This window comes from Sus scrofa, chromosome 14 (assembly GCF_000003025.6).
Source record: "Sus scrofa isolate TJ Tabasco breed Duroc chromosome 14, Sscrofa11.1, whole genome shotgun sequence".
Classification (NCBI taxonomy): Eukaryota; Metazoa; Chordata; class Mammalia; order Artiodactyla; family Suidae; genus Sus; species Sus scrofa.
The window spans coordinates 18,916,201-18,988,289 of record NC_010456.5 but is presented as its reverse complement, the minus strand read 5'-3'; positions in this window follow the sequence as shown (position 1 = coordinate 18,988,289).

The following is a 72,089-nucleotide window of genomic DNA, read 5'->3' as shown; positions in this document are numbered from 1 at the left end:
TTGCAGCAATGAAAGTGAGGGACTACCAATAAGTCTAATGATATAAATCAATCTCAAAATACTATGGCTTCATTTTCATAAAATTTTAGGAAAGTTAAAGTAAATGTACAGTATTAGAAGGCATAACAGTGGTTGTTGTGGCCCTGGGAGGAGAGAAGAGAGGAAAAACAGTAACAAAGAGCATGAGGAAAATTTAAGGGATGGATATGTTCATGACCTTGAACATGGTAGGGATTTTCCATGTATGTGTTGAAACATCAAATTGTACATTTTATATATGTTCAGTTTATTGTATGTTAATTAAATACATTATCAAAAACTTATTAATGTAAAAAATCATATTTCCCTTACACAAGTAATGCAGGAGATTTCCTATGACACATCCTCTCCAACCTTTGTTATTGTCAAGCTTTTAAGTGTTAGGTATTCTCATTTTAGTTTTATTTTAATTTCTCTGCAAAATAGTGGTGTTTAGCATGTGTTCCTATGCTTATTGTCTTATGCTTACTATTTTTGAACTGTTTGAGTGTTACTGATGCCAAGCCACTGAAGATTCCTAGGAAGACATTGTTCTCAAATATATGTGGGTACTTGTACTCTCTGAAATAAGGAGCAACAGGCTTCTCAACAGAAGGTTAGCAGAGATTCTTTACAGGACTCTGACCTGAGTTCCTTCTGTGTTCAAGAAAAGTTTGCTCTAGCCTAGGTGTTATTGTAAAGCAGGGACAATTTAGTCGTTTTGGTCTGTGGAAGGAAATCCAGGGGGTGGGAGGAATGGAATACAGTGAAACCTCTAATTTGCAAAATACCAGCAGGCATTTATGGTGGCAGGGAGAGGACAGAGTTTACTCTGTTTGTGGTTTGCCCTGTTTCATTGTTTATTTTGGTGTTTGGACATGGCTATGATGGTACTTGTCTTTGTCACACTCCAGTGCTATGTTGGAGTGGCCTGGTCTGACATGGAGTTATGTGCAATTATATGTGTTCAGGAGGATATTCCCATGTCCTAATTAATGGTGCTGTGACTCCATCAACTGATAGCAGTCAAACTGCCATGGCTGATTTTTCTTCTTTTAGTTTTGTTCATTATAAATTGGGCTTTGCCTATGGCAGTCTTCACATATCCTGCACATATGAGGCTTTGATAGCCGTAATCTCTCTCTGTTTAGAGCAACTTCTCCCTTTACCTGGCCTGATTTTTGTATTCATTTCATACATCTTTTAGTGAACAGAAATTCTTAATTTTAATTAAATCCAATTTATCACTTATTTTTTCCTTTTACTTATAATTATTTTGGTAGCCTCTATTTCTTTCTACTCAAAGTTCATTAAGATAATATTCTATATTTTATTCTGTACATTTTATTGTTTTTTCTTTCAGAGCTATAATCCACATGTAATTAATTTTGCTTATATGTGAGATATAAGAAGTCTTAGTTATTTCTTTTTCATTTGTTAAAACATTTAATGGGCATACATGTCATCCAATGACAATGTAATAGGTTAGAATGAACAAGGCATCAGCCATACTAATTTGATTATGACTGTTCCAAAGTGCTTATAGCTGAAGTACTTGCATATTTAAACCAGGCTTCTTTGTGTAAAAAGCCAAACAGCACAGCATTTACCAAAACCAATTTTTATGAGGTTAAATAAGTAAGGGATAAGTTTACATGTGTAACGGCTATTTTTTGTTTTTTGGAAAATAAGCTAGAATATCACTTTATAAAAAGCTTGGAAAGTATATTTGCCTTGTTAGAGAAGCACTTTGTAGCATAATTCTCCAGTAGCTCAAAAGTGAAGGAAAATGTAACTTTCAGAAAATTGTTAAAAGTTCATGAATTTTCTTGTATGTTTTGGAAAAGAAATCAAGGACCCATTTTTTTCTGCAATATACATACAAGATGCATATTTAAAATGGGAGGGACAATAAAAATGATGAAAATTAAATTCTTACAGAAACATCGCTCTGAGAAAATTACCACAATGATTTCAAATAATAAATAAATTATGGAAACTTTAGTCATGCTATAATCAGATATATACTAGATAACTTTCAGAATCATTTATCTATGGAATGAGTGTAGCTGGCTATTACAATTTCCAAATGTCACATTATAAACATAAATGATGAATTAATGATTGCTATATTGGAATTGCAATAATTTATGTTAATACATACCAGCAAAAAAAACCTTTATGTTATTTACAAATATGTTTTCAAAGAAGGATGAAATTTGAGACAGTTAATTATATGCAAAATTTTTACTTGGTAATTAAAGCATTAATGTTATATTTCATAAAAATGTCTGATGTTACCTTGACAGCATGAAACACTCATATACTGGCAGTAAAATAATAAAGAAGAATCAAGAAACAGTGGCACATTGAATGCCTAAAAATAAAATCAAATAAAATAGCAAGTCCAGGCTTGGACCCTGTGGTTTTCATGTGTAGTATAAGGATTTGTATTTTATTATTTGGCTTTACAGCAGACAGGAATGTTTAAATATCCTCTGGCTTTCACTGCAAAGCAAGATCCTCCTGTCTGAAAACAAATAATTTAGAAAGAATTTATTATGAATCAATGGAACAACATTTCCTCTAGTTCATTCCACTTGTTATTACCCTTTCCTTAAAAGTGCCAAAGAAAGGATTTAAATTTATTCCTACTCATTAAACCTGTAAAAGCCTATGTTAATTGGATGTCAACATTTTTAACTCACTTACATGTCCACTGACACTAAAGGCCATACGATTTACAGGCAACTTAAAGAATGTGAAGAATATTTGCTATATTTACTAGCTTATGGAGAAATAAAATATGGGTCCTACACATATTAAACCATATGCATTCAGCAGGCAATAAAAGAAGCAATCGCTTTTTAAAAGACAGCATGAAGATGTATTTCTTTATTTAATTGAAACTTAGGCATTTAAACTGTCAAGATCTGCACAAAATGGAATGTGCAGTCCTTGGAAATGTATTGGTAAAGCATGTTAGATAAAAGCATATGCCAACACTTGGTCTATCTTGGATTAAAGAGAACACCAGACAGAAATCATAACACACAAACACGCAACATCTAAACATGAATGGAAAACATGTTTAAAACATCAATGGCTCAAAAACATATTGTCCCCCGTAGCAATTCATTAATACTTTGTTTTGTAATTCTGTAGAGTTTTATATATGTAATTCTATGTTGGAAGCAAAGCAAGTACCATATACTTGTTTTGACAACAACAGAATAAGTAGATCAGAAAACTACTCCAAACTGTCAACTCCTACTCTTGAAAAAATTTGAATAATTTAACTCACTGGGATTCATTTTGAGTAACAGAGAAGTTTATATACATTCCTGATTCTAGTACAGACTAAAAATTCAATACCATTGGGTGTCTGACTACTGCTATCAACTTGTGAAGCAGACAAAAATTAGACAATAAGACCTTCCACCAGCAAAAAGATCAGTACTTGTTGGAAGCTCAGACCCAGAAAAAAAAGGCCACCATCAATTGGAGAATTTCCACTGTAAGTCATTAAAATTTACACTTCTCTTTAAAAATTTTTATTAATGTATAAGCACAGAAAATAAGACAAGTCATAAGCATATAGCTTAAAGAATTCTCACAAGTTAAACACACTCTTGTAACCAACATTGGGTTTGAGAAACAGAACATCAGCAAAACCTCAGCATCCACCTGGAACTTGTTTCAAGTCACTGCTCCACCCCCACCCAAATGAAATCCCTAGTCTGACTTCCCAGTACATATAAAAGTTATGTTTACATTATACTGTAGTCCATTGAGTGCAAAACAGCATTATGTCTTAAAAAAAAAAAAAAAAAACAATGTGTGGCTTTAATTAAGAAATACTTTGTAGGGAGTTCCCATCATGGCTCAGTGGTTAACGAATCCAGCTAGGAACTAGAAGGTTGCTTTCAATCCCTGGCCTCGCTCAGTGGGTTAAGGATCCAGCATTGCTGTGAGTTGTGGTGTAGGTCGCAGACGTGGCTCAGATCCTGCTTTGTTGTGGCTCTGGCATAGGCTGGAAGCTACGGCTCCAGTTAGACCCCTAGCCTGGGAACCTCCATATGCCGCGGGAGCAGCCCTAGAAAAGGCAAAAAGAAAAAAAAAAAAAAAAGGAAAAGAAATACTGTGTTGGTAAAAATTATTAACCATTGTCTGAGCCTCCAACAAGTCCTGATCTTTTTTTCTGGTGGAGGATCTTGTCTTGATGTTGATGATGGCTGCTCACTGATCAGGGTGATGCTTGCTGAAGGTTGGGGTGACTTTAGCAATATTCTAAAGAAAGATTACAATGAAATTTGTTGTATTAATTAACTTTCTTTCACAAATGACTTCTCTGTAGCCTGTAATGCGGTGTGGTAGCATTTTACCTATAGTAGAACTTCTTTCAAAGTTTAAGTCAATCCTCTCAAATCCTGCTGCTGCTGTAATTCTGTTTATGCCATATTCTAAATCCTCTGTTGTCCTCTCAACAATCTTCTCAGCATCTCCACCAGAAATAGATTCTATCTCAAGGAACCATTTTCTTTGCTCACCCCAAGAAGCAACTCCTCATGTGTTAACGTTTTACTATGAGGTTGCAGCAACTTAGTCTCACCTTTAGCTCTGTTTCTAATTCTAGTTCTCTTACAATTTCCACCACATCTGCAGTGACTTCCTCCATTGAAGTTTTAAACTCCTCAAAATCACCCACTGGGTTTGGAATACACTTCTTCCAAACTCCTATTAATGTTGATATTTTGACCTCTCCCCATTGGATGATGAATCTTCTTAGTGGCTTATAGAATGGTGAATCCTTTCCAGAATGTTTTTAATGGTTTTCTCAGGTCCATCACTATCTGAGGCAGTTCTAGACTTAAAAAAAATGTATTTCTTAAGTATTAAGATTTGAAAGTTTAAATTACTCCTAGGTCTATGGGCTGCAGAATGGATGTTGTATTAGCAAACGATGGACTTCAATGAACACAACCACTTGGGTACACTTCACAGTCATTATGCCAAGTAAAAGAAGCCAGTCTCAAATGGTCAGAATATATGATTCTATCTAGATGACCTTCTGAAAAAAAAACTCTAGTGGTGAAGCATTTGCCAGGATTTAGACTTGGGGCAGGATATGACTATAAAGGGGTATCATGCATGAGTTAGTGGAACTAACATAATTGCAGTGGTGGTTACATAAATCTATTCAAAGAACTTTAAACCAAAAAAAAGGTAAATTTTGCATAATAATTTTTTAAATCTTGAAGATCCACAAACAAATTAAAAGCCTCATGAACAGTGATGAGATAGTACATGGATTTTATAATATACATGGCTTTAAAGTTTTTTTACTTTAACTTCTGCAACATATTTAACAAACATTCAAGATTATATTTAACATGGTTAAGAATTTTCTAGAATTTCACACCATTTCAGAAAAGCCAAAAACTCAAATTGTTTTAATGGAGGAAATATTTCAATTTCCTTTCAAAATCAGGGAATCAGACTACGTTATTATAAATAATTCCAGTGATGATGTTATGTTGGATGATGTATTGTACTCTGTATGGGATGCTAGAGTATCTGATCATAAAAGACTGATTACCAAGTCGATAATACAATGCCAAGGCATAGTTATTAACTAAATCCCTATTGTCTTAGACAAAGATGGCACTGAACAGGCTAAAGCATTTCATTGATCCATGAATACTTACAAACAGGAATGATATTCTGGAAGATCAGCACTTAACCCTGAGATATTAATATGTAGGGTTAATTTTATGGTCTCTTTTCCAGATAAACATACACACACACACACACACACACAAAACCTCTGTATATACTTAAATATTTTCAAGGAAAACGACACAAGCAAGGAATGGATATACTTCTCTACATCCAGTTAATTGTTAAAGATTTTCCCTAAATTTAGAATGCTTCAATTGAAACATAAACTATATCAAACTGAGTATATTTTATAGCAAAATGCCTAATATTAAAAATAATATATATGTATAACTGAATCACTTTTGCTGTACAGTAGAAACACAACATTGTTAATCAACTATACTTCAATAAAATAAATTTTTAAAAAAGTTTTATGGTCATCAGTTTTATTAATGACAACGTGCCAATGTAAAGCAGCTAAAAACTGGAAGGACAGAATATTTGTGTCAGTAAAATATTTTTGTAATATGACACAAAAATTGAAATATTTTAAAGTGTGACAGGTTTTCAGTAATCAAAATTATACTCTGCTTGGACTATTTTTATTGATGTATGATTGACTTACAATACAATATTAGTTTTAGGGTATAGTAATGATTTGGTATTTTTATACACTATGAAATGATCACCATAAGTCTAGATGCCATCCATCACTGTATAAAGTTATTACAATATTATTGACCATGTTCCCTGTGCTGTACATTACATACCCATGACATTATTTTATAACTGGAAGTTTGTACCTTTTAATCCCCTTCATCTATTTTTCCCATCTCCCCACCACCTCAACTCTGATAACTACCAGTGTGTTCTATGCATCTTTGAGTCTGTTTTCTTTTTGTTATACTTGCTCATTTGTTTTAATTTTAGATTCCACATGTATGTGAATCTGAAATCATTTGGTATTTGTCTTTATCTGTCTGACTTATTTTGTTTAGCATAATAATCTCTGGTTCTATCCATGTTGTTGCAAAGGGCAAAATTTTATTCTTCTTGTGGCTCAGTTATATTCCATTGCGTGTGTATATACTATGTGTTTGTGTGTGTGTGTGTACACCACATCTTTATTCATCTTTATATGGGCACTTAGGTTTCTTTCATATCCATGCACATGGCGGTTTGAATAACTTTTTGAATTTGTGTTTTATTTTTCTTTGAATAAGTACCCAGTAGTGTAATTGCTGTATCATACAGCCATCCTATTTTTAAAATTTTTGAGCAACCTCCATATTTATTCCACATCCTGGCCAACACATTTCCTTTCCTGACTTCTTAATAGTAACCATCTGACAGGTATAAGGTGGTATTTTATTGTATCTTTTACTTGCTTTTCCCTGATGATTAGTGATGTTGAACATCTTTTCATGTGCCTGTTGGTCATCTGTATCTTTGGAAAAGGAGTTTATTCAGGTCCTCTGTCCATTTTTTAATTGGGTTGATTTTTTATTGGATGCCATGCTGTATGAGTTCTTTATATATTTTGGATATGAATCCCTTATTTGACACACCATTTACAAATAAATTCTTACATTCAGTAGGTTGCCTTTTCTTTTCATTGGTTTCTTTTATCGTGCAAAAGCTTTTTACTATGATGAAGTCCCATTTGCTTATTTTTTTCCTTTTGTTGCTCTTGCCTGAGGAGACAGGTTCAAAAAACTATTGCTAAGACTGATGTCAAAGAGCACACTGCCAAAGTTTTCTTCGAGGATTTCTATGATTTCAAGTCTTACATGTAAGTTTTCAATCCATTTTAAGTTCATTATTATATATTTAAGAAGGTGGTCCAGTTTTCACATTGCCACCTATTGAAGAGTCTATATTTCCCCCATTTCATTTTTTTGGCCTCCTTGGTCATAGGTTAATAGATCAAATTTACCTAGGACTTTTTTGGAGTATTTATTCAGTTACACTGATCTGTGTCTTTTTTTTTTTTCTTTCTTTCTTTTTTTTTTTTTTTTTTTTGTGCCAGTAGCATATGTTGTTACAATTAGTGTAGTTTTGTAGTATAGCTTGATAGCAAGGAGTATGATACCTCCACATTCGGTCTTATTTCTCAAGACTTTTGTGGCTATTTGTGGTATTTTGTGTTTCCATTAAATTATAGAATTATTTGTTCCTATTCTGTGAAGAAATGTCATAGGTATTTGATAGGAACTACATTAAATCTGTACATTGCTTTGGGTGCTATGGATATTTTTACAATATTGATTCTTTTAATCCATGAGGCTGTTCTATCTCTCCATTTGTGTGTGTCATACTGAATTTCACATTCATTTCATAGTTTCTTTGTTTGTTTGTTTTTGGAGGTGCAAAGAGCCAAAGAGACATTTTATTAGAGTACATGTCTTTCAACTCCTTGATAAATTTATTCTTAGGTTTTTTTTTTAATATGATTGTAAATTTTGTGATTTTATCGGTATCTCATTCTGATTATTTTGGTTAGTATATGGAAATGCAACAGATTTTTGTATATTAATTTGTATCCTGCAACTTTACTGAATTCACTTATTAACTCCAATAAGATTTTTTTTTTTGGTGTTTATAGGGTTTTCCCTATAATAGTATTGTGTCATGTGCAAATAATGACAATTTTACTTCTTCTTTTCCAATTTATATGACTTTTATTGGGAAATCTTGTCTAGTTCATTATCTTAGAGGAAAAGATTTCCTCTTTTTACCATTGAGTATCACGTTTAGTTGTATATTTGAAATATATGACCCTTATTACTTTAAGCTATGTTTTCTCTATTCCTACTTATTGAGAGTTTTTGACAAATATTTAAGTTTTGTTAAATGCTTCTTCTGCATCTCTTGAGATAGTAATGTGATTTTGTCTTTTGTTTTGTTAATGTAGTGTATGATGCCTATAGATTTGCAGATATTGAACTGCCCTTGAGTCCTAGGAACAAATCCCATTTAATCATTGTGTATGATCCTTTTCATATACTGCTGAATTGGTTTGCTCATATTTTGTTGAGGGTTGTTGCACTGGGGTATTGAAATGTTCATCAGGCCTGTAATTTTCTTATGTTGTTATGTCTTTGCCTTGTTTTTTTTTTTTTACCAGGGCAATACTGGTCTCCAAGAATAAGTTTGAAATTTTTTTTTTCTTCCTCTTTATTTTTGGTAATAATTTGGTAACAATAGGTATTAACTCTTCTTTACATGTTTAGTAGAATTCACATGTGAAATCCTATGGTGCTAGATTTTTATTTGGTCGGAGTTTTTGGATTGCTGGATCAATTTCATTCCTACTAATTGGTCTATTCCAATTTTCTATTGCTTTCTTATTCAAACTTAGAAGACTGTGTGTTTCTAGTAATATATCCATTTCTTCTAGGTCAATAGTTGATATAAAATTGTTAATAGTTTTCTCATGATTCTTTGAATTTCTAGGGTATAGATTGCAACTTTGCCTCTTTCCTTTCTATTTTATCTACTGGGGCCCTCTCTTTTTCTGATGAATCTGGCTAAATATTTATCAATTTTACTTATTTTTTCAAAGAATCAGCTCTGAGTTTCATTGATCTTTATTGTTCTTTTAGTGTCTATTTCTGGAATATTTAATTCAGATATTTATTATTTCCTCCCTTTACAAACTTCAGTTTGTCTGTTTCTTTCTAATTCCTTGACTTTTGGATTTAGGTCATTTATTTGAGATTTTTCCTGTTAAGGTAGAAACACAGAACCTCTCCCTTAGACTTTTTTTTGTTGCACCTCATAGATTTTGGCAAGACGTATGCCAGTTTTTAGGTCTCAAGTTTATTTTTGATTTCCCCTTTAATTTCTTTATTGACCCACTATTTTAGTAGCATGTTATTAACTCTCCCATATTTGTGGGTTTTTTCCAGGTTTATCTTTGTAAATCACTTCTATTTGCATACTATTGTTAGAAAAGATGCTTGATATGACTTCAATTTTCTTAAATTACTGAGACTTATTTCGTGGCCTAACATGTGGTTTACTTGGCAGAATGCTCCCTGTGTTCTTGAAAATAATGCGTATTCTGCAGGTTTGAGATGGAAGACCTCTCTCACAGTCAAAGGCTAAGAAAATGTGAAGTAAATAATAAAGTTCAAACAACATACACATTTGTTAAAATTCTCTTATGATCAAAATTATTTTGTAACTTATCTTTAGGCCTGAACCAGCTTTTATTTTTTTTGGCCATGTCCATTGCATGTGGAAGTTCCTAGGCCAAGGATCGAACCTGTGCCACAGCAGCGACTCAAGATGCTACAGTGACAATACAAGATCCTTAACCTGCTGTGCCACAAGAGAACTCCTGAACCAGCTTTTTATAATGTTTGTGTGTGTGTGTTTGTGTGTGTGTATATTTTATTTGTATTGCTGCTGTCACTTAAATGGACACCTTAAATAATTCAGCCATTGCTGAGGATAAATTGGAAGAATTGTTGGAAACAAAGAATTCCAAATCTTCTCAGTAGAAGACATATTATGTAGGATAGATGCAGAACTATTACCGAGGAACATTTGTGCTCTAATGGCAAAGTTTGAACAACCACTGGTATATGAGAAGATACCTTCATTAAACAAAGATCCTTTATTTCTTTTTAGGAATGCAGTGCATTAGGATTAGAAAGAGAAGGGGATGCTATCTACTAGCATTTACAATCTAATTGCACAATAAAATCTACAACGTGGTCAAAGAAAGTTTATTGGAGTTCCCGTCGTGGTGCAGTGGTTAACGAATCCGACTAGGAACCATGAGGCTGAGGTTTCGATCCCTGGCCTTGCTCAGCGGGTTAACGATCCGGCGTTGCCTGAGCTGTGGTGTAGGTTGCAGACGCGGCTCCGATCCCGCGTTGCTGTGGCTCTGGCGTAGGCAGGTGGCTACAGCTCCGATTGGACCCCTAGCCTGGGAACCTCCATATGCCGCAGGAGCGGCCCAAGAAATAGCAAAAAGACAAAAAAAAAAAAAAAAAAAAAAAGAAAGTTTATTTTTCACTGCTGAAGACAGAATAGTAGTACACAGCATGTTGTACTTTTTAGGATATCCCCAAAGTTTTGTTTGAAATAACTAACCAGAAAGGAAACTTGAAACTATTTGAGTAGTTTAAGTATAATTTTCTTTGATCAAAACAGAAACAGGAGTTCCTGCTGTGGTGCAGCAGGTTAAGAATCTGGCATTGTCTTTGCAATGGCTCAAATCATGGCTGAGGCATGGGTTTGATTCCCTGCTCAATGCAGTGGGTTAGGACCTGGCATTGCTTCAGCTGTGGCATAGGTTGCAGCTATAGCTGGGATTTGAACCCTGGGCAGGAACTTCATATGCCTCAGGGAAGCCAAAACAAAAACAGAAATGAAATATCTTTATTTAATCGGAGAACAATTCCTTTAAAAAGTATCTTTTAAAAATATATTGGAAATTCTATCAAGAGTAATTTATAATAAATTTTAATCAGAATGCAGAGTTGGTTTCCAATTCTGAGTAAACAATTCTGAAACCAATATCTTAAGAACCTAGATTCCCTAACTGTAGGATATATTTGTAGATTTCAGATAGTCAACACTGGAATCCTTGGGTATTGAGATTATTGGAATTTATCATAGCATGTGGTGGGGGTAGGAACATGTATCCCAGTGTCCCTTCAAACAAAAGAGATAAAATCCATTCCTTGTCTGCACAAGGCTCCTACAGAGATTTAAGCATACCCAGCCAGAGCACGATGAATCCTGAGTCCTTCAAGAACCTGGGAAGTACCACAGGGATGCAAGCACTGTGACAGGACCCAGATAATTGAAGAAAATCTGAAAATAGAGAGGTTCTTTTCCACTTCCTCTCTATGACCCCAGTGGGAGGCTCCCATGGAGCTTCCCAATCTCAAAGTGGCCAGGAGTCCAGGGTATACTCAATGGCTGGGCATCTTCAGACACTGAGAGAACCACAACGGCCCCAGACCCAAGGTTAAAATGGCCAAGACCATGGCTTTCCCACAAGCATTCTGGAATTCAAACTATTCTGCCCCGAGCCAATGAACCCAAAGCTATCTGGGTGTAAAGTAAATAACTCTGTAACCAGAGGCTGCGGAGGGAATGACAGAGGCAGCAGATGCCCACATATCGGAAAGTTCTGTGCACTCAACTCCACTTTCAGAGCATGGACCTGAAAACTGAGAGAAGAGGATGTCAGAGGGTCCTTCCTGGCCTCGTGATGTGATGTAGTTTCCTTGCATCCAGATACCATTCAGAGCAGAGAACATTAAGAAGGAGGAAAAAGTAAGCCTTAAGTAATCCTAAAGACACCAAGTTTTACACTGAAGCATTCACAGTTCTCCCAAAGTGGCTATATCAAGTTGATTTCTTCTTTTAGTGTTGACTGAATGGGAGCCAGAGTAAGTTCACAATTTTGTTTTAAGAAGAAAGAAAAGCTGAAGGAGAAAGGAAGAGGGAGATTTGAGAGAGTGAGGGAGGGAGAGAGAAGGAAAGAAAGAAAGAGAGGGAGGAAGGAGAAAAGGAAAGAAAGAAAAAGAGAGAGGAAGGGAGGGAGGTAAAGAAAGAGAAAAAAGAAAGGGAGAAATATAGGCAGAAAGAGGGAGGAAGGGAGGAAGATACTGAGAAAGAAAGGGAGAAAGGAGAGGAAGAGGAAAAGCCTGTACAGCTGAGTCTAGGAGTTTGAATTTTTAACTTTTTTTCATAATGTTGGTTTTCAAATTTTTTTCCCTACATAAATCCCAATATTTTCACAGATTTGCCATTCAGCTTTATATGAAATGCCATTCATCCATGAATAATACATAGAAATATGCAGAAATATTTATGTTCCACTTAGAAATGGCTATCACTAAGGTATAATCATTGTGGTGATCTATTAAGAATTCTATAAATTATCATATAGTATAACAATTTTTAAGTTTGGTCAGGTTTTTTAATCTATTAAATGAAATTGAAAGCCTTTAAGAGCAGACATTTAATATACCTTGCTTTAATAATATTATAATTATCAAAATATATTTTATTGACTCTGATGCAGTAAACATAACAAAGTAATTGAGGCTATGGTATTAATATACATTTTTTACTAAAATGCATTTATGAAAATTACTTTTAGATACATATTTATCACAGCAAATTTATTTTGAAACATTAACAATTAGACCTACTTCTATATAACTTTGCTTTGCAAATTAACTAAGGGTTAAAATATCTGTATGGTTCTATATCATAGCTTTATTTAGGCTTCCTGAAATGTACATGAGATTGTGTGAGATTAATTCTACAACAGGCATCCATAAATTACAGAACATTTACAATTCAAAACTATTACTATTACAGGCTTAATTTCCTTATAGTTTGAAGATTGTAAGTATCATTATGTTGGGTCAGCATTTTACAGACGTTTTCCCCCTTTCTAATGTGGCACATGCCAATTTCTATGCTCTATGAATAACTAGATAGGAAAATATATGAGGACAGAGTCACTATTTAGCTGAATGATAATATAGCTGTAAGCTTCTCTTAGAACAAAAGGACAATTGAAGTGACCCAAAGGGTACATCACATGGTCAAGGCATTCAGTGTCTAAAACCTGGTAGTTTAGACTCCATGAGTGACTTCTGGAAATATTATAGTTGATAGGCAGCACCTCCGATCTTAGAGGTTGTATGGATGAAGAAAAAAGGATTTATGAGTTTATGATGAAAAGTAAAAAAGGCTATGATAACCTAAAACAGAAACGAGAGGTGTACCCATTAGTATTTTCCCCTCAAGATAACATGAGATAAACAACAGCATTACACAGGTTTCCAAAAGCTAATTCATCAGGAAAAATCCCAGATGGTCAATTGTCAAGAATTTCACTTAAGGGGCAGCTTTCCCACCAGGAACTGTTAACAGCCACAATCCTTCAACTACTGTTTCCATTAAAAACAAAATCTGGGGAGGGAAAATACTGTAATTTCTTATTGAAGTAAACTGGGTGCTGAGCATATTTTTATGCTTATAATGTAATTTGGGAACTTCAAAAGATAATAGATTTCTATTTTATGGTTGCCTACTCAAAATCTCAGCCCCCTAAAAGTAAGATATTTTATCTTCTTAAAGTAATTTCCTTAAGAGCCTTGAATTGCCTATTCAGTCAAAATGCAGGTTTTAAGTGATGGACTTTTTGGCAGGCTTTTTATTTCATCTCCAGTGATGGATATGGAGATGCTAAGTGAAAATTCTGAGTTTCAAGTAGATATATGGGAAAGAAATCCCTGTCACTTACAAATCATGGTGTTCACTCCTGTTTTATGGCTGTAGATTAGATGCTGGCTCCTGTCATTCCTATCAGCATTTAGCTGGGTGCTTTTGTTTTGAGAAATCACTATTTTCACTATATCATTAGAGTGTGAACTATGAGGAAACCTCAAGAGCTGTTCCTGCCAGGGACGAAGCAGTCAACACTCTCCAAGTTATTCAATTTGAATTAAAATGCACATATATGGAGAAATTCCACCTGTTATACCTTTAACTCAATCAAATACAATCCTGAAAATGTCACCTGAGCCAGCATGTTTTAAACAGCATGTTGCATGTTTAAAAGAACAGTTAAAGGTCCTGTTTTGTCCAAAAAGCAGAGCAGAGCACATGCTGACCTGAGGCTCTGCCTTCAAATTCAAGCTGTGATGATCGTTGTACAACTATAAATGTAATGAAATTAATTGAGTAAAAAAATCAAGCTCTGATTAAGCTCTATTCTGTCTGGATATGATGGTTCTTCTTTGGAGGGATCAAGTGGTTCTGGCTGAGCAGTTGAGTAGATCTAGATCTCTCTTTCCTATTATCGACAGGTAATATTCAGAGTCTTACAGGAAAGGGAGCAGAACGTGGCTGGAAGCAGACAGCAATCACCTGGCTAAGGAGTTCTGCTCATTCGCACCTCTTCCTCCCAGGTGGACTCCATGATAACAACCAGTCCTATTATCCCATCTCTTTGCTCCAGCCTCTAATTATTTTGTATGATAATTTTACATAGAATCATGTCCTCGAACCCTCTTCCTCTGCCTTTGCAACTGTTGACCTCACTTCCTAAGTTCTCAAGAAAACTGAAGGAATCAGAGAAGATAACTTGCAAGTCTTTCACCTCATGTATTTACCTCCTGACATCCACACACTTTTACCTTCTCTTAGGCTTTTTATGGATACACACACTGCCTATTTTCCCAGGAAAGGTAGATACTGTCACTCATATGCCAGCTTCCTGGTCTTCCTACTTATCTACGGAACTTTCTTCTGCATTTCCCCTTTGTCACTCCTGCATCTTCAATTTTTATAATGTTAGAAGAAATGGAACTTTTTTTTTCCCCGAAAGAAAACAAGAAACCTTATCTTGACCTCAATTTGTCCTCCAGTTCTGATACCTGGCTTTTCATTGAACTCTCCACAGACATTTCTGTCTTGATACCTGCGTTCCTTCATCAGGAATGCTCTTTTCCCATATATCCCTGGGTTCCATACCCAGCCACATTTGAGGTTTTGCTCACCTCTTTAGTGACAAATTCTCCAAACAGTCTGTTTATAATTGCAATCCTAATATATCCTATTACTCATTCTTTATTTTTATTATTTTAATATGTTTTAGATTTTACTCCATAGAATTTATCACCACTTAAAATGACATAGAAAGATAGATAGATAGATAGATGATAGATAGATAGATAGATAGATAGATGCTCATTTAATTAATTGCCTATCTCTGTCGTCCATAATGGTATTTCCATGAGGGCAAGGATTTATGTCCACTTTTTTTTTTCCTGCTGATTCAACTGTACTTAAAATACCACTTGGGACATAGCTGGAGTTTAAAACAACTTTGTTAAATAATTAAATGGGTAAATACATGTAGGAATATAAACATTCCCAAGTATTGGAGCCAAATATTAGAGCTCAACTTTTAGAAAGAGGCAGATAAATTTCATCTTGAGTCTTCCAAACCCAAATTCATTTTAAAACATGAATATTCCAAGGTATGTCTCATGCTCATTATTAATCAATGGTGAGTAGAATATAAGTTGCATAAACATCTACAATATCAGTTTCGGGATTTAGGAGAAAAAAAATGGATTCAGAGTCAGGCACTGAATAGTTTTGGTTTTGCTTTTGTTGGGGAAATCATTTAATCCATTCAAACTTCTATTTCCTTTTCTCAGAATTGAGGATTAAAATAGATATCTCCCTTGAAAGGAGGATAAAATAAGATGATATATGTAAATCCCTTAGTATATATTAAGTTTCCAATAAGGGTACCATATTAAACAATTCTGAATTGATGTTTACTTTAAACAGTTCCACAAATTTATTACTTTTTTGTGAATTTCCTTATTTAAAACATTTAGGAGAATACTAGTTGCAATGTTCTGGGGGGTTAAGAATAGCATTCTATGGATTTTACGATGTGGATCACACTTTTGCACAACATTTTATGAGTGCATAGACAATTTTATACACTAGATATTTAGACTCATATTAGTTATTTTTTACAACTTTATTCCTGTTCATTGCTTTATATACATAGACTATTAATGTACTTGTTCAGATATAAATATATAGAAAACCCAATGCCTTTTTCAATTTTACTTTATAAACTGGTGATAAAAAAGTGTACATTATGATAATATACAACGGAAAGCCTGATATTTCTGACCTCTGAAATACTGTTCTATAAACCACAGCTATAATATGGGATGGTAAAAATGAATTCATATTCCATTCTGTTCATACATTTATAGAGTCTGCAGCTCATTTCCTTTCTTTTTTAAAAAATGCTTTAAACCAGTGTGAATAAGTGAATAGCTTCCTATGAAAAAAAAATATATTCTCCTAATTTAAAAAAATATTTTTAAGCAGAAATCTTTTACATTTAAATTAATAAACTTATGTTACAGAAACATCTTGCAGATTTAAGTATGAATATCCAGGACTGGTAATCTGCAAAGTGAGTTACTCTGAGTCATTTTTCTTACTACATCTGTTTGATATGGGAAATTGCCCCTTTTCATTACAAAAGTCCTTGGTGCATACTATATTCCAGGGCTTATAAAGTTGAATTAGCACATATGGACTCCAAAATAATATGTTCATGAAGTTATTCACTATGAGAAGCAAATTTGCAGAAGAAACTAACATGAAAGATGCCAGCCCCACTTAACCCATTGCTTTGGCTTCTGTCACCTTGAAGGACTTTTCAAAATAGTACTCCATGTGGTAGGTCATTATTTGAGATGAACTGGCTCTGATGGCACTATTTCTTTCTGAAAGGTCCTGGGAGGGTGGGAAGAAGGTGTCTGCAGCTCCCTGACATCTGTCTTCCAGCTTCTGGACTTTATCTTTAATGCTTTGCAACCCCACCTCCCCAACACATTTGTCACCTTCATGCTTCTGTCCTTGGCAAAATGAGGTAATAGGAAACATACCCACCCATTACACTTCATGACTTTTTCCTCAGAGGCAGACAAAAGTGGGAAGAAATAATAAAGACACCCTTCTTAAGGGTACCTACAGAATGTGTCTAAGTGCTTCCCTCAGCAAGGTCCATGTGGATGGGACGTTAGTTTCTCAAGTTTCTTATTGATTGTTATAGGCAATGCTGAGTGACATATAATGAGCTTTATAGATTCTCTTGAGATTTATGAGGATAATAAGGAATAAAAGATACTTCCTAGAAGGACAAAAGAAGAGAATAAAATTTCAAAAACCACGAAATGTTAGACTTCTAGCATTAATGTGGTATTACGCCTACTCCTACATGGCCCTGTTGAAATTAGTCATTTTAAATTTAAAGAGCTTGATCTCTCTTCAAACTATCTTGAATTGTAACAATAGTAATTCTGCCATAGTGTAATTCTCAATGCAAAATATTATAATTGGTATGTATGCAATTCTTTCTCTCTGATTATTCAGAGAGAAAGTCTCTCTCCTTTTTATGAAGAACTGGTCCTTTCTTACTCCAACCAAGGGATCTTGTTTTGGTTTTCCAACCAAACCCTAACTTCAGAATTGGACATCTGACCAAATCTGTAACAATTATAATACTCCACTCACACCATAGTGATGCAGGGATTGGTGCAGAGATGATGAGCTGGGACACTGAAGTTGTTCCTGGACGTTTTTCTAGTTAGCTGTACAGACAATACTCACTTCTGGTTGAAACTGTAAGGGGGCAAGTCTGTTTTGGGGTAAAGTCAGACTTCATGAATGATCGCAATGTTCAGGAAGAGGCAGGAATGAAAAACTAAGGAAGAGATATTTATAATGTATAGGTACAAGTATTTCTATGGTCCATAAGGTTAATTTCCCCCATAATTTCTCATAATATATTCAAGTGAGCAAATGCATTCATGTCTTTCATATATTATATATTCATATATGTCTTTCATATATTATATATATACATATTTAGGATTAACTTAGATTTTGTAGTGGGAAGCCAAAAGAGTTCTAGCACAAAGTTTTATTAGCTTCCTTTTTCTTGGTAGCATTGATTCAATACAAAAGAATACTATAAATTGATAATGTATAATCTGGCATCTGTTTGTCTCTGTAGACTTAACATGTTCACATGAAAAGTAAAATTATGATCTAATGAACTTTTTATAGAACATTATATAGAATAAAGCTATTTACAATGCCCATAGTGATGGACACTGCTCTCATGTTGGAAACGAGTGTGCCACCACACGGCGGAGGCAGTGCTTGGGGTCACCCTGGAGTCCATCCTGAAAATGATTATGTCCAGGGGTAAGTGACATTTAACTGCACTGTATTTTGGACCATGTATTGCCTCTTGAACCTTACAAGTTATTACAGGAAGGAAGATCTTCAGATGGAATAGGAAGCTATTCCAATAATGGACAAGGTTGAATTCGAAATTACATATTTTAAATTTTTAAAAATTTACTTGAATTTATTCCTCGAAGAAATCCATAATGTGAATAATGAACTACCAAATTTAATTTCTACTGAAACTTTTGTTGAAATACCTGCTTTTGGAATGTAATAATATTCTTTGATTTATCTGTCTGTCTCTGTTTCCCTCTCTTTCTCCTTTCATGTTAACCTTTTAACAAGGTTAAATTTAATTTTTGCTCTGAGATAGCAAAAAAAGCAAGTGCTACCAGAAGCACAGGTCACTAGGTAGAGATGATTGTGATTTCTTAGACCAAACTGCTAATTTTACGAGTTCTTTCAAGGTGATTAATGAATACACAACATTATATATGGTTGGGTGTTTGAAGCAACAAATAGACTAGAAAAAGGAGCAATTAAAAATGTCTCATGAGATATGGGATTAAGATGGTGGAATAGAAGACTGGAGCTCAACTTTTCTCCTAAAATCAACAAAATTCACAACTAAAGGCTGAGCAATAGTCAATCAAATGGACCAGAAACCTTAAAAAAGATATCCTGCTCCAGAAGACAAAGAGGAGGCCACATCAAGAGGTAGGAGGGGTGATTACACAATATAAGTAACTGCATACCTCCCAGGTGGGAATCCCCACAGACTGGAAACTACATGGTTCACATAGACTCACCTACAGGAGTGAGAGTTCTGAGCCCCACATCAAATTCCCACATGAGGGGATCTGGCACTGGGAGAAAGAGCCCCAGAGCATCTGGCATTGAAGGTGAGTGGAGCTTCTGCACAGCTCCACGGGACAGGGGAAAATGGAGACCCTATTCTTAAAAGGTGCACACAGACTGTCACGTGCACTGGGTCCCAGGGCAAAGCAAAGTCTCCAAGGGAATCTGGGTCAAGCCTGACCACAGTTCTTGGAGGACATCCTGGAAAACAGGGGTGAATGTGGCTTGTTGTGAGGGACGGACATTGAAAGCAAAGCTCTTGGGAATATTCAGCAGCAGTGCCTTTCTCTGGAGGTGGCCATTTTGGCAAAATCTGGCCCCACCCGTCAGCCAGCCACTGAGAAGCCCCAGGGCAAACAACAACCCAGGTGGGATCACAGTCCCACCCCTCAGTAAACAGGCTACCTAAAGACCCCTCAGGCACACAGCTGCCTCTAATCCCATCCAGAGACTAAGCCCCACCCACCAGAGGGATTAGAATCGGCTCCTCCTACCAGGGGGCAGGCATCATCCCCTCCCATCAGGAAGCCTACACCAAGACCCCATACTGACTTCAGCCACAGGGGGGCAGACATCAAAATTAAGAGGGGCTACAACTCCATTATCTGTAAAAAGGTCACCACACCAAAAACCTTTAAAAATGAAAAGACAGGGAACTATAACTCAGATGAGGGAGAAAGAAAAAAACCACAGAAAAACAGCTAAGCCATGAGGAGATTCTCAGCCTCCAGGAAAAAGACTTTAGACTGTTGATGCTGAAGATGATGCAAGACATTGGAAATAAACTGGAGGCAAAGATGGATAACTTACAGAAAACACTGACCAAAGAGATACAAGATATAAAACTTAAACAAGAAGAGATGCAAAATACAATAACTGAAATAAAAAACTCACTAGAAGGAGCTAACAGCAGAATACAGGAGGCAGAAGAACGAATAAGCGAGGTGGAGGACAGATTAGTGGAAATTATGGATGCAGAACAGAAAAGAGAAAAAAGATTGAAAACAAATGAAGAGAGTCTCAGAGAACTCTGGGACAACATTAAATGCACCAATATCCATATTATATGGGTGCCAGAAGGAGAAGAGAGAGAAAAAGGGACAGAAAAAATATTCCAAGAGACAATAGCCAAAACCTTCCCTAACGTGGGATCAGAACCACTCACTCAAATTCAGGAAGCATGAGTACCATACAAAATAAACCCAAGGAGGAACACCCTGAGACACATATTAATCAAACTGACCAAAGTTAAATACAAAGAGAAAAAGATAGAAAACAGCCAGGGAAAAGAAACAAATAACATACAAGGGAACCCTGATGAGGTTATTGGCAGATTTTTCAGCAGAAACTCTGCAGGCCAGAAGGGAGTAGCATGATACAATTAACGTGACGAAAAGAAAAAAACCTCCAAACAAGATGACTTTACTCAGCAAGGCTCTCATTCATATTTGAAGGAGAAATCAAAAGCTTCACAGATAAGCAGAAGCTAAGAGAATTCGGCAACACTAAACCAGCCTTACAACAAGTACTAAAGGAACTTCTTTAGGCAGAAAAGAAAAGACAGCAGCAGAAAACAAAAATTCCACAAATGACAAGGCTCACCAGTAAAGGTATATATACAGTAAAGATACGAAGTCATCCATGCACAATTATGCCACCAAAATCAGAAATCATGAGAAGAGGTGGGTACAAATGCAGGACACTGGAGATGAACTTGCAATTAGGATACCAACAACTTAAAATAATCTCATATATATAGACTCTTAAAGCTTCAGAATAACTGCAAACCAAAAATCTACAATTGATACACAAAGAAAAATCAACTCAAATACAACACTAAAGATAGTCATCAAACCACAAGAGGAGAGAACAAGAGAAGATGGGAAGAAAAAAGAGCAACAAAAACAAATCCAAAGAAATTAATAAAATGCCAAGAAGAACATACATATCCATAATTGCCTTAAATGTGAATGGACTAAACGCCCCAACAAAAAGACAGAGACTGGCTGAATGGATACAAAAACAAGATCCAAATATATGCTGTCTTCAAGAGACCCATCTCACTTCTAGGGAAACATACAAATTGAAAGAGAGAGGATGGAAGAAAATATTCCATGCAAACATGAATCAAAAGAAAGCTGGAATAGCAATACTCCTATCAGAGAAAATAGACCTTAAAATAAAGAATATTATAAGAAACAAAGAAGGACATTACATAATGATCAAAGGATCAATCCAAGAAAAAGATATAACAGTTTTAAATATCTACGTACCCAACATAGGTTCACCATAATATATAAGGCAACTGCTAACAACATTAAAAGGACAAAGAGACAATAACACAATCATAGTGGGGGACTTTAACACCCCACTTTCAGCAATGGACAGATCAACCAGACAGAAAATCAATAAGGAAACACAGGGCCTGAATGAAGCATTAAACCAGATGGACCTAGTAGATATATATAGGATATTCCATCCAAAAGCAACAGAATACACATTATTCTCAAGTGCACATGGAACATTCTCTAAGATTGATCACATGCTGGGCTACAAATCAAACCTCAGTAACTTTAAGACAATTGAAATCATATCAAGCATCTTTTCCAACCACAATGCTATATGATTAGAAATCAACAAGAAAAAACTGCAAAAAGCACAAACACGTGGAGACTCTACAACATGCTACTCAACAACCAATGGGTCACTGAAGAAATCAAAGAGGAAATTAAAAAATACCTAGCAGCAAATGACAACGAAGATACGAAACTCCAAAAACCTATGGAATGCAGCAAAAGCAGTTCTAAGAGGAAAGTTTATAGCAATACAAGCCCACCTCAGGAAACAAGAAAAAGCTCAAATAAACAACCTAGCTTTACATCTAAAGCAGCTCAAGAGAGAAGAACAGACAAGACCTAAAGTTAGTGGAAGGAAAGAAATCATAACGATCTGAAGAAATCAATGAAATAGAAACTAAGAAAATCATAGAAAAGATCAATGAGACAAAAAGCTGATTCTTTGAAAAGATCAACAAATTGATAAACCCTTAGCCAGACTTATCAAGAAAAAAAGGGAGGACTCAAATCAATAAAATTAGAATTGAAAAAGGAGAAGTAACAATGGACATCACAGAAAAACAAAGGATCATAAGAGACTACTATATGTAACTATACACCAATACAATGGAAAACCTAGAAGAAATGGACAAATTCTTAGAAAAGTACAATCTTCCAAGACTAAACCAAGATGAAATAGAAAAGACGAGCAGACAAATCATGAGAACTGAAATTGAAACTGTGATTAAAAAGCTTCCAACACACAAAAATCAAGGACCAGATGGCTTCAGAGGTGAAGTCTATCAAACATTGAGAGAAGAGCTAACACCTCTCCTTCTGAAACTATTTTTAAAAATGGCAGAGGAAGGGATACTCCCAAACTCATTATATGAGGCTACCATCACCGTGATACCAACACGAGACAAAGATACCACAAAAAAAGAAACCCAAGGCCAATTTCACTGATGAACATCGATGCAAAATTTCTCAACAAAATATTAGCAAACTGCATCCAACAATACATTAAAAGGATTATACATCACGATCAAGTGAGATTTATGCCAGTGATGCAACTGTTCTTCAATATCCACAAATCAATCAGTGTTTAATATATCACATTAACAAACTGAAGAATAAAAACCATATGATCCTCTCAATAGATGAGGAAAAAGCCTTTGACAAAATCCAACACCCATTTCTGATAAAAATCCTTCAGAAAATGGGCATAGAGGGGAACATACCTCAACATGATAAAGGACATATACGACAAGCCCACAGCCAACATCATTCTCAATGGTGAAAAGCTGAAAAAATTCCCACTGAGATCAGGAACAAGACAAGGACGTCTACTCTCGCCACTACTCTTCAACATAGTTTTGGAAGTCCTAGCCACAGCAATCAGAGAAGTAAAAGACATAAAAAGAATATAAATTGGAAAGGAAGAAGTAAAACTATCACTCCTTGCAGATGACATGATACTATACCTAGAGAAGCCTAAAGACTCCACCAGAAAACTGTTAGAGCTCATCCATGAATTTGGCAAAGTCACAGGATACAAAATTAATACACAGAAATCAACAGCATTTCTATACACTAACAATGAAAGAGCAGAAAGAGAAATCAGGGAAGCAATCCCGTTTACCACTGCATTCAAAAGAATAAACTACCTAGGAGTAAACCTCCCGAAAGAGACAAAAGACCTGTACTCTGAAAACTACAAGCCACTGATGAAAGAAATCAAAGATGACACAAATTGATGGAAAGACATACCATGCCTGTGGATTGGAACAGGTAATATTATCAAAGTGACTATACCACCTAAGGCAATCTATAGATTCCATGCAATCCCTATCAAATTACCAAGGACATTTTTCACAGAACTTGAACAAAATATTTTAAAGTTTGTTTGGAAGCACAAAAGACCCAGAATAGCCAAAGACATCCTGAGAAAGAAAAATGGAGCTGGAGGAAGCAGGCTCCTGGACTTCTATACCACAAAGCAACAATCATGAAAACCATATGGTACTGGCACAATGACAGAAATATAGATCAGTGGAACAGGATAGAAAGCCCAGAATTCAACCCACGCACCTACAGCCAACTGATCTAGGACCAAGGAGGCAAGAATATACAATGGAGAAAGGACAGCTTGTTCAATAAGTGGTGCTGGGAAAACTGGACAGCCACATGGAAAAGGATGAATTTAGAACACTCCCTAACCCATACACAAAAAAACTCCAAATGGATTAAAAACGTAGATATAAGACCAGACACTGTAAAACCCTTAGAGGAAAACATAGGCCAAACTCTCTGACGTAAATGACAGCAACATCTTCTCAGATCCACCTCTTAGAGTATTGACAATCAAAACAAAAAATAAACAAATGGGACCTAATCAAACTGAAAAGTTTCTGCACAGCAAAGGAACCTATAACAAAACGAAAAGATAACCCACAGAATCAGAGAAAATCTTTGCAAGTGAATCGACTGACAAGGGATTGATCTCCAAAATTTAGAAACAACTTCTGCAGCTCCATACCAAAAAAACAAACAACCCCATCAAAAAATGGGCAGAAGATCTAAACAGACAGTTATTCACCGAAGATCCACAGATGGCCAAAAAACACATGAAAAGATAGTCAACATCACTCATTATTAGAGAAATGCAAATCAAAACCACTATGAGGTACCACCTCACACCAGCCAGAATGGCCATCATCAAAAGGTCTACAAACAATAAGTGCTGGAGAGGGTGTGGAGAAAAAGGAACCCTATCACACTGTTGGTGGGATTGTAAATTGGTGCAACCACTGTGGAAAGCAGTATGGAGATTCCTCAGAAAACTAAACATAGAACTACCATTTGATCCAGCAATCCCACTCCTGGGCATCTACCCAGAGAAAACCATGAGTTGCAAGACGCATGTACTCTGATGTTCATTGCAGCACTATTTGCAATAGCCAGGACATGGAAACAACCTAAAGGCCCATCGACAGAGGAGTGGATCAAGAAGAAGTAGTACATATACACAATGGAATATTACCCAGCCATCAAAAAGAACGAAATACCAGAATTTTTAGTACCATGGATAGACGTAGAAATTATCATGCTCCGATTGGACCCCTAGCCTGGGAATCTCCATATGCTGAGGGAGCGGCCCAAGAAATAGCAAAGAAACAAACAAACAAAAAAAAGAAATTATCATGCTAAGTGAAGTCAGCCATATAATGAGACACCAACATCAAATACTATCACTGACAGGTGGAATCTGAAAAAAGGACAGAATGAACTTCTCTGCAGAACAGATGCTGACTCACAGACTTTGAAAAACTTATGGTATCCAAAGGATACAGTTTGGGGGGTGGGGGGATGTGCTGGGGTTGTGCGATATAAATCCTATAAAATTGGATTGTCATGATCATTGTACAACTACAAATGTAATAAATTCATTGAGTAATAAAAATAAAAATAAAAAAATAAATAACTCAGGAGGAATAAAACAAAAAAAAAATTCTCATGGATCCCAGTCTCCACTGGACCTGGGTCTACTCATTTTGTTGTTTGAAGGTCCCTTAAATTCAGTGATGAATAAATACTTATAATAAATCCCATGATTTTAGCATTCCTGCCCCAATTTTTTCTTTTGAGAAATATTCACAATACTATCTGAATTTATTTTAAATGCCAACTTCTATTTTTATCTTATAAATTTAAATGGATCTTATTTTCTTAAAGCAACTATGCTAAGACTGTTTTTCTTGGATATACAGATTTTTTTTTCTCATATGAAATATTAGAACAAGTTTTCTGTAAGAGTAATCAATATTTCAACATTTTTGCTCAGAAATCATACTAAATAATCTGTGCCCATTGGTTTTGGGAAAAAATTGCAAAAAAGCTATTATATACTTAACTTAGTTCCCCCACTGCATCTTATACTTTTGAAAATTTTAATAAGATTCATAACACTTAAAATTGTATGCCATCTTGAAGAGATTTAGTTATAGCAGACATTACACAGCCCTGCCAAAGTGATTTTTCTCATCATCCTAGATATAGACAAACGGCTCAGTATTCCATATAAATCAAATCTATGCATTTCATTGGTCCATATTTTCCATATTTAATCTCTTCTTACTTTTTAAAATAATTTCCTAAAACAGTTTTGGATTTCCAAAGAATTTTAAAGATAAACTCCACCCAGTTTTCCTTATTATGAACATTTTACATTTATGTGACAGATTTGTTACAATTGATACTGACATTGTCACATCAACCAATACTGATTATCATTAACTAAAGTCCATAATTTATTCAGATTTCTCTAGTTTTAACTTAAAAGACTTTTTCTGGTCCAACATCTCACATTACATTTAGTCATCATTTCTCCTTAGACTTCTCTTGGTTGTGACAGTTTCTGAGACTTTCCTTTTGTTTGATGACCTTGACAGTTTTCGAGAACTCTGGTCAGGTGTTTGGTAAAATTCCCCTCAAGCAGGATGTGTCTGATGTTTTCCTTACAATTAGTCCAGGTTTATATTTTGGGGGAAAACAGAGGTAAATAAAATACCATAATTTTCACATGATACCAGGAGTACTTAGCATCAAGGTATTAAACTTGATTTTCAGGCTGAGGTAGGGTGGGTCAGATTTATCCACTTCCCCCTCTCATTGCTGTACTGCTTGGAAGGAACACACTGTGTGTAGCCAACACTTAAGAGGTGGGGAGTAATGTTCCACCTCTTTCAGAATGGTGTATCTACATAAATTATTTGGAATTTTTCTGCATAGAAAATTTGTCTCTTCTCCCTTATGTCCTTATGTATTTATTCAATCATTTATTTATATCAGTATGAGCTTGTGGATATTTATTTTATAATTTAGATTATAATCCAGTGATATATTATTTATAATGTTGCTTAAATTTTTCATGCTTTGAACATGGTTTTGCAATTGGCTCCTGTGTTCCCAACATACCTCCCCCCCCTTTTTTTAAACATTTTCTTTCTTTCTAGCCCTCAAAGATATTTCAAGATATTCCAGGCTTATCTTGTACATTGCCCACCAAGTCCTAGAAGGCCTGTTTCCTTTTACTGGATAATATTAGACACCTAGATCTGGGTGCTAAGTGTAACCATTGCTATTGCAGCGGCATTGCTTCCAGACACTCTCAGCTGATAAAGAAAGTAAATCTATGACTGTATACTAACTCATAAAAATGCAAGTTACCTATAATCATATCCATATGTAATCATCTATATCAATACTAAGTTCACATGAGTTCACACAGGGGCCTCACACAGCTATCCATTACTACCAAGGCATGTCATACCTCCTCCTTCTGCTCGTCCATAACCACCCCTGCAATCCTGCAACCCTGGCTCCTGCCATCTACTGAACATGGACTATGTTGTTAGAATGTGTCATCACATTCTGCATTCCAAATGGTCATCCTTGATATCCTAAAGGGTTTTTTTTTTTTTTTTTACTTTTGTCTTTTTAGAGCCACACCCATGGCATATGGAGGTTCCCAGCCTAGGGATCTAGTCAGAGCTGTAGCTGCCCACCTACACCACAGCCACAGCAATGCCAGATCCAAGCCGCATCTGCGACCTACACCCAGATCACGGCAATGCCAGATCGATAACCCACTGAGCGAGGCCAGGGATCGAACCTGCAACCTCATGGTTTTTAGTGGGATTCATTTCTGCTGTGCCACAAGGGGAACTCCCTAAATGATTTTTTTTAATTGCACACATCAAGGTTCACTTTTTGTGTTTCAAAATTCTATAAGTTTTGACAAATGCATCTACTATATCCATCATTACGTTGTCATATGGAATAGTTTTATCCCCCCAAATCCATGTTTTTTAATGATTAAAACAGTAGCCCCGCTCCTCAAAACTTGACAGCTGATGACAATTTTTTAACAGATTTACCTTTTCCAGAATATCATACAATGGGGATTATATAGTATGTAACATTTTTTAAAATTGGTTTCTTTTACTTTGGGTGTATATTTAAGGTTGATCCATTCACATCCTTTTGTGGCTTATAGTGTGTTTCTTTTTATGTTCAAGTAATATTCAATTGATAGGATGAATAGTAGTTTGTTCATCCTTTTACCTATTAAAGATGTCTGTGACCCTTCCAGTTCAGGGCAAGCTGGTATAAAACATTCATGTGCATGTTTTTTTATAGATATGTCTTAAAATCAGTTGGGTAAATGGTAACTATAGAGGAATAGTTACTGAATTGTATATTAAGAATGTTTTGATTTGTAAGAAACTGCCAAAGTGTCTTCCAAAGTGGCTGTACCATTTTGCATTTCTACCAGCAATAAATGAAAGCTTCTTCTTATTGTTTTATAATTCCTATTCTTTTATTAATGAGATTCAAGTTCTTAATTAAATTGGATATTCTATACTAAAGCAACAGCATGTTAATATAAGAAATATGAATAAAAAACTTATTAAAGTCAAGTTACAGTACACCCAGAGAAACACTGATATAGAATAGCAAAATATCATCTTTCAGAGAACCTTGTGGAATCAGCTTAAAAGAACAAAAACTAAAACTGGTTCATTATCAATATATCACTCCTTTAAACACAGATATTGGTAAAATGCTTTCAAACTTATTGCTATTTAAGAAGCTTGATAACCCACATTTCCATTTTTATTTTGAATTTTAACAATAAATATTTTTATCAAACTTTAATATACCCTAACAAAATGTATGTGTATTATAATTAAGCCTATTAAAATAAAAATAGAATAGCTATTGCATGTCTCCCATTTTGAGGTAAAGGTTCTTTTTTTGGATTTGCACTCTTATAGAATTTTTCCTCAAATACAGCTACCCAAATAAATAATGTAATTTCTCTTGAATTTGAAATAACAGCTTTCTGTCTTATAAGAAGTCCTTTCTAAGGGTAAAAGTTTAATGATGAAATTTATGATAAGCAAAGTCCAAGGCAAGCAAAATCTCTTGAACTACAGCTTTACAGTGTCAGTTAAATTTTCTACTATAACCACCATAAGGAATCATTTAAAGAATTTTATTTAAAAAAATCCTCACTTGTGCTGCAAAATCGTAAACAGGTCTATCTTTACCAAAGTATTTTTTGAAACTTTATAATGGCCTAATAATTCTCAACACAGTGCTGAGTAGTGAGTAACTGAGGTTATATAACAATGGGCTGTAATATTTGTTCTTTGTATCCACAAATGGATGTTGGTTTCTGTCCTCAATCATTCTTTGGTGCTGACTTGGGGGAAACCAGAAGATTAGTCACAGATGGGGCCTGTCTGTGATAGGCTTTCAAGAGTGGAACAGAATGTAATTATTTAAAATGGTACATTCGGACATCCTGAAGTCACCATCCAGGATTGAGGACTAGGCACATTATGTGAAAATAAAAAAAAATATTAAATAGTCCCACATTAATGCATAAAATTTAAAAAACACATTATGACGTTAGTAGATAGTAAGGTTCAAGTCTCTAAATAAATACTGTATTCTGCCTTAACCTTTAGTAACACATATTGTTATGATATATGTCATGCACCTGTGTACAATGAAAACATTGAAAATAACACAATAAGACACAACCATGTTGATGGAAAATACTTTTATATAACTCAAGCTTCTCTTAGCAGTCAGTACCTATTATAGTAATTTACTGCTCCATGGCGATTGCCCACCTGTCTTATGATAACTGGAATTTTTGTAAGGCTGTTTTCCCAGAAATGCTTGTAAATGGAATCATTCTTACATTGCCTTATGAATTTGGCACAAACTATTCCACAGTTATCTGTTCTTAACTGTATCAGTACTTTATTCTTTTGGGTTTCTGAACAGGATTCCATTGAATGAATGGATAGGTCAGTTTATCCATGTACCATTGAAGGACATTAGGGCCTTCCAGTTTTGTGGTGAATGCAAACAAAATCCTCATAAGCATTTGTGAAAACGTTTTCTGTAAAGATAAACTTAAATTCCATCGGCATCAATATGTAAGATATTTCTGGATATTATAGCAATTTCATGTTTATTTTTTTTAAGATTGTATAGTTTTATTGCCCTGTACAAAGTTAAGTAATCATACATAACATGGAATTTTGTTTAGCTTTTAAATTACATCTAGGAGTTCCCATAGTGGCGCAGTGGTTAACAAATCTAACTAGGAACCATGAGATTGCAGGTTCGAACCCTGCCCTTGCTCAGTGGGTTGACGATCCGGCGTTGCCGTGAGCTGTGGTGTAGGTTGCAGACGTGGCTCGGATCCCGCGTTGCTGTGGCTCTGACATAGGCTGGCAGCTACAGCTCCGATTAGACTCCTAGCCTGGGAAACTCCATATGCCGCAGGAGCAGCCCAAGAAATGGCAAAAAGACAAAAAATAAATAAATAAATAAATAAATAAATAAATAAATAAATAAATAAATAAATTACATTTAATATGTATAGAGAAAAGTGAACTCATCACAGACAACAATGGGTTTTGAAAGAATCAATTTTTGTGAATGAGCTATTATGATACCTGGTATTTCTGATGGACATTTAGGTAGTTTTTACTTTGGGGCTATGATGTATAGAGCCTCTCTGAGTATTCTTGTGCACTGGGTATATTTCCACACTTTTCCATCTGTCACAACCTGGGAGTGAGGTTGCTGGGCATAGGTCCCACCTATGTTCCTTGATAGCAGATACTGCCAGGAGCTTCTCAAAGTGGCTTCACTCCTTTATTCTCCCACCAGGAGTGCTTAAGAGATTGAGTTGCCTTAAGTCTTTTCTTTACCAAATATAATATTCTCTTTTTCATATTCGTCATTTTGGTCATTGTGTCCTGGTATCTCATTCTGGCCTCAGCTCCGTTTCTGAATGTGCTTCCCTTTATGAGACTGCAAACTCTTTGCTCAAATGGCTGCTCCATTTTAAATCCACACCAGTAATATATGACTGTTCCCACTGTCTGCAGCCTCACCGGGACTTGGTGTCTGTCGTTTTCTTTGCATCCCAAGTGTGTGATGGTGTGTGAATGTAACTCACTGTGGTTTTGATTTGCATTTCTCTAGTTACCAATGATGTTGAATAGCTTTTTATATGTTTCTTTGGTGATGTGTTAAAAACCTTATGCCTATTTTTCACTGTGATATTTTAGTAAATTGATGTCTATAATTTCCACATTGATTCCTGATAAATACCATTTCTCAGATACATATTTTACAAATATATTCACCCAGTCTGTCTTGTTTATTTTACTTTTAACAATGTTTTTAATTACCCCTTAATTGTGATAAACTTTTACCTATCATTTTTTTTCTTTTAGAGATTACATATTTTGTGTCAAGTATAAGAAATTTTGCCCCACCTGAGGTCCCAAAGATTTTCCTTTCATTTTTTTCTTCTGGGAGATTTTAGAGTTTCATGTTTTCATTTTGGGTTATAACCCATTTTTATTTAATTTTTAATATGATGCACAGGATTGAGCATTATTCATTTCTTTTTGCACATGGATGTCAAATTGTTAAAGAATCATTAACAAGTTAAGAAAAATGCCTTTCCTTAAGAAGCTTGCATTGTAGAGGGAGGAGCAGGTAAACACAATAAATATTTTGTATACTATATAAGAAAATTATACGTCCTATTACCAAAAGAAAAACTATATAGAGAGCAGCATAAAAATATACAGAGATAGAGTGTGTAGTAGAAAGCATTTCAGATTTGGATGAATTAATTAGATTGGTTTATAAATGATGGAATGGATAACTGACCTAGTTCATGAGAGATTTATCACTTTCTAAGTTTTCTCTAACTACCATAAAATATAAGAGCAACTCTATTATTACTTCTGACAAAAAAAATTGACATTTACCACAAAGGAAAAAAAAAATAATAATGAAATGTGACTTATTATCTCTATATTATTATTGGATAGAAACAAGTAACAATTGAAGTTATGGATTTATAATCATAGTGATGACTTATTGAAATTCTCTGTATGATTCATTACTGTGCTATAATACGATCCAAATTCCTAGGGAAATATTGAAATTCTTAAATTCTTTAACAATTAATTTCTACTTTTATATTCCAAATACATTAAAAATTTCCAGAGTAGAATAGTGATAATATACAGACATACGCAAACCCTCATAAAACATGAGGCTTGAAGTTATTAAACCCACATACTAAATATGTCATCTTCCCTAAAAAATCATTTCCAAAGAAAGAAGTTATTCAAAGAAACATTCAAATTATTTTTCATATTAGAATGAAAAGGAAAAGTCTGGAAAATATCTATTTTCATGTATCTACATGAATTAATAAGACTAGATAAAGATAATTGTGTATATATATATATATATATATATATATATATATATTTCTATGCCACCGAGGGAAAATAACTTTGATTTCCTGCATGAATTTTCAAAAAATGTGGTAAAGTATCTTTGGAGAATTAGAGGTAATCATGGGAGGGTGAGTTAATATTTTACAATTAAAATATGGTTGTCTTGCTAATGAAGAAAGAACATTTTCTAGCTTCTAATCTTGATGTAATGCATTTTTCTGTTTCTTTGAATCAATAATAATTTTGTTTACACAGTCATGCAAATAGTAGACTAAAAATAGGATGATGATATGCAAAGAATATCATGCTCTATTGAGAGCAAATACTTATCTCATTTTAATTACAGATCATTATCAATTTATATATTAATCAATGCCTTTCACTGATATTAACAGGTAAAATGTTTATATTGTTTTCTCAGAAAATATAATATTATAAATATTAAATAGATTATAATATTTACTGAAAATGTTTTACTTTAAGAACTATTAAAGATTTTGAATAGTCAATGTCAAAATTAACAAGTCTATACAAAGGAGTTCAAGTGATGGTTAAGATGCCCACTGCTAATGTTGAAACTGCACGAAAACTTTAGTCTACTTAATTCTGTGAGATGTGATAGACTGAGCCTCGATCCCTTTTTTTTGGATCAAGAAAAAAAATTTAAGTCTATATTAAGGTAACTACTCAAAATTGCTGAGATATCTGCTTCAAAACAAGTGAAATATAATTATCAGGCAAATCATCAAAAGTAAATTGATAAAAAGGATATAACTGAAAAATAATGTAAATTTTGCAAACATATTAAATAAATCAATGCATTTTAAAATGTACTTTACCAGCCCATACATTTGATATTTTTATTTTCACAGTGGATTATTTTAATTATTTCACAATACTACTACTCAAAACATAAGTTTTTTTTCTTTTTCATTGAGTGTATTTTACTGTAATTTCCTTCTAAAAGACTGGTCAGAATAAAGACACAAGAATATAAAATGAAAAGAGTGAAAATTTTATCAAAATACTTTAACAATGATACATCCATTGAGTAAAATGCATTCATTAAATTCTTTTTTTTTATTTTCAATTTTTTGGCCACACTCACAGCATATGGAAGTTCCTGGGCCAGCGACTGAATCCAAGCCAGCCAGAGCTATGGTAGCAGTTGATCCTTTAACTCATGTCACCCTCACCTCCATGGTGACCTGAGCCTCTGCAGTCAGATTCTTAATCCACTGTGCCATGGGAGGAATGCCCATTAAATTCTAATTATCAACCTCACTAAAATATTTTATCTAGTTTTCCATTTCAGTTTCCCTATGTAAATGCACAGATACGGAGTTCAGAAAATATGAAATTGGATTCTGTATCTCAGGAAACATTCGGAATAGAAGTAAGAGGTCTGGTTAAAAAGACCATGACTTGGATCATAGTGTAGAAGAAGCACGGACTCAGACTCACATGTCAGATGTTAACCATGGAACATTAATGTCTTAATGGAAAATGCTTTTGTCAGAAGTTTAGTTAAGAAAATACGTAAGAAACAGATTTCTGCTTTAGCATGATTACTGATGAATGATGCAAGTCTAGTATAATTACTAAAACTTTCTTATGAAAATACAAATTATCTACATGCAGTGCTTTCAGTGTGCATTATTTAGTGTCTCAATTTTTATCAATCAAAAACTATCATTAAACATCCTGTGTGGTGTGTGGTGTGTGGTTGTAGCACATGGAAGGTAAGTATAATATACATCCTTAGAAGAATTTATCATTTTAGGAGAGGACATCAAGATGGTGGAGTAGGAGGATTCAGAACTCACCTCCCCCCAAAAGACATCAAAAATACATCTACATTTAGCACAATTCTCAATGAAAACCAACAGGACTCATACAATCAAAGCTGTAAGAAAGTTACACATGGAATCAGAAAGGAAGGGAAAAGAAGCAATCAGGTCAGGACCTGTGCCTAGAAGGAGATTCAGGAAAGGAGTGAGATTACACGAGCAGGGATTCTGGGGAGAGAATGGTTCCAGACATATACTGGGCATCTCAGTCCTAGTGTCCAACAGAGGGAACATATCCCCTTTAGGAGGTTGGAGTGCCAGTGGGATTAGCAGGAAGGCTGTGGGAAGACTGGCATCCACTCTAGAGGAGCACATACACACTTGCTTATTCTCTCTCTATATATATATATTTTTTTTTCTTTTTTTTTGAGGGCTGCAGGTGCAGCTTATGGAAATTCCCAGGCTAGGGGTTGAATGGGAGCTACAGTTGCTAGCCTATGTCACAGCTACAGCAATGACAGATCCAAGCTGCATCTACAACACACCACAGCTCACGGCAACACTAGATCCTGAACCCACGGGGTAAGGGCAGGGATTGAACCTGCACCCTCATGGATACTATTCAGATTTATTTCCACTGAGCTACAACAGCAACTGCCACACTTGCTTATTCTCAAAACAGGTAAAGGCAGGTTGAAATTGCATGGGTCTGTGACCGGTTTCCAACAACGGCCATGACATATACCCCAGCCTGAACCAAATGACCACTCTGGCCCTGCTTGCCATGACACAGTTCCGCCCTGGAGAGAGAGTGGCAGCAGATGAGGGTAGCATCTCAGAAGGATGGGGGCAGCCATTACAATTTACATAGGTGGTGCATCACATGTGGTGTGGGGCACTGATTGTGGCTGTGGCCCACACAGTTTATGTTCAAACCCATGCTAAGCAAGGACAAGCCCTTCTTGCTCCAGCACTCCTCCCCTATGAAGAAAAGGTGCCTGGAGAGCCTTGGAGATGGGGACAAGTGAGGGGACAGATCCAGCTTGGATCTGATGTTCAGGGCTTCTGCTCCAGCAATGAAGTAACTGGTTCCACCTCTGGTAGATGGTGACAACTACTGAGCTGAAGAAAAGTCCTGCCTTATCCCTGGCTTAGGCTCCAGCCCCTTCATTTCCAGCCCCACCTCCTACCAAGGAGATAGTTGCAAGTTTACTCTAAGGAAAGACATGACTTGTGTTCATCTCAGATTCAGCTCTCTCACCAAATCCACTAGGCACATGCAGACTATAGCGGGACACCCCCATGCAAAGTCACTCCTTCAAGACTGGATATTTCACCTAATTTCATTGAGATAGAGAGTGATAAACAAGAAGATAGTGGAATTATTTAAATTGAAAGAGTAAGGAAAAAAACTGAAAAAAAAAAAAAAACTAACAGAAATAGGAGTTCCCATCATGGCTCAGTGGAAATGAATCTGACTAACATCCATAAGTATGCAGGTTTGATCCCTGGCCTCATTCAGTGGGTTAAGGACCCTTGTTGCAGTGAGTTGTGGTTTTGGTTGCAGATGCAGCTCGGAACCTGAGTTGCTGTGGCTATGGTGTAGGCTGGTGGCTATGGTGTAGGCTGGTGGCTGCAGCTCCAATTTTACCCCTAGCCTGGGAACTTCCATATGCCTTAGGTGCAGCCCTAAAAAAAAAAAAAAAGACAAAACAAGACATAAATAATTAATTTATCAGATAAATAGTTAAAAGCATTAGTAACAAGACAGCTGATTTAGGGAAAAAGAAAAGATGAACATGCTGAGAGAATGTTAACAAGGAGCTAGAAAAGATAAAATACAATCAGTCAGAGCCAGAGACTGCAATAAATGAAAGTGAAAAACGTGCTAGAAGGAATTAATAATAAATTAGTGACAGAGAAGAACACAAAGTGACCTAGAAGATAGAATAATGGAAATTGCACAATCAGAACAGCAAAATGAAAAATTAAAAAATGAGAATAGATTAAGGAATCTCTTTGACAGACTCAAGCATACCAACATTTGCATTAAGACAGAAAAGGGGGTCAAAAATGTATCTAATGAAATTATGGCTGAAAATATCACCAACCTAAAGAAGGAAACAGACATCCAGGAACAGGAAGCACAGAGGGTCCCAAACAAGATGACCCCAACAGACCAAGGTCAAGACATAATAATTAAAATAGCAAAAATAAAGATAGAATTCTAAAGGCAGTAAGAGAAGAATAGAGTGATATAAAAGGGAACTCCCATAAGGCTATCAGCTGATTTTTCTGCAAAAACTTTGTAGCCTGAAGGTATCAGCATGATACATTAAAGGTTCTAAAAGGGAAAAACCTACAACCTAGGATACTCTCCTCAGCAAGGTTATGATTTAGAATTGGAGAGAGAAAGAACTTTTAAGAAAAGGAAAAACTGAAAAAGTTCATCAATACTAAACTAATCCTAAAAGAATGGTTGAAGAGTCTTCCCCAAGTGGAAAAGCAAAGACTATAACAAGAAGTAAGAATCCTTGGAAAAAGAAAAATTCCACTAGTAAAGGCAAACATAATAATTATAAAAGTTGAGGTTATATAAATTAAACTAGCATGAAAATTAAAAGACTAAAAATTATCAAATCAACTGTAACTACAATACTCAGTAGAGGGACAAATATGAGGATTTAAAATATGACATCACAAACACAAAATGTCAGGGAAAGGAGGTATATCTTTTAGAATATGTTTTATCTTAAATGACTACCTGTTTAAAACAAGTTAATATAGTTATTTATCTATATATATTAACCTGGTAAGGAGGGGCCAGCTGACTTGCAAAAGTAGAAATCACAGAGATATTTTATAACACAATACACTTTATGTTATTTATTTTAAATTTACATGACATTTATTCTGAGGCATACTTAAATTCTATTTACATACTGTTCTCTTTTTGTTATGTCTTCACATTTTCTCATGTTCTTTCTCTGATAAAATCCGAAAAATACTGAATCACTCTTGTACACTTGAAACTAATATAATACTCTAAAGCAATAATAGTACAATAAAAAAAACTATTTTATCAGAGAAACAACATGAGAAAATGTGAAGCCATTGTAACAAAAAGAAAACAATATGTAAGGTAGAATTTAACTAAGTTTAAAATAAATAATGTAAAGTGTATTTTGTTACAAAATATCTCTGTAATTTCTGCTTTTTACAGTGAATAGAAAATAATCCAAGAGTCAATGATTTTGTGATGTTTAATTTTTATTCACCTGACATGGATTTTGGTATTGCCATGCATGAAAGAAATTAACCTGGTAAGGAGGGCTGGCTGACTTGAATAGGAAACTTCAAAACATTCTTGTAGAGTTCCAAAGAACTCAAAAAAGAGACTGAGGGTACACAATGTCAGAAAACAGTAACAAAATAAGAACCAATTCATAGGTCCTCTTCAAATCAGTGAATCTTTCAGGATTATTTTGATGCTAAATTTATAAATGTAAATATTAAACCAGGTATAAATGCACATGTTAGAGAGAAGATACATGGAAAGTAACACTTTTACTTTAAGTATAGATAATACCAGGAAAGCCATATCCTAATAATTCATAGTTAACTTTAATGCATAATTAAATTTTCAAATTAAGGTTTTGTTACCCTTATATGCATAGCAGTGTAAATCAAAGTTAAAAAAAAAAAAAAAGCTAGAGTGTAAAACCAATGCCAACTGTCAGGTTATTAAAGCATAATGGAGATTTTTATTTAAAAACTCTTTCTATATTTCTTATTTTAAAAGTATTATATCCATCAAAATATTCCACAACATCCTAAAGAACTCATTGCAACCTGCAGAAGAACTTAGCACTCAGAAAATTAAACTGGAGCCAGTAAGGGAGGGCATGATTTATAGGCCATTTATAAATAAATTAGGCTCTTTATAAATCACAAGTACTTTCATCTAAATAGCTCCCATATATCAACAACAAAAACTAAGTAAATCAATTTTTCATCTTGCACCACAGTATTAGAGTATACGCAAAAGTATATTAGAAAATTTGCTATTGATAAAAAATAATATTACTGTTGTATATTTTAAATCTCTTATATTTGTTCATTCTCCCATCATTTTAATTCTCCAATCATTTCTATTGTCAAGGACTCAGTTTACCTTGTTTGTCACCATGCCTGGGCCATGAGTGCCTGAGGCCTTGCGGAGTGATTACAAGTGCCTGAGAATGTACTCAAATACAGCTCTCTGCAGAGATGCAATAGCAGGTTTCAATGGAATGCAGAGGGAATTAAAAGATATACTGAGGTCATTATAGTTTTTTGGTTGATGTATATTTTCTTCAATAGATACTGAGTGTATAATTAACTATCATTAATTCCATTTTCAAACATTTTAACAATAATTTATAAAGAAATTCTTCTACTCAAAATGGCTGAAGGCCAATATTTTAAAATTTAAAAAGTCCATTAACTGTTACAAATTTATTACAGGTGGGAAAAGTTAAAATCATAATGCTTTCAATCAATTCAAATATGGCACTGGTTCTCAAAATATTGAATTCTGGCAGATAAAGAAAAATTAGAAAATATTTAAACCATTTCAAAATAAATCCTCTTTTAAAAGTTAGTCCAGTTAAATCCCTATTTGTTTATTCTGATTGAGAAATTTATTAATGCAGCAAGTTTCAATGATCAGAATGCTTTCTTCTGAGTTCCACTGAATATAAGATTTGTGTTAAGTTTTTTGGATTCCTTATATAATCTGTATGTGAAACTGTTAATTTTCTATGGTTTCCATAAATCATAAAAATATCCTCCACCATCATTCCTACTAAGCATGAATATCATTTTTCTGTTAAGTGTTGCTTCTTGTGGTACAGGAATATGAAGTCTAGAGACCTGGAAAAATTCATATTAACTCTCAACCTTAGCTCACGTTCAGAGAGTAATCATTTACTGGCCTCTAGAAGCTGATTCACTACTTTAAATTTATTGCACACGTTACCCTGCTGCCTTCCCCCTACCGAGTCCAGGGATAAGAAGAAGCAGCCTAAGCATCACCTCCTCCAGGTTGTCCTGCTTGGAAGAGACACACTCTGAGGTGTAGATGTTGGAGTTGAAAGGGCAGACTGTTCCCTGTGCCTTTTCTGCTCTGGCCAGAACTTCAGTGAGGATGGCTAGGGTATGTTTGCTTAACAGTGTGTTTGGGAGTAAGTTTGATAGCGTGCTTGATAGTGTGTCCAGGAAAGAATATTATGTTTGGAAAAGAATAGATGTGTGTATATGTTTAACTGAATCACTTTGTTGTACAGCATAAATTAATTATCACAATGTTGTCAATCAACTATATTTCGATAAAACAAAAAAAATATGTTTGAAATGGATCTGGAGATTAATAAAATTTGATTTGTTTCCTCTTTATTTTTGTGTGAGTTGGTATGGGAAATAATTCATGCTGGAAGTTTGCAGAGCACTGAGCAATGTAAAAGGTTTTCCTCTAATGAGGTTTTATTTCCAAATGGGAAAACTGAAGTCCCAGGTTTTCCTGATACTGTATGTTATCACACAGGAAGGACTCTGGTGTCAGAGGGCATTTGCATGAAAATTGTTCATGCTTCCCACCTACAGCCCTTCTCAAATTCTCAACCATCTCCACCAAAAGCCTATGTTTTCTATGAAAAGAAATTTAAAAATAATATAGTGTCCAATAGGCCTGACAGAGTATAGATTAAAACCTAAGGAGAGGTTGGACATACTGAGACATAGTCATGAAGAACAGATTGATAACACATGACAATACAAAGACACAGTATCAAAGTTAAGATCTACGCATTTGAAACTTAACGGACAAAGTAAAAGAAGAGCAGAATTTAATGAAACTAAGAGTTACTCTCGGAGTTCCCGTTGTGGCGCAGTGGTTAACGAATCCGACTAGGAACCATGAGGTTGCGGGTTCGATCCCTGCCCTTGCTCAGTGGGTTAAGGATCCGGCATTGCCATGAGCTGTAGTGCAGGTTGCAGACGCGGCTCGGATCCTGCGATGCTGTGGCTCTGGCGTAGGCTGGTGGCTACAGCTCCGATTGGACCCCTAGCCTGGGAATCTCCATGTGCCGCAGGAGCGGCCCAAGACCAAGAAATAGGAAAAAAAAGACCAAAAAAAAAAAAAAAAAACAGAGTTACTCTCTTTAGAGCCCATTTGATGCAACCATCTTTAGCTTTACATTATTTCTCAGTTTGATTTAATCTATGTATCAGTTTGATGAACACGAAATCTTACATCCTTATTTAATCATATTTAAAAGTTCCAAATGAGGAGTAGCCATCCTGGCTCAATGGTTAACAAGTCCAACTAGGAACCACGAGGTTGTGGGTTCAATCCCTGGCCTCACTCAGTGGGTTAAGGATCCAGCATTGCTGTGATTTGTGGTGGTGTAGGTTGCAGATCCTACAGAGGGTCAGATCCCACATTGCTGTGTCTCTGGCATAGACCAGCAGCTACAGGTTCAATTAGACCCCGAGCTGGAAACCTCCATGTGCCACGGGAGCGGCCCTAGAAAAGGCAAATAGATAAATAAATAAATAAATAAACAAATAAATAAATAAATAAAAGTTCCAAATGAACTAAATATTATGCAAAATTTTTTTAAAATATAAAATATTGATACTTTTTTCAAAACGATATGTGGCCCAGTTCTGCATTGTCTTATTTCCTTTACACTGAAAAGAGTACAAATTAAATAATTCGAAATAAATGTAAAGGGAGGGGAATGAGATAATCCCAAAGTAATAACTATTATCATTTATTCATTTTAATAAAGTGCTGTGAGAACATATGAATTGTAGAAATCCTCTAGATTTCATCTTGATCAGGATGGGACCCATGTGACATGGAAACTCAGAAAAGCGGAAATAATTATTGCAGATATAAAGACCAACCTTGAGGACTGGGGAGACGGTTAGAAATGAGGAAATCTGGTAAATGCAATTATTAAAGAAATAATGGTGTAAACTCAAGGTAGATAAAAAGAGCCTAATTATAGCAACTAACATTTAGAACTCTCCCAGCATAGGAATTTTATTACTCAATCTTGAAAATAACGGGTTCTGGGATGAATTATTCTCATTACACTTTACCAATTGGAAAATGGGTTGCAAGTAGGAAATTACCTTCTCAAAGTACCATAGCTAGGAACATGAGCACTCAGAGCAATTTCCTCAAGCTCTATGTGGCTCTCTGGAGTACAAGTTCTAGGTTATATAACCAAAGGGGAATTGATCAACAAAGCAGAACCTCACATAATAAACCATGGTTTGTCTCCTACATGACATTTTATACTTGACCTTTCTTAAAGTTGATGAAAAGTGTTGGTGGTTCATTGATACATCCACAGACTCAACAGCCTTCCACATCCCCCCCGCCTCCACTATGCTATTTACATACTGAACTAATGAAAACTTTCATTTTTTCCTTGATGTGATTAGGCAATGGTAGGCTGACAAGTGTTTGACAACTGCCTCTCTCAAACTTTGTAATCTTTTTTTTTTTTTTTTTTTTTTGTCTTTTTGCTATTTCTTGGGCCACTCCCACGGCATATGGAGGTTCCCAGGCTAGGGGTCAAATCAGAGCCATAGCCACCGGCTTACGCCAGAGCCACAGCAACATGGGATCCGAGCTGCGTCTGCAACCTACACCACAGCTCACGGCAACACCGGATCGTTAACCCACTGAGCAAGAGCAGGGATCAAACCCCCAACCTCATGGTTCCTAGTCGGATTCATTAACCACTGCGCCACAACGGGAACTCCTTTTTTTTTTAATCTTTTTTTTTTTTTTCCAAACTTTTAAAAAAGTCGTTATTTATATTTTCTGGTTTCTATGCTGCAAATACTCCGACTGAGGCTGATTTCAAGCTACTGAAATGACATAATTAAATGCAAATTTGGGAAGCCAGTGTGAACCAGCTTTACCACACCACTAGAACTTTAGCTTTATCTGTTATGCTTCCAGTGATTATCATTTTGAAGCAACTTCACTTGTAAGTAACAATATTAGGTACTGGAGCAAGGCAAGCAGAGCTTCAGGCAACAAGTCATTAACATTAACCCAGGATATCTTATGCAAAAAATTGATATGCTGAGCATGTCTATAAAGCATTTGAATATAAATGCTATGTTAAAATGATAATGTCAATATTTCTAATGATTATATCATCCTAAAATAGTTGAGGGGCAGTTGTCTGGTTTTGAAATTAATGTAAATGCATAACCAAAATGCATATTTTAGGCCCCAATACTGTACTTTGGATTATTCCAATTATTTTTGCAAACTGTAAGATAAAATACCCATCAAAACACTTCAGGGAATTAAAAAGTGGTCTTCCTAAATCTATTATTCCTCCTACAAGGTCTCCTGACATATATATATATATAACATTTCACAGTGATTTGTAAATCACAAGAATAAAAACTATAGATTTTCAAATTAAGATATATTCAAACCAGTCCATAAAAATTATGCCAAAGGTCTAAAATATTTTATATTACATTATCAATTCTGTATAAATCAGAGTCAAACCGTTTCACAAAAAGAGTTTTGGTTCTAGAAGGAAAGTAATGGAGTTTATTACCTACAAGGTAAGAGTATAAAAATAAGGTTTTAAGACTCTGGGGAAAACACATACAGCAAAAATACCACTGAAAATCTTTATAAGTAATACTCTATTTCTATCCATTTTAATTAAAATCATAAATCTCACATTTTCCTCTTTCCTAGGTGCCTAAAAACATGCTTACTAAGCAAAGCTGTATTTCTAGGTTCTTTATAATTTAACTACAGCTATTGTGATAATGTAATCAAAACCTTTTTAAGAATGCCAAAATTTTAGTCAGACAATTTGTTTTTGCAAATGATGCCACTAAGATATGGAAGAGTATATATTAACACTTATTATATGTTTTAAAGACACTAGCTAATTTTGCCATTTTGATGTGAATAGCATTGCAAAGTAAAAAGTAATTACTATTGAAAAACTTAACTTTGATTTTGTATAGAGATATGTTTCTTTTATTGTTTTAAGATATAGAGACTATTTCCAAAGTCAAATTTAAACCTGGATGAGAATGCTTACAATTCTATGTGCTTTGTTAGCTGTAGTGACTACATCCATAATGTTACTTTGAGGTAACAATTTACAAGAAAACGGAAGTTTTACTAACTTATTGCTCTGACTACTTTAATCTTCCCAAAAACCTACTACCTCACTCCATTTAACTGCGTTACACATTCTTCATCTCATTCTTTCACAGATTTTGGGCAACAAGAAGCAGCTACATAAAATTCCTTTAAAGAAGGAATGTGTTTCATTCTCTTTTTTACGATAGATGAGTATTCCATTGTCTATGTGCAACAGATCTTCTTTATTCATTCAGCACTTGATGGACAATGGGTTGTTTCCAAATCTCAGCTATGGTAAATAATGCTGAAATGAACATTGGGTCTGTGTATCTTTTCAAATTAATGTGGTTTTTTGTGTTTTTTGTTGTTTGTTGTTTTCAGATATATGCCCAGGAGTGAAACTGCTGAATGATATAGTAGCTCTATTTTTATTTAGTGTTTTAGAAAATTCCATATTGTTTTCCACAGCTGCTGCACCAATTTACGTTTTCACCAACAGTGTATGAGCGTCCCCTATTCTCCACATCCTCTCCAACATGTGTTCTTTGTGGGCTTTTTGATGACAGTCATTCTGACAGGTCTGAGGTAGCTTTGATTTGCATTTCCCTGATGTTTAATGATGTTGAGCATATTCTCATGTGCCTTTTGGTCAGGCCAAAACAAAGAATGAAATTTTGCCTTTTTTTAGCAACATGGATGATCTTGGAGGGCATTATACTAGGTGAAATAAGTAAAACAGAGAAAGAAAAATACTGTATGATATCACTTATATGTAAAATTTAACAAATGCAACGAACTAGTAAGTATAGCAAAACAAACAAACAAACAGATTCACTGACACAGAGAACAAATTAGTGGTTACCAGTGCTGAAAGGAAAGAAGGGGGGGAATACAGGTGTAGAGCATTAAGATGTATGAACTATTAGGTATAAAATAAGCTACAAGGATATATTATACAACACAGGGGATATAGCCAGTGTTTCATAAGAAGTATAAATAAAGTATGATTTTTAAAATTGTGAAACAATATATCATACACCTATAACATAATGTTGTATATAACTATACTTCAATAAGAAAATTAAAAGAACTTTTTGATATGCCTATTAAAAATTCACAGGATTTTTTTGTATTTTTTCAAGTTCTAGGTCAAATGGGCAAAGGGAGGCATTTTTGCTCACCTTCTCTTTCCAATTTCCCTGAGAAAGAATACTAACAATGTTACTGCTTTATTCAAAGCAAAAATAAAGGAACACAACTACAACTCAGTAACTATAAAGCTCAACTCACTCTTACTGTGTAAAATGAATAATAAAAAGCCATGAGCTTCCAAGAGAAAGGATTTGTACATGGTGTTAAAGAAAATAAATCTTCATAAGGCCTTCAGAGCATGCCAGCTATCTCTTCCTCTACTAGAACATATCTCTCTCTCTCTCGCTCTCTCACACACACACACACACACACACACTTGCCCCATTCCATAATTGCACAGGAATCTATACCTGACCTACCTTGACCTTGGCTCAGATAGTTGCAGAAAAAAAAAGGGGAGGAAAAAGAAAATAAATAAGAGAGAGAAAGGCATATGCAAAAGTTAGATGAAAACACAATAAAACTGGATAATCAATAAAATGCATGACTATTTCAGAGGAAAAAAATATAAAATTCTAGACACCCAGACTTTTCTACTAACATTATCCTACTGAGTAGCATTGAGAACTATGTTTAGATACTCATATTGCAACAGAACAAAGGGTGGGGGAAAAAATGTATACATGTAAGGATAACTTGATCCCCTTGCTGTACAGTGGGGAAAAAATAAATTAATAAAAAAAATTTTAATTGTAAAAGTGAGGTACAATGATTCAGAGAGGAGACTATGACACCACAAAGACAAATGGAATTGGTTTCACTCAGGACAGATGAAGTAAAAACAAAAGACTTGCAGAGAAGAAAATCACCTTATAAAAGGAAGTTAGTAAACATGATTGTAAAGAGGCATTGCAGCCAAACTTGAAAATCCCTAGGAAACAAAATAGAGAGAAAAAAAAAAAAAAGAAAAACTCATGTATAAAAATGATTTGGCAGAAGATGATTGAGAAGAAAGTTATAAAAATCAAGTCAAATATATGCAGATGCTGGTCTTAGAGAAGAGACCTAAGGAAATGAAATACCGAGGAAAAAAATTATCCTAAGATCAAGGCAGGCATGCTTTCCTGAAAGAAAGGAAAAATTAAACCTCTGGCTAAGAACTATATAATATTTCCTAGGAAAAACTGATACAAAAATGATCAACTTCAAAGCTTATTGTAATGATATTATGGAACTTTATGGCTAAGTGATGTTCTCAATATCTAAACATAAAAAGGCAAATAATCTTGAAGTTTGGATCTACTGTCTGAACAACATATAACAATAAAATGTATGAAACAATGTCTACAAAGATACGTAAAGAGTAAAATAACTGTCCAAAGTGTCTTTGATATGAAGCTAATAGACTAACCTCAAAAACATTAAGTCAGCGAATATAAAGCATGTGTAAATTTCTGAATAAAATGGTTTGAGAGTGAACTGAGGACTGTGAGTTGAAGGAAATGATACATTCTACAAATGCAAAAGTTAAACTATTGATGGGCATTCAATTCCTTTTAACATAGAACTAAGACTCCCCAATAGAGGGAATTTATAGCAACAAAACAACATTTAAAATATGACAAGGTTAAATTCATAATACCACCCCAAAAAACAAGAGATCTCAAAAAATGAGATCATATATAGTTGTGTTTTTGCTTATTTCCTCAACTAATAAAGCAATGGAAACACCTAACATGTAAACATGAAGTTAATGGAAACTCATAACACGTAAACATGAAGTTAAGATGAAGTGTAACTCAGCAACCACTTAACCATTTCCAAGTCCACTAGGTGAGCACATGTGATACTCATGCACACACACACAGATACACACAACATACTTAAATGTACAGACTGGTTTTCAGTAGTGATATGTTTGTAGCAGAGAAACATCTATATGAAATTTAGCAATTCCTTCATCCTAGAATATATTTTTTAAGTTAAAGTGAAATTAATCATTTTTTCATTGTGGTTATGATTTGCATTTCCATAATGGTTAGTGATGTTGAGCATCTTTTCAGGTACTTTTTGGCCATTTATAAATCTTTGGAGAAGAAGCTACTTAAAATTTTTTCTTAGTTTTTAAATCATGCTGTTCGTTTTTTTGAGTGTTGAGGTTTTTTTAATTTTTATAAGAAATATTTGCCCAAGATCTGTTTTGTAACATCTACTTACCTTGAAAACTTTAAAATCTAGTTTTGTTGTTAACCTTATATGCTAATAAGAAAGCAAAACCAAATATTTAAAAGCAAAATTTACAAAATCCTCTAATTAAAAGAATGTTCTTTATGATTTTAGAGATTGTTTTCTCTAATGATAAATGTCTTAATTATCCAATTTTTAGAGACATTTTCAGAAAAGTAAATTGAGTATGAGAAAAAAATAAAATAAAATTCACTTACTAGGATAATTCAAAGCAATAAAACTAAATAAATTGTGTCATAAATAAAAATATGTTTGTGGTTATGCAAGAAAACGATGGAATTGAAATTCTTACTACTAGTTTTGTCTGTTCTTAGACTTTAAATTTTTAAATTTCAATGGTGCTTATCTATTTTGAAAATTTTCTGAAATCACAGAGATGTTATAATTTTATCTCTTTTGTATTTGCTTTTAAGAAACTAATAATAATAATCTAGATTTTGTCTTCAAATAATAAAATTTACATCTCAACATCTGATTTTAAATGAGTACATAAAGATGTAGATAATATGTGAGCCAGGTTGATCAATGAAAATTTACACATCTTATTACAAAAGAACTTTAACCAAAAAAATAATTTTAGATTGTGTGCAGTAAGTGGTGCAAATGCTTTCTATTATTTTAAAGATATTAATTAGTCTGAAACAGTGGTTCACAACATAAGGTATTTGTATGCATATGTATATGTATACACATATATGAATGCACTGACACATGTATACAAATATATTTTTGTTATGTAACATACAATATACATAAATGTATGTATGTGTGCATATGGGGTCTCCCATTAGGTAACTCAATCTTCATTTTTCTTTTTTTATGATTTTTATTTTTTCCATTATACCTGATTTAAGGTGTTCTGTCAATTTCTACTGTACAGCAAAGTGACCCAGTCATACACTTATACATATTCTTTTCCTCACATTAACTCATCATGTTCTACCACAAATGACTAGATACAGTTCCTGGTGCTATACAGCAAGATTTCATTGCTTATCCACTCCAAATGCAATAGTCTGCATTTATTAACTCCAAGATTCCAGTCCATCCCACTCCCCCCATCTCTCTTGACAACCACAAGTCTGTTCTCCAAGTCAGTGAATTTCTTTTCTGTGGAAAGGTTCAGTTGTGCTGTATATTAGATTCCAGATATATGTGATATCATATGATATTTGTCTTTCTCTTTCTGACTTATTTACTTAGTATGAGAGCCTCTAGTTTCAACCATGTTGCTGCAAATAGCATTATTTTGCTCTTTTTATGGATGAGTAGTATTTCATTGTGTATATATACCACATCGTCTTAAACCATTCATCAGCCAATAGACATTTAGTTTGTTTCCATATCTTGACACTTGTGAATAGTGCTGCAATGAACATACAGGTGCATGTATCTTTTCCAGCAAAAGTTTTGTACAGATATATGCCTAAGTGTGGTATTGCTGGGGCATATTTGGTAGTTCTATATTTAGTATTCTGAGGTAACTCCATACTGTTTTCCATTGTGGTTATACCAATTTACATTACCACCAACAGTGTAGGAGGGTTCCCTTTTCTGGACACCCTCTCCATCATTTGTTCTTTGTTGACATGTTAATGATGGGCATTCTGACAGGTGTGAGTTGGTACCTCATAGTAGTTTTGATTTGCATTTCTCTCATAATTTGTGATGTTGAACATTTTTTCATGTGCTTGTTGGTCATCTGTATATCTTCTTTAGGGAAATGTCTATTCAGGTCTTTTGCCCATTTTTCAATTGGGTGGTTTTTTTTTTTTTTTTTTTGCTGTTGAGTTGTATAAGTTGTTTACATATTTTAGAGTAAGACTTTGTCAGCTGCATTGTTTGAAAAAATTTTCTCCCATTCCGTAGGTTGTCTTTGTTTTTTTATGGTTTCCTTTGCTACACAAACCTTGTCAGTTTGATTAGGCCCCACTGGGGTTTTTTTTGCTTTTACTTCTGTTGCTTTGGGAGACTGACCTGAGAAAATATTCATAAGGTTGATGTCAGAGAATGTTTTTCCTAGGTTCTCTTTGAGGAGTTTGATGGTATCTGGTCTTATGTTTAAGTCTTTAAGCCATTTTGAGTTTATTTTTGTACATGGTGTGAGGGTATGTTCCAGTTTCACTGATTTACATGTGGCTGTACAGTTTTCCCAGCACCATTTACTGAAAAGACTGTTTTTTCCCATTTTATATTCTTACTTCCTTTGTTGAAGATTAATTAACCACAGGTGTCTGGGTTTTTTCATGGGTTCTCTATTCTCTTCATTGGTCTGTATGTCTATTTTGGTACCAGGACCACACTGTTTTGATTACTATAGCTTTGTAACATTGCCTAAAGTCTGGGAGAGTTATGCATCCTGCTTGGTTTATGTTTCTCAGGATTACATCAATTCTGGGTCTTTTATGATCCAGATATATTTTTGGATTGTTTTTTCTAGTTCTGTGAAAAACGTCATAGGTAATTTGATAGGGATTGAATTTTATCTGTAAAATTGCTTTTGGTAGTATGGCCATTTTTTGATATTAATTTTTGCAACCCAGGAGCATGGAATATTTTTCCATTTCTTTGAATCTTCTTTAATTTCTTTGATTAATGTTTTATACTTCTCAGCATATGTTTTTCACTTCCTTGGTCAGGGTTATTCTTATGTATTTAATTTTGGGGGGTGTGAATTTAAAAGGTATTTTTGTATTCCTTTTGCTAGTATTTCATTGTTAATATACAGAAATGTGACTGATTTCTGAATGTTAACCTTATATCCTGCTACTTTGCTGAATTTGATGATCACTTCCAGTAGTTTTTGGGTTTAGGCCTTAGGGTTTTCTATATATAGTATCATATCATCTGCATATAGTGACAATTTTACCTCCTCTCTTCCAATTTAGATACCTTTTATTTCTTTTGTTTGTCTGATTGCTGTGGCAAGGACATCTAATACTATGTTGTATAAAAGTGGGGAGAGTGGGCATCCTTGTCTTGTTCCAGATTTTAGTGGAAAGGCTTTTAGCTTTTCTCCATTGAGTATTACATTTGCTGTGGGTTGTCACAAATGACTTTTATAATGTTAAGATATGTTCCCTCTATTCCCACTTTGGTAAGTGTTTTTATCATGAATAGATGTTGGACTCTGTCAAATGCTTTCTCTGCATCTATTGAGATGATAAAGGTTTTTACTTTTCTTTTGTTAATGTGGTATATGACTTTGATTTGTGTATGTTGAACCATCCTTGTGAACTTGGGATGAATCCCACTTGGTCGTGGTGTGTGATCTTTTTAATATGTTGTTGGATTCAGTTGGCTAAAACTTTGTTGAGAATTTTTGTGTTTGTATTCCTCAAAGATGGGCTGTAATTCTCATTTTTGGTAGCATCTTTGTCTTGTTTGGTATTAGGGTGATGGTGGCTTCACAGAATGTCTTTGGGAGTGTTCCTTCTTATTCAACCTTTTAGAAAAGTTTAAGGAGGATGGGTATAATTTCTTCTTTTTATGTTTGGTATATTTCACCTGTGAAGCCACCGGATCTTGGACTTTTGTTTGTAGGGAGTGTTTTTATGACATATTCAATTTCATTTCTAGTGATTTGTCTGTGCAATTGATCTATTTCTTCTTGATTCAGTTTTGGTGGGCAGCATGTCTCTAGAAAGTTGTCAATTTCTTCTAGGTTGTCAAATTTGTTGACATATAATCTTCATAGTAATGTCTTATTTATTTTTATATATTTCTGTAGTATCCATTGAGATTTCCCCTTTTTCATTTATTTTATTTTATTTGCACTTTTTCTTTCATCTTCTTGGTGAGTCTAGCCAGAGGTTTGTCAATTTTGTTTATCCTTTCAAAGAACCAGCTCTTTGTTTATTGATTTTTTTTCTATTGTTTTTATGAATCTATATTTTATTGTTTTTCTCTCTGATCTTTATGATTTCCTTCCTTATGCTGATTTGGGGTTTTGTTTCTTCTTCTTTTTCTAACTCTTTTAGGTGGTAGCTTTAGTTGTTAATTTGATATTTTCTTTATTTTCTGAGGAAGACCTGTATCTCTATGAATTTCCCTCTAATCACTTCTTTTGAGGCATCCCATAGAGTTTGAATGGTTGTGTCTTCATTATCATTTGTCTTGATGTATTTTTTAATTTTCCGTTTGATTTCTTCATTGATCCACTGGTTTTTTAGTAGCATGTTGTTACATCTCCATATAGTATTTTTTTTCTTTTTTGTTTTCCTGTGATTAATATCTAGTTTTCATGCCATTGTGGTCAGAGAAGATACCTGAAATAATTTCTATACTCTTAAATTTGTTGAGGTTACTTTTGTGCCCCAGGATGTGGTCAATCCTTGAGAATGTTCCATGTGCACTTGAAAACTGTATATTCTGACTTTTTTGGATGCACTGTCCTGAAAATGTCAACTAAGTGTAACCTTTCTATTGTGTCATTTAGGATCTCTCATGTCTTACTGATTTTTATGTTATCTCTATTATTATCTCCTATCTATTATTTTATCTTATCTCTATTTTTTATTTTCTGTCTAGAGTCTATATCCAGTGATGTGAATGTTGTGTTAAAGCCTCCTACTATTACTGTATTCCCATTAATTTCTCTTTTTATGTCTGTTAGTATTTGTTGTATGTATCTGGGTGCTCCATATTAGGGGCATATATATTTACAACTGTTAACATCCTCTTCTTAAATGGATCCTTATATCGATAATTAGCATCCTTCTTCATCTTTCTTTATGGCCTTTGTTTTAAAGTCTATTTTTTCTGATATAAGTATTGCAACTCCTGCTTCTGTCTCTTGCATTGGCATAAACTATCTTTTCCCATTCTCTCACTTTCAATTTATGTGTGCTTTGCCCTAAGGTGAGTCTTGTGCAGACAGCATATTGTAGACTCTTGCTTTATAATCCAATCTGCTACTCTGTCTTTTGATTAGAGAAGTCCAGTAATGTAATTATTGCTAAATATGTATTTATTGCCATTTTAAAACTTGCTTTCCAATTGATTCTATGTTTCTCCCTTGTTTCTCTCTTCTTTTGGTTGGGTAATTTCCTTTTATTTTATGCTTGTGTTCTTTTATTTTTAGTTTCTGTGAATGTAATTGTTTGGTTTTGATTTGTGGTTGCCCTATTTTTAAAAGTATGTTAAGGAGTTCCCATTGTGGGTCAGTGGTTAATGAATCGGACTAAGAACCATGAGGTTGCAGGTTCGATCCCTGGCCTTGCTCAGTGGGTTAAGGATCCGGCATTGCTGTGAGCTGTGGTGCAGGTTGCAGACACGACTCTGATCCTGCTTTGCTGTGGCTCCAGCATAGGCTGGCAGCTACAGCTCCGACTGGACCCCTAGCCTGGGAACTCCCATATGCTGCAGGAGCGGCCCTAGAAATGTCGAAAAGACAAAATAATAAAATAAAATAAAGTATGTTAACCCATTCCTATATCTGCTTGCTTTAGCTTGACAGTCATACAGGCTCAAACATATTCTTAAAAAAAAAAGAGTCTAGATTTTCTCTCCTTCCCACATTTTATGACTTTGAAGTCCTTTTTTAACATCTTCATGTTTGACTTTTTTTCTGTTCTTTGTGTTTACTGTCACTTTTACAATATCTTTTTCCCCTTGTATCTATATACTGGCTTATTTATGTGATTGCATTTCCATTGTGACTTCCTCCCTCCATCCTATTTATTCTCATTTGTTTTTTACTTAGAGAAGCCCTTTCAGTATTTATTTAGAATGGTTTTAGTATTGCTGTAGTCTTTTAGCTTTTGTTTGTTGGAGAAATTCCTTATTTCTCCTTCTATTTTAAATTATATTGTTGGGTAGAATATTCTAGGCTACAAATTTTTCCCTTTTAGAATGTTGAAATAGCTTGCACTATCATTTGACCTGCAGTGTTTCTGTAGAGAAATCAGCTGATAGCCTATGGGGGTTCCCTTATAATTAATGTTTTGTGTTTCTCTTGCTGCCTTTAAAATCCTCCCTTTGTCTTAACTTTTGCCATTTTTATTACAATATGTCTTGGCATAGGCCTGTTTGGTTTCAACTTTTTGGGGGCCCCTTCCTGTATCTTGGTATCTGTTTCCTTGAGATTTGGAAAGTTTTCAGACATAATTTCTTCAAATATATTTTCAATCCCCTTTTCTTTTTCTTCTCCTTCTGGAATCCCTATTATGCATCAATTGGCCCACTTTATATTATCCCATAGGTCTCTTATATTGCTCTCATGGTTTTTTTCATTTGGTTTTCCATCTGCAGTCCTGATCTGATTTGGTGATTTCCATTATTCTACCAACCAAGTCACTAATTCGTTCCACTGCACTATTCATTCTGCTCTTTAACTTAGTTTTCATCTCTGCAAATGTATTTTATTATTTTTCTTGGCTCCTCCTTATATTTTCTAATTCCTTTCTAAAGCAATCTGCATTACTGTTTATATCCGCTCTTAATTCCTTTATATTCACCCTTAATTCCTTCAGTATTTTCATTATCTCCTTTTTGAACTCAGTGTCTATTAGACTTCCTGCTTCAAGTTAATTCTCCTGTTCTTTTAACTGGGAAAAGTTCCTGAGCGTCTTCATTTCACCTATATTTTTCTGTGAGTTTAGGGAAACTAACTACTGTAGTTTTGTAGGGCTATTTCTATGCAAGAGAGGCCCTTTATATTTTGTGGGAGGTTACTATTTATTTTTAGAATGGGATTTTGGATATTTTCTATCTCTTTCTTCAGTGTGAACAAGCTATTATCTCCTGGATAGGGTGCTGAGTGTATTTCCAGGGAGAAGGGGGCACTGGGTAGGGATAGTAGTCAGTGCCTGGTTGATGGGCTCTTAAAAGTAGAAAGCACCTGTAGGAAGGTGGTGAAGGCTACTCATATTTGCAGGGTTCTGAGAAGTCATAATGAGCCTCAGGCACATTTAGGTGGTGCCTGGAGCAATTGACAGTGGCAGCAGCAGTGTGTGTGTATGTTCTCGGGGGGAGTGAGAGCAACAACTTGTGATGTTCAGTCAAAATGCCCTCCTCTGTGGTACCCTCTGAGGTGATTGGGGCTGCAAGTGATACCTACTCATGGACCCCTACTGGTGGCGGGCCATGCCCACCTTTGGAGTCAGAGATAACTGTGGGGGTTTGCCCTGCCACCTGTAGACCATGCACAAAGCACCCCATCCCACTTAGCCCAATCAGGAGGTGCTTCACAGGCTGCTCCTAGTTGTGGGGTCCTGGAAAGTGACAGTCATCAGGCATGTGTGGGTGATCCCTGGAGCAGCTGGCAGCAGCAGGACATTGTATTCCCAGGGAAGTAAGAGCAACAATAGGTGGTGCTCAGTTGCAGTGCCCTCCTTTTCACTGACCTCTGAGATGACTAGGGCTGCAGGTAGAGCCAGTTCAGAGACCCCTAGTGGTGGCCCTCCTCTGGTTTCTGAGACCCACTGCCCCCTCTGGTTTCTGAGATGACTTCTGTGGTTTGCCCCCAATGCCTATAGATCTTGCAAGAGGTACCACATCTTGCTTAGCCCCCTTCTGCCCTTAGCTCACACAAGAGGTTCGCAGGCCCCTGTAGCCCACACAAAGGCAAGAGTCTCCCATATCCCAAGCAAATGGTGCCTCACCACCCATTGCCTGCACCAGAGGTAACCTGTCTCCTGAAAGTCCGTGCATGCACAGGGAAAGAGATTCCTATGGTGGTCCACCCCTCCTCCTCTGGCCCTCCACAACAATGGTGCCTTGCTTCTCCTGAGGGCCCATTTCCTCCCACATTCCCACAGCTGTGGTGTTATGCTCCCCAGCCTATGGTCATCACTCCCTAGCCCTTTACGTTGTCTCCACAGAGCCAATCCTGGTTCTCTTCCTGGAAATGACCTTTGAAGCCTGAGTCTCAGGACCCAACCTCCAACCACACGGCTCAGGCTGCAGTGTTGGGATAGTGGTGCAGATGATCTGTGCACTCTCACTTTGCTTTGCCCTACTCAGTCCAGTTTCTGTGCTTTTCTGGGTGACTTTGAGGTCCCTCCATCTCAGCTGATCTCCCCATCAGTTAGGTGCCTTCCCCAGCTGTGGGTTTCGTTTTACTTTAACAGCTCCCTCTCAGGAGTGCTAGTCCCATCCTGACTCCTTTTCTCTCTTTTCCTCTCTCTGCCTCTTTTTTTTTCTTTTGTTATACCCAGTTATGTGGAGGGTTTCTTGCCCTTTTTGTAGGTTTAAGTTCTTCTGCTAGCATTCAGTAGATGTTCTGTGTGAATTGTTATACATGTAGATGTGTTCGTTTGTTTTTGTTGTGTTTGTGGGAGAAGGTGATTGCAACATCTTAATCTTCCAAACTTGATCCTTCTCCATCCTGATACTTCTATTCAAAATGCAATGTGAGGACCAGCACATGGGAATCAACTGCAAGCTTGTTAAAACTGAAGACTCTAAGGCCTGAAGAAATGGAACTCTTCTACTGAAGGGGAACATAACTTTTCACAGAATCCCCAGGTGACTTGGATGCTCATTTAGAGTTTGAGAAACACCATTTTAATTCATACCTAAGCAGGGTTACCTTTTTTTATCTTTTTTCCTTTTCTTTGTGCTTCAACCAGTTTCACTTGCTCACAAGGTGTTGTGTGCAGAGGCCTCACATCCAGTCCTTAAGTCCCAGGTGCCTTGTGCAAAATGGCTCTTCCAACACCTCAGCTGGGCAGGCAGTGCATAGAAGTGCTGCCTGTGTGAGGCTGCGATTCAAGATAGTGGGCACGTGGAGAGATGCTTCATTCAGCACTGCTACCTCTCAATCTTCTTTAAGTCATTTCCATCAGCAACTAAGAGTTTACCTTCAATCATTCCCTTTTGAAATTTGTAATTATTTTCATATTGTTGATATATTAGATACGTGGTATATTTGGAAGAAAATGAAGGAGAGGAAGTCTAGATTGGTGCTCTAAACTTAACGGCTAGGCATAGGTCACTCAAGATACATGTTGAGAAATTCCCACTGTGTCTCAACAAGTTAAAGACCCAACATAGTGTCTGCGAGGATGCAGATTTCATCCCTGGCCTCATTCAGTGAGTTAAGGACCTGATGCTGCCATGAGCTGTGGTGTAGGTCACAGATGTGGCTCAGATTCAGCACTGCTGTGGCTGTGGTGTAGGCCAGCAGCTTCAGCTCCAATTCAACATCTTGCCCAGGAACTTCCATATGCCACAGGTGCAGCCATAAAAAAAGATACATGTTAAGTTTTTAAACAGTGGCTGTGGGTGGACCCCACCACCCAAACCCAAAGTGTCTTATTCCTGACCTTGACTTTGGATAAACATTTTTCTTTGTAGATGGAAAGAGCTCTATCATTTGGGGGTTGGCAATGGAAGAAACTCCTTTTAATCAGCAACTAAATATTAAACATTATTGCTTAATATCCAACTGTGCTTGCTGATTTATAGCAGCCCTAGAGCAGAGGTTAAAGCTGCTGGCTCCACTCTGGGTAGAAGTAGACTACTGGGATGTGAACCCTAGCCCCACCACTCATACATTGTGTCACCTTAAATGAGGCATTTGAACTGTCTGGGTCTCAGTTTCCTCACCTCTAATGAGATAGGAAGAGTCCTTGAAGGTGAACCACAGAGGCTCAGGATGGTGTCTGGCATATAGTAAGAGCTGTTATGTACCCATTAATAAAACAGTCAACATGAAAGTTATAGAAAGTGACATTTTTTAAAATCAAAACTACAAATTTTAACAGTATTTTTTCTCATGTCTCACACAACATCACAAAAATAACTAGATAAACTCCTGCTTCATGGTGACACCCTATCAAAGGGCCATCTGGTAATCTTCTTGTCATTGTTGTTGTTTGTTCTCACTTTCATAGTTTGTTGGCATGTAATGAAAAGTTAAACTAGAAGGAGACTAAAATAGAAATGATCTTTCAGACTAAAACCTCCTAATATATTAATATAAACTGATGATTTCCCAAAACATATATTCTACACCTCAAATATGTATTTGTATTTTACAAAGACATCACAAATCCGTATTACATTGGGGTAGGTCTCCATCTTTATGATGCCCCATATCCTAATCCCCAGAACATTTAAATATGTTACAATACATGGTGGAAAGGACTTTGCAGCTGTGATCCAGCTCAAAATGCTGAACTGAGATCATTATAGACCATCTGATGCGTCCCATGTAATCACAAGGGTAAACATCAACTATGGAAATATATTTTTGACCAGCTCTTTATAATTATGTAAGGTATACTGTCATGGAAAACTCTGTAAGTTATATAAGAAATGGCAAAATGAAAAGTTTAATTTTTTTTTTCATTGACCATTGGGAAAATGGTCAGTTCACATAGACAAAGCAGCAGCAACATGCCATGAATGTTTTTTTTTTCTTATTAAAGTACAGTTGATGTACAATGTTGTGCCAATTTCTGCTGTACAGAAAAGTGATCCAGTCATGAATTTATGTACATTCCCTTTCTTATATTATCTTTCATCATGGTCTGTCCCAAGATATTGTATACAGCTCCCTTTGATGTACAGCAGGACCTCATTGCTTATCCATTCTAAATGTAATGCTTTGCATCTACTAAACCCATAAGAGAAACCTTCATTTGTGTCATAATTTAGATTCCACATGTGTGATATCATATGGTATTTGTCTTTCTCTTTTTGACTTACTTTACCCAGTATGAGAATCTCCAGTTGCATCCATGTTTCTACAAATATTATTTCACTCTTTTTATGGCTGAATAGTATTCTATTGTGTATATGTACCACATCTCCTTAATCCATTCATCTGTTGATGGATATTTAGGTTGTTTCCATGTATTGGCTATTGCGAATAGTGCTGCAATAAACATAAGGGTATATGTATCTTTTTGAATTATAGTTTTGTTATTTGAACACCATATTCTTTTAAAGAAAAGTATTTTCACATACAAATTAAGGTTCTAGAGCTTATATACCAAATAAATTTAAAGTGTTACCTACTTTTATTCATGGATTTAGTATCAAAGTAAAAATAAGGCAATGTAATTGTTTTTGAGGATTGCCTACAGTATAACATACTTGAATAGAGTCAATTGTTTTTCTCACATATTACACATCACACAAATCACTAGCTAAATGCTTAAACATTAACACTAATTTCATAATATCAATTACACAGGCATTATTAAAATTCCTTTATGATCATATTTTTAAAGCTGCTTGGTGGTTTTTTTTTGTTTCTTTTTTTTTTTTTTTTTTTTTTTTTTTTGCTTTTCAGGGCCACACCTGTGGCATATGGAGGTTCTTGGGCTAGGGGTTGAATCAGAGCTACAGCTGCTGGCCTACACCACAGCCACAGCCACGCCAGATCCAAGCCACATCTGCTACCTACACCATAGCTCATGGCAATGCTGAATCCTTAACCCACTAAGCAAGGCCAGGGATCAAACCCGCAACCTCATGGTTCCTAGTCGGATTTGCTGCACCACGACAGGAGCTCCTTGAAGGTGGTTTTTAAAATCAGGATTCATGTATTGAATTTGCTTGATAGATTTCTAATCTAGATCTTTTATTTTCTTCTTTCCATTTGTTATGGAAGAAGAACATTTTCCCTGAAGAATAATCTAGATGTGGACTTGGCTGATTGGATCCCATTATTTGTATAGTATGGTCTATCCTCCAGTAAACTGGTATTTGGATGGAGAGGCATCGTCAGGTTTAGGTTTGACTTTCTGCCAAGGACATATTATAGATGATGCTAGTGTGCTTCCCCTTGCATCACATCCAAAGATGCAGAATGTTTAGCTGTAGCTGTTTTTTTTTTTTCCCCCTTTGGAAATATTGATCAGTGTCTTCAAGTTTTTAAGTTTATTTATCATAACATTTATCTTCATTTTTATTTGATGATTTTAGAAGTCATTGACGATATATTCTATTATTTTTTTTGTGTTCTACAAATGCTATATTCTAATTATATCACTTACTAACAGAATTCTCCTACAAAGAAGACATTCTCTCATCAGCTTTTTGTTGCTCAAAGTACAACTCACATAGAAAATTCAGCATAAATGTATGCTTGTTTTTGTTTCCTGCATTCTGTCATCTTAGAAGCCCCTTCAAGTTAACATCTGTGACTTTTTAAGTAGAATTCAACAATTTTTCAAAGACTGCTTGATTTCTGAACGACAGTATCACTCAGTTTCATTTGTATATGTCTTGCTCCAGATCTGAAATCAGCCACCTATCTAAGAGATACTGGTTTTTTTGAATAAAAAATGGTCATTAGAAACCACTATCTAAACATTTAGGGTAACCAGTGCTATTGAGTTATCATTTATTCTGGCTCTTTTAGGGGGAGTAAGAAAAGCACACATATGTATGCAGATGTTTATACTGAATGCTATATATAATTTTATGTCTATTGCATATTATTTTTAGATAAAAATACATCATGAATTCATACTTACACATCTAATTCAAATTCAGGATTACAGGAGTTCCCGTCGTGGCGCAGTAGTTAACGAATCCGACTAGGAACCATGAGGTTGCGAGTTCGGTCCCTGCCCTTGCTCAGTGGGTTAAGGATCTGGCGTTGCCGTGAGCTGTGGTGTAGGTTGCAGATGTGGCTCGGATCCCGCGTTGCTGTGGCTCTGGCGTAGGCCAGTGGCTACAGCTCCGATTAGACCCTAGCCTGGGAACCTCCATATGCCGCAGGAGCGGCCCAAGAAATAGCAAAAAGACAAAAAAAAAAAAAAAATTCAGGATTACAATATCTTCCATATTTCAGTGTTTTAATTAATAGAATTTATTGTTCATGTTTCTGTAATACTAAAACTCCTATTTTCTGATGATATTAATATAATTACTTAACTTTTCTCAAGTTCCTGTATATGTATATATGAATATGCATATATACACAATATAGAGACTCAGAGTTGTATATTTATATATAAATACATCCAATATACTCAGAGTAATAACAATATTATTACTAAAATATGGTTATGGAAAAAGGTTTAAGTCTTTCTTACAGATCATTTTGTCTTGACTGATTCCACTAGGGATCTGCAAATTCTCAGCTTTAAAATACCTGGGAATATTTACTCTGTGTGACTAAGCTATTGACCCCATACCTAAATGCACTTGTTTACATTTGATTTTATTTTTAGGAAAAATTTTTAATATTGATCTCCTTTTCTTTTGTAATTTTACAAACATTTAGTCAGTTTAAGTGTTAAATAAAAATCTAGACTCAAAAATACTGAGTTACCATCCCTATTACTTCTTTGTATATAACACATTTTTAAGTATTCATTTTATCCACTGCTTTTCTTTTACTGGGAATTCTGTACCCTGTCATTTTTTGTCATTTTTTTTCCTATGATTATTGGACTTTGTATTCTTTTTATACATTTTTATATTTTAAGAATAATAATTTTCTATGATATAAATTCCAATATATCCAGCTTTTCCATCTTTTTTTACACTGCTTATGGAATAATTTTGCTATTCAAAAATTATGGCCTTGAGGGGTTATTTTTTTCTTTCATATTTCCTTCTCTCCCCTCTCTCTCTCACTTTCTCTGTTTCTCTGTTCCTCTCTCCCTTTTTCTAAAACTATAAAACTCACAACTCTCCCCTTATTTATTTCAAAATTTTGAGTCACAGAAAGTTTACCCATGCTCCCAGTGTGCAGAAGAATTCACCAAAGTTTTCTTCTGGTATTATATAGAGCCATTTTATACTATTATGTCTGATACATGAATTTTATGCTTGCAAGGCATTTGGCATAATTAATTTGATAGTAAGAGGCTATTTCTTTCCCTTGGTGATCTGAACCATGACCAAGGCCACAAAGCTTGGTCTTCACAGCTAACAGGTCTGAAATTTAGTATGAACTATGGTTGAAATATTTTGAGAGAGGAATACACGCTGTTGCATGGCTTTCTTATTCATGGACTATTTGTAGTGGTGGAGCTGCTGAAAACAGAGGCTGGTTGCCTATCGCTGCATGAAAGTCTCTTCTATAATGTGAAAGTCAATGTACGGTGGAGTGTCAGAGCACTTTGTGTTGTCCTACCTCATCCCAAAACTGGCTCCCTTAAGTGCCTCATCTATGCCAGTGTGCGACCACTGACCACTCACCCAGAGTCTACACATATTCAAGTCTCAGACCACATCTCCCTTGATACAGCATAGATGCCACATGCACTGCTTAATATTCTACCTACTTGGAGGATCTATCCTCTCATTATTTTCCTGAGCAGTTACCCCTGGATGGAATTTTAATTTAGGTCCAGGAATGTTTGATCCATTCATCACATCAAGGTGAAATACCTAAGAAACTTTGAGCCTGATCCTCTGTCAGCTGGCCATTAGTTACATTCACGAGGCTATTAAATAGTGAGCAAAGAGAGTGGAGTTAATGCAAAAGTACAAGGTGACATGCGTTTTGGTCCAGCTACTTGAATAATCAGCTGTGCCTTTCTGGCTGGTTTGGCATGATCCCCAAATGTAAATTTGATGCTGTGGTGACTTAATGCTATAACTATCTCACCTTATGATGTGGTGTATCTGATGGTTTCGAGCTATGAGAATAGATGCAATCTCCTAAGCATAACATGTCACTGTCAGGCATGTGGCTTCCAGCAGGGCCCATGGGTATACATTGCGAATCTCTTATTTGTACTTGCTCTAGACTTCACACAGATTTCGTATTCATCTTAAGACACCTCTAGCACCCTAGAATCCACTGGGTTTTATGGCCAAAGTAGCAACAGAGCTAGACCTATGCCTGGGGCCTCTTTCTCTGAGCCTCTTTCAAACTTGACAACCTGATGAATTATCTAACTAATAAGCTAACATGGTACTCCTAAATGTAGTATACATTCCCTTCAAAATCCAGGATTACTAAATACTTTCTCTTTCTTAGAGCTAGGAGGCAAAGCAAAGTAACTGGACCTTCATTTTAGAGTGTGTGTTTTGATGTGGACCAGATCATTGCATCACCAAAACAATGAGCAAGTATGGTAGTGCCATAATGAACACTCTTGATGCCAAATTATATGTGATTCATTCCTCACCAAATCCAATTCACACGAGAATATGGAAACAGAGAACCTCAGTGATGCTCTGCTAGATGACAATGGGAATAGGTCTGCTCATCTAGAGAAGACAGAGTTAATTTTGGTAGTGGATTTTCTGTGTCTCTTCCCAGGTGGATTTGAACTAGTCCTTTTGTACTATTTCTTTTTGGAGGCTATTGATTTTTTTCCAAATCAATAAAAGCTTACCAAAAAATACAATAAATATTGATCTCTTCTAGTAATGATATTGCATCTGGCACAAATCTGCAATGAGTTTTCCATTTACTTAATTACATGTATATTTTATGGCCACAACCATGGCATACAGAAGTTCCTGGGTCAGGGACTGAATTTGAGCCACAGCTGCAATCTACACGATAGCTGCAGCAACACCAGATCCTTAACCCACTGTGCCAGGTTGGGGATCGAACCTACACCTCCTCAGTGACCTCCCACTGCAGTAGATTCTTAACCTACTGTTCCACAGCAGAAACTCCTTCACATACTTAATTTTATTGTAGTTCTATGTCATTCACCAGCAGCCATCTGTGTTCTTTGCAAAAAATCATATAAGTGAATTAGATGGAGGCCACTGAGTCCTAAACTCTGTGTCTTTGAGGGAGCACTCTCCTTCGGATTTCCACCCATGAGGTCATTTTACTTCTGACTTAACAATTTCTTCCAGTTGAGGGGGAAGTGGAGTTTTAGGGTCACTCACACTTCCCTTCTTTCAATTACAATTATACCCCAAAGATCGGAGAACTGATGTGAGGTCATGCCAAGCACAAAGTATATTTATCCCCATTATGTACTTAAGTCCTACAGGAGGGAATTGAGGTAGCTCTACATATGCAGTGGATCCCCTTTGAGAGGAATTTGGGTCATGATTCCATTTATCATCTAGCCACCATTTATTTCCAGTCCAAAAGTTAAAATACAATGGTGGTTTGGTTTTCCTAGAATCACTGTCAGCTCAAGTTCTGTACCTAATAACCCCCAAAAGATCTGGGTGTTCCTCTTCCTAAAATACAACTATCACTAGCTTTAGGTCCATTGGAGAGAGACTGGGGAGATAATTTTTTACAAATACAGTGGTATTTTAGGCTCCTTCACTGGAGAACTGGATTTTACCTTAATCAACAATATCTGGGCATGAGAAATGCTAATTCAGGATACTAGAAAACAAATTATGGTTTCCTATTGTATGGCTGATATTAGCTTTCTGACCACCAGATTCTTATGATTTTTTATTATAGCCTTATGGTCTCCCCATCAATATCACCCATAGAACACAACGGTCTATTAGTTATCACCACAGATACCTGTGCACCTTGACGTATTGGGCATTGTGGAGACAGTGGCCCAGTATTGTGAATAATTATATCCACCGTGTTCCTGATGGCTAGCTAATTTTTCCAGTCTGATGATGATACCTGGGATGGTTAATACTATGTGTTAACTTGGTAAGGCCATGGTAACCAGACAAAAAAACAATAGACAAAATCAATCAAGCCAAGAGCTGGTTCTTTGAAAAGGTAAACAAAATTGACAAACCTCTGGCTAGACTCACCAAGAAGAGGAGAGAAAAAAACCCAAATAAACAAAATCAGAAATGAAAAATGAGAAATCACAACAGACACTACAGAAATACAAAAAGTCATGAGAGAATACTATGAAAAACTGTATGGCAACAAATTTGACAATCTAGGAGAAATGGACAACTTTCTAGAGACTTACAGTCTGCCAAAACTGAATCAAGAAGAAAGAGATCAACTGAACAGACTGATTACTAGAAATGAAATTGAATATGTCATAAAAACACTCCCTACAAACAAAAGTCCAGGACCAGATGGCTCCACAGGTGAATTCTAACAAAATTACAAAGATGATCTTATACCCATTCTTCTTAAACTTTTTCAAAAGGTTGAAGAAGAAGGAGGAACACTTCCAAAGACATTCTATGATACCACCATCACCCTAATTCCAAAACCACCAAAACAGAAAACTGTCAGCCAATATCTTTGATGAATAGAGACGCAAAAATTCTCAACAAAATTTTATCCATCCGAATCCAACAACATATAAAAAAGATCATACACCACGACCAGGTGGGATTCATCCCAAGTTCACAAGGATGGTTCAACATATGCAAATCAACCAATGTCATACACCACATTAAAAAAGAAAGGTCAAAAACCACATGATCATCTCAATACATGGAGAAAAAGCATTTGACAAGGTCCAACATCCCTTCATGATAAAAACTCTTACCAAAGTGGGTATGAGGGAACATTCCTTAACATAATCAAAACCATTTATGACAAACCCACAGCAAATATAATACTCAATGGAGAAAAGCTGAAAGCCTTCTCACGAAAATCTGGAACAAGACAGGGATGCCTACTCTCACCACTGTTATTCAACATAGTACTGGAAATCCTAGCCACAGTCATCAGACAAACAGTAGAAATAAAAGGCATCCAATGAAGAAGAGAAGACGTAAAACCATAACTGTATGCAGATCACATGATACTATACATAGGAAACCCTAAGGATTCAACCCCAAAACTACTTGAACTGATCAACAAATTCAGCAAAGTAGCAGGATATAAGGTTAACATTCAGAAATCAGTCACATTTCTGTACACTAATGATGAAATATTAGTAAAGGAAGACAAAAATACAATACCTTTGAAAATTGCACACCCAAAAAATCAAAGACCTGGGAATACACCTGACCAAGGAAGTAAAGGACTTATAGGCCAAGAACTATAAAACATTCATCAAGGAAATTAAAGAAGATGTAAAGAAATGGAAAGATATCCCATGCTCCTGGGTTGGAAGCATTCATATTGTAAAAATGGCCATACTACCAAAAGCAATCTACAGATTCAATGCAATCCCTATCAAACTACCCATGACATGTTTCACAGAACTAGAACAAACAATCCAAAATTTATATGGAACCACAAAAGACCCAGAATAGCCAAAGCAATTCTGAGGAACAAAAACCCATCAGGAGGCATAATTCTCCCAGACCTCAGGCAATATTACAAAGTCACAATCATCAGGACAGTGTGGTACTGGTACCAAAATAGACATACAGACCAATGGAACAGAATAGAGAACCCAGAAATAAACCCAGACACCTATGGTCAATTAATCTTCAACAAAGGAGGCAAGAACATAAAATGGGAAAAAGACAGTCTTTTCAGCAAGCATTCCTGGGAAACCTGGACAGCTGCATGCAAATCAGCTTCTCCAAGGAAGATATACAGATGCCCATGAAGCACATGAAAAAATGCTCAACATCTCTGATTATTAGATAAATGCAAATCAAAACTACCATGAGATACCACCTCACACCAATCAGAATGGTTCAACATTAATAAGTCCACAAATAGCATTAATAAGTCCACAAGCAAAAGCGGGTGTGGAGGAAAGGGAACCCTTCTGCAGTGTTGGTGGGAATGTAAACTGGTACAGCCACTATGGAGAACAGTATGGAGATACCTTATAAATCTCTACATAGAACTACCATAGGACCCAGCAATGCCACTCTTAGGCATATATCCAGACAAAACATTCCTTAAAAAAAGACACATGCTCCTGCATGTTCACTGCAGCATTATTCACAATAGCCAAGCCGTGGAAACAATCCAAAGGTGCATTGACAGACAATTGCATTATGAAGATGTGGTATATATACACAATGGAATACTACTCAGCCATAAAAAATGAAATAATGCCATTTGCAGCAACATGGATGGAACTAGAGTCTCTCATACTGAGTGAAGTAAGTCAGAAAGAGAAAGACAAATACCATATGATATCACTTATATCTGGAATGTAATATACGGCACAAATGAATGTTTCCACAGAAATGAAAATCATGGACTTGGAGAATAGACTTGTGGTTGCCAAGGGGGAGAAGGAGGGAGTGGGGTGTTTGGGGAGCTTGGTGGTAATGGATACAAAATATTGCCTTTAAAATGGATTAGCAATGAGATCCTGCTCTACTGCACTGGAAACTATGTCTAGTCACTTATGGTGTAGCATGATAATGTGCAAAAACAAAATGTGTACCTGTATGTATAACTGGGTCACCATGCCGTACGGTAGAAAAAAACTGTATTGGAGAAATAACTATAAAATAATAATAATAATAATAAACCACATTATTCTAGATGTTTTTGTAAAGGTATTTTTTTAGATGAAATTAACATTTATATCCTTAGACTTTTAGTTTCGCTAGTTATTCTCCATGATATGGTTGGAATTCATCCAATTAGGAAAAGGGCTTAATATAAAAATGATTAACCTCTTCCATATTTACATGTAAACTGAACTGATTGTCTGTTTCTCTATCTCCCTATCTTTATATATCCCATTTATCTGTTTCTCTGGGGAACTTCAACCAATACTTAATATAATATCCTAAACACATAATGCTAATTAGGAAAGCCTCCAGTGTTTATTAAAGAAAAAGAAAAGACCAAAAAACTAACTTAATTATTTATAGTGGCCTTTTTGGAGAGGGGATCCATAAATATGGGAGGAAAATAGCAGAATCCCTTCCATCGTGAAGAGTGTGTGTGTGTGTGTGTGTGTGTACGTAGTGGAAAGGCTGTGGGTTTAACAGGTAAAGATGGCAGGGAATGTGGTTGTTCTACTTCTGTTAACCAGATTATTTCCACTTCTCTTCTTTTTTTTTTTTTGTCTTCTAAGGGCTACACTAACAACACATGGATGTTCCCATGTTAGGGGTGGAATCGGAGCTGTAGCTGCTGGGCTACTCCATGTCAGCAACCTACACTACAGTTCACAGCAACACTGGATCCTTTAACCACTGAGTGAGGTGAGGAATCAAACCTGTCTCCTCATGGATACTAGTCAGATCCATTTCCACTGAGCCACAATGGGAACTCCCTCTCCTCTTTCATAAGACAGCAACCACATACCTTGCAAGCCCTGTATGGTTGGTGGAATTGTGAGGTTGAAGTGGAAATGACATTTCTCACTTCCAAGCTAAAGATTTAATTGTTAACACAATTCTTGTGTTCTCTCTTTTCCCTCCACTGGTAATATTTGAAATGTTCACTCTCAGGTTTCCACCCTGGAAACCCTGTAGGTGATGGATACAATTTACAAGGAAGGAATCAATGTCTTTGGATGTAAACCACCAGGACTTGGGAACTGCATGGTACCATGACACAACCTAGAGTACACTGACCAACACAGAATGTTCCTGCCAGTACACATTTGAGGGGACTGGTGAGCAATAAGTCCCCAAGGCAGGCCTGGGACTTCATTCCTACCCCAGGAGAGCACACATCAGTGCTGTCTGCAGCAGAGAGCCAAGGCCCCACACCGTAAAAGTTTAAATGAGCATCATCTAGACATAGGTTCCATCCATGAATTTAATGAAATTAAGAAAGCTTACATTTAAACTACATGATGGATATCATTCCATGATCTAGGTCAAGATGAGTTCACTAAATTGTAGGCATCCAAAATTTTAAATAATGTTAAAGTATTCTAATTTAAAAGTGAAAATATGAAATTTATTTTGAATACACAAATTATTTTCCTTTTTCTTTCCTAAAGAGACTTTTGATATATCTTTATTTTCTATAGAGTTCATAAACTACTGAATGTAGAATTGTGATTTCTAGGACACATGCTGTACTGCTAAACTCTTACTATAGAAAAGAGAAGCTATTGACAAATGATAGAAATCGACATGAACATGAAAGGCTTATGTGATTTGTATATTCAAAGGTTATGCTACCATAAATTGAAAATAAGTACTTAAATTTCATTATCAAAGTCAAAATAAAGAATACAATTAATTATTTTACTACTGTTTACTGTACTTATCTACTCTTATTTACCACGTTGGAAAAAGTGCAAATGTGTTGTTTCTTATTTAAAATTACTGTTCTTTTTTTCATGTATTTAAGGAAATTTTGAACTCAAAAAACATACAATCCCCTGATAGAAAGTTTGATTTTGGTATCAGTCATAATATACCAATCTGTCTATCTAGATAAGCTTCATATAAGATATAAAAGCGGTTTCAATGAAATTGTTAATAAAATCTATCATTCTAATATATATATTAAATAAAATATAATATATATGTCTTAAATTTTGATGATTTAGTAAGCAATTGCTTTATGAAATTTAATGTCAGGATGATAATTAAATTAAACTTTACCTGATGGAGTGCCCTGTTACCTATATTGGAAAGATATAAATAAAATCCTCTGTGAATGTGTTTAATGATTTTAAACATTTCCCATCTTGTACTCACCAGACTTTCAATATACTTTTTCTCTCTTGTAAGTTTCCTAGCTATCAATTTTCTATCACAAGTGAATGAGTAACAATTCTATAAATCAGCAAGGCCATTTTAGCTGATGAAAGTAAAAATGGATCTCTTGCCTTGCTATTTCAAAGTTACTGAGTCTCACTGAGATAAAATATTAATCTTTTGTGATTTTTATATCCCTATTTTGTGCTATATATTTGAAAAAATATTTTAAAGATATCAGGCATTGTTTAATTGTAAGGTTTTTAAAATATACAGAACACATATAAGAACCATTTTAGGTCATTATTTGGCCTGTACAAGAGTGCTACATATGAATTATGTAATTTGGTTAATGATAGTTAGGGTCCTATTTTATATAGCGAGAATTATTACAATCACATGGGCACCTTGACAATCAGAAACTTAATGTCAGGCATTTACACTGCAGTAGCACTGGCCTCATAAAATGAGATTGTAAGCAATTATTCCTCTTCAATTATTTAGAAGAGTTTGAGGAGAATTGGGACTAATTTTTCTTTAAATGTTTGGTAGAATTCCCTGGTGAAATCATCTGGTCCTGGGCTTTTATTCGTTGGGAGATTTTTAAAAAAATTTTTATTGAAGTACAATTTACAAGGTGTGGCAGGTGTACGGCAAAGTGATTCAGTTTTACACATCTATATACATTCTTTGCTAGAGATTATTTTCCATTATAGGTTTGTAGGTTATTTAAAGACAGTGCATATAGTTCCCTGTGCTATACAGTAGGACCTTGTTATTTATCTATTTTACATATAGTAGTTTGTATTTGCTAATCCCAAACTCGCAATTTATTCCTCCCCTACTTCTTTCCCCTTTTTTAACCATAAGTTTGTTTCTATGTCTGTGAGTTTCTGTTTTTTAAACAAGTTTATTTGTAATTTTTTTTTTTTTTAGATTCCACATATATGTGATGATACAATGGTTGTCTTTCCCTGCCTGACTTACTTCAATCAGTGTAACGATCTCTAGGTCCATCCATGTGGCTACAAATGGCATTATTTCATTCATTTATGGCTGCATAATATTCTACTATATATGTGTACCACATCTTCTTTATCCATTCCTCTGTTGATGGACACTTAGGTTCCTCCTGGTCTTGACTATTGTGGACAATGATGTTATGAACATAGTGCATATATCTTTCCAAATTACAGATTTCATCTTTTCCAGATATATACCCAGGGTGGGATTGCTGGATCATATGGTAACTCTAGTTTTAGTTTTTAAGGAATGATCATACTGTTCTCCATAGTGGCTGCACCAATTTACATTCTATTTGGAGGTTTTGTATACTGCTTTAACATCCTTGTTCATTACTGGTCTGTTCAGATTTTCTGTTACTTCAAGGTTCAGTCTGGTTAAGTTGTTTCTAGGAACTTATCTAATTCTTGTAAGTTATCTAGAAAGTTATCCACATAGTAGCAGCTTATGATCTTTTTTTTCTTTCTCTTTTTTTTTTTTTTTTACTTCTGTGGCTTCGGTAGTTAATGTTCCTTTATTCATTTCCTATTTTTGATATTAGATTGTTTTCTCTTTTTCCTGGTATATTTGTTAGTCAATTTTGTGGATTTTTAAATAAACATCTAGCTTCCTATTTTCTGTAGTTTTTACATGATCTATTAATTTTTGTTCTAATCATTATAATTTTCTTCATTCTCCTAACTTTGAGTTTAATTTGTACTTCTTTTTATAGTTTCTAGAGGTGTAAGGTTAGGCTGTTGATTTCTGATCTTTTTTTTTCTTTTTTTTTAATAATTACATTTACTGCTTTAAACTTCCCTCTTAGTACTTCTTTTGTTCTACTCCATAAAGTTTTGATTATGGTGTGTTCAATTTTATGTATCTCAATTACATTTTCTAATTTTACTTTTCTTTTTTGACCAACTGATTGTTCAAAAGTGTATTACTTTGTTTCCACATATTTTGAATTGACCATAGTTTTCCCTTCTTTTTATCTTATTCTCTGCTCTTCCCTTTAATGCTGTCAATGCTTGCTTCATATATTTGTGTGTTCAGCTGTTAGGTGCATATATATTTATGATTCTTACACATTTCTGGTGAGTTGACACTTTCATCATTATAAAATGTCCTCCTTTGTCTCTGTTACTGTTTTCGATAGTTCACATTGACTCTCGAGTCCACTTACATGATATGGCAATGACCATGCCTGCTCTGTTTCATTACTATTTACATGGAATATCTTTTTCCATCATTTACTTTTACATATGTGTGCCAGAATGCTAAATTGAGTATCTTGTAGGTAGAACCTAATTGGGATTTGTATTTTTTCCCTCCACTTAGAGACTCTACTTTTTTTTTAATTTAGTAGTTTAATCCATTTACATTTAAAATAATTATTTATAGAGAAAGACTTACTGTTGCTATTTTGTTCAGGCTGCCATCTTCCCACTTAAGCTTCAGTAGTGGAAGGGGTGAGAGAACATTCTGGGGTCTTCTTTATAAAGGCACTAATCTTATTCATAAGGGTTTCACCCTCAATACATAAGCAACTCTCAAAGGTACACCTCCTACTATCACTCATTGATAGGACTTCAACATGAAAATCTGGCTGGGACAAAAATATTCAGCTCACTACAGCCCCATTTTCTGTCTCTTTTACTTTTGGGACTCAAAATATATCTATATGTTTATCTATATTGGTTATATAAGTCTCTCAGGATTTCTGCTTTTTTCCTTTTCATTATTTTTTTCTTACTTTGTCATAAGGATTCAAATGACTTGTCTTCCAGTTGGCTGATTCTTTCCTCTGCTTAATAAACTAAGCTGTTGAGCTCTGCTACTGAATTTTTCAATTCAGTTATTATATTCTTAAGCTCCAGTTTTTCTATTTACTTTTAAAGTTTCTATATCTATGATGATATTCTCATTTTGTTCAGGCATCATTTCCTAATTTCATTCAGTTACCTATCTGTGTTCTCTCATAGCTGATTGAATTTCTCTGATTATTTTGAATTATTTGTCAGGTAAGTCACAGCTCTCCATTTTTTGTTTGCTTGTTTCTTTAGATTATTTTCTAGAGATTTATTTATTTATTTATTTGCTATGCTTGAAGCATATGAAAGTTTCTGGGATAGGGAGCAAATCCAAGTCACAGCAGTGACCTATGCCACAGCTGTGGCAATGCCAGTTCCTTAATCCATTGACCCACAGTGGGAACTCCTATTTTATTCTTTTAATTGTGCTATGTCTCCATTTATTTGAATGTCTTGATATTTTATTTTATCATTGCATTATATTGCTTGGATTTGGGCATTTTACAAAATGACTATGTCTCCCAGTCTTTATGGGAAGACTTCATACAGGAGAAAAAGACTTCATCTTAGTTATCCTGGCTAGAGATTCTTAGGTACTCTCAAGTCTTTCCAGAGAAGCATCATCTTGTGGGGTGTGCTATAATTCCACAATGAGAAGGGCCTGCTTTTCTTTTTCAGGAGATTGTCTCTTGCCCCCTCTGATGTCTGTCTGCAGTACCACAGTTTCTCTGGTCCCACCAGAGATATTGAGTTTTCCTCTTCCCTAGACTGCTAGTCATGGAAGGTATGCTGTTCCCCAACAGTGCTTTGGAGTCAAGCAAGACAGAAATAATCCTTTGGAAAGTCTTCCCAAAAGCTGTACAGATTCCACTCTTATTTCCTTGGCTGTCAAGAGTCTCACTAAACCATTCCATGATATTGCTAACTCATCATCCATTTCCTTTGGCCAAGCAGCCCACAGGGCCTTATACTGACACTAGCCACTCATGCAAACACATCCTTAGATTAAAAACCTGAAGGTTAACTTCCTGATGTGACTCCTCCAATAGCCCTCGATAAGCACTCTCACCTCCCTCCCAAAGTCTATATCCATGGAGCTTATCAGACCCCACTCTTCTTGGTTTGGTGGTCTGGCCTTAATCTGGAACCCCAAAGCACTCCATTGACATACCCTAATATAGCCATGTGCCCAGGGATCTATCTCTCTCCCTCCCTGTACCCACCTTGGCCTTCACCTTCCTGTGTGGCCCTTGGAAGTGTGCAGTGTACCTCCCCTGGTACCTGTAGTAATAAACCTCTATATTCAATTTCCCTGTCATCTGTTGTTGAACTGCAGCTCAACATCTAGC